This window comes from Aythya ferina (genome assembly GCF_964211825.1).
Source record: "Aythya ferina genome assembly, chromosome: 8".
In the NCBI taxonomy this organism is placed as follows: Eukaryota; Metazoa; Chordata; class Aves; order Anseriformes; family Anatidae; genus Aythya; species Aythya ferina.
The window spans coordinates 14,862,418-14,934,506 of record NC_140304.1 but is presented as its reverse complement, the minus strand read 5'-3'; the positions used below and the strand labels follow the sequence as shown (position 1 = coordinate 14,934,506).

At 38.2% G+C, this 72,089-nt stretch overlaps 1 long non-coding RNA gene across 1 annotated transcript; it reads left to right on the top strand.

The window, feature by feature from the left end:
- Positions 1-33,760: 33,760 nt before the first annotated feature.
- Positions 33,761-41,990, top strand: LOC311441037. Its single transcript, XR_014695757.1, has 3 exons — positions 33,761-34,099; positions 41,391-41,497; positions 41,608-41,990. It is a non-coding gene; the product is annotated as an uncharacterized lncRNA (long non-coding RNA).
- The last annotated feature ends 30,099 nt before the right edge of the window (positions 41,991-72,089 follow it).

The window sequence follows — 72,089 nt, the reverse complement described above, 5'->3', positions numbered from 1 at the left end:
CCCGAGAGGCTATGGGATCTCAGTCCCTGAAGGTCTTCACAGCTACAGGAGAAAAGTTCCTGAGCAACCTGCACTAGCTTTTGTGTTGGCCCTGCTCGGAAAAGGATACAGAACTAGAGAAATCCTCCTGATGACCCTGCCAACGGCATTTATTTCAGGATTGTAGTATGCCATACAAGACCAGCAAGGTATTTTCAGAACAGCAAACATCATCTGCAATAGCTTTTGTGAAAGGGGGACATTTTAGTAAAGAGTCTGCTTTGGTGGAGTTTGCCCTACCTCATTTCAGGGCCTGGTGTCTATAGATGTGAAAGAAGAGCATTTCAATTTTAGTTCAAAGCTTTACTGTCAAAATTGCAAGCATTTTCCTATTTTGGTTGTCCAGATAATTTCTTAATACTTTACTTGTAGCAAAACTATTCTGTCTCCTAATCCACCAGTATGCCATGGGAATACTTATTTTTATATATTTTTGAAAATACTGTTTACTGATAAGTTACAGTACTATGAGTAGTTAAAGGAACTTTGACCTTTCATCAGAAATCAGAAAATTATTTTTTTTCAGAGCTTCACAGAAACTGCACAGTACTTTCAATACAAAAATAAGGTGAAACTTTATCTACTCCTCCTCCACCAGAAGAAAATAATTAGACATCAGTAGAAAACCAGTGAAGTATAGCTGTATTTTCAAACAGGAGTGTTTTTAATTCCATTTATTTCTTCTCAACACTGTATCTCAGTAGTTGTTCTTGGATATAGTTTTTTTGCATAAAAGTGAAGCCAATTGCAGGAAACAGACCCTCGGATACTTTAGAGCAACACACTGCTGCAAATCATCACCTTAAACGGGTTATTTTCTTTGTAATACCTTAGTCACCTAGGTTAATTAAATTACCTTTATAATATTTCTGAAGAGGTTATATTCTATGAGGAAGGAACACCTTTATACATTTTTTAAAGCTTTTATATTTTTACTTTGTGTAATCTTTGCAACATTTTAAAATACATTGGCACTACAGTGTGAACTCTTCAATTTTCTTCTCTTTTCTGACAGTAAAGAGGTAAAAGACAGACAAGGTGAGCTTCCACTTTTTTCATTCTATTATGGAAGGCTGTATATTATACATTAAAACATTAACATTAATCAACATTAATACATTAAACATCCAACATAATGTTGTATCACAAAATCACCTGAAGTATTTACCTCCTTAGAACTGATAAATTTATAATTTCTTTATCATATCTCATGTTTTATAATGATGATGATGATGTTATTATTATTATTGTTGTTATTGTTGTTATTGTTATTATTATTATTATATAAATATTAATATAATTAATAAATAATTATAATTTAATAATTATTTAATAATAAAAATAATAACAATAATAACAATAATAATAATAATGGATTCCAGGACAGCAATTCCAAAACTTTTGTCATGAAGACTGGTTTCCCATGTACATGAGAGACGCATAAAGAAATCACAACTCCTTTTCACCAAAGTAACATAATTTACTTGTAGGTATTACCTTTTCTATGTTAAGGTATACTTTCCTAGGCTAGTGTCGTGGTTCCGCTCGAGTGGGCAGCCGAGCTCCACCACAGCCACTCTCTCACTCCCCCTCCTCAAAGAGGAATGGGGAGAAAATATGTGAAAAGGGCTCAAGGGTTGAGATAAGGACGAGACAATCACACAATAATTATTGTAATGGGCAAAACAGACTCAGCATAAGAAGATAGTAAGATTTATTGCTCATTACTAACAAGCTAGAGAAGTGAGAAACAAAGAAAAGAAACCAAAAGCACCTTCCCCCCCATCCATCCTCTTCCACCTCCTCCCCCCGAGCAGCGCAGGGGAATGGGGGAATGGGGGTTATGGTCAGTCTACAGCACTTCTTCTCTGCCGCTCCTTCTCAGTCACTCTCGTCCCCTGTGCTGTGGGGTCCCACCCACGGGATGCAGTCCTTGATGAACTGATCCAGCGTGGGCTTCCCACAGGCAGCAGCTTTTCCAGAACTGCTCCAGATATGGGTCTGTACCACGGGGTCCATCCCTCAGGAGAAAACTGCTCCAACCTGGCTCCCCTACGGGCAGCAGCTCCTGCCAGGTCACCTGCTCCTGCGTGGGCTCCTCTCCATGGGCTACAGGTCCGGCCCGGAATCTGCTCCAGCAGGGGTCTTCCACAGGCCGCAGCCTCCATCAGTGCAGGGCCATCTGCTCCACCATGGTCTCCTCCACGGGCTGCAGCGCAGAACCCTGCTCCACCGTGGTACTCCATGGGCTGCAGGGGGACATCCTGCTTCACCATGGTCCTCACCACAGGCCACAGGGGACTTCTGCTCCGGCGCCTGGAGCACCTCTCCCCCTCCCTCTACACTGACCTTGGCACCTGCAAGACTGTTTCTCACTCCCTTCCCTCTCCCGGTTGCTGTGTGGCGCAGCATTTTTTTCCCTGTCTTAAATATGCTCTCACAGAGGCGCAAAACAACATCGCTTATTGGCTCAGCTCTGGAAAACAATGGGGCCCTTCCCAAACATGGGGCAGCTTCTAGATCTTTCTCACAGAAACCACCCCTATGGCCCCCTGCTACCAAAACCTTGCGACGTAAACCCACTACAGCTAGTAGCAAGGAACTTCTCCTCTGTTCCTGGAGCACCTCCTGCCCTCCTGCTGCACTGACCTTGGTGGCTGCAGGGTTATTTCTCACTCATCGCTCACGGCTGCTGTGCTGCTGTTGCACAGCTTCCCCCCCCCCCCCCCCCCCCCCCGCCTCTTGACTCTGTTCTCCCACAGGCCCACCCAGCATCGCCTACTGGCTCAGCTCTGTCCAGCAGCGGGTCCACCTTTGGAACCAGCTGGAGCTGGCTCTGATCTGACATGGCGCAGCTTCTCGGCTCCGCTCACAGAAGACAACTCTGCAGCCCTCCTGCTGCTAAACCCTTACCACATAAACTCAACATAGCTGTTTCCATCTTATTGGAAATTATTGATGTTGCTCCTTATAAAAGTTTGAGTTCCACATTAAAAGCTGTGTCCTAGTGTACGTGTCTGTGTGACAGGAAACAGTTTCTGAAGTTCAGGATTCAGTTATGAGACTTACTTGCTCTGCTCCTTACTGTTATATTCTATGTTACAAGGTAAAATTCCTCACTAAATCCATTCCTCTACTTTTGTTCTTTTGTTTGTTTGTTTCTTTGTTTTGTTTTGTTTTGTTTTTGTTTATAAGGGAAGAAATCCAGGTACAGAATTTTAGTTATTCTGTGCTCCAAAAGCTGATCAGGAAACTTGGACTGAATGAGAGGCATTTCCCTTTTCTTAACTAGATAATGATTCCCACTAACCATTTTCACAGAATCACAGAAGAGCGCATCAGGCACCTGGGAGATAGTGGTGAGGGCCGTGGGTCAGCACCTTCCCTACCTTTGCCCCACAGCCAGTAAGGCCACTCTGCAGCAGATTCAGGAAGAGTGGGAAGATAGATAGCCCCAAGAAAGAAACCGTGGCAGAAGCAGAAGACATCCCTCCCACCCAGGATGTCTCCTGCCACATCTAGTGAGGCAAACCCCCGTCAACAGGGAGGCCACAGGGTGGCCTCTGTGAGAGGAGATGAAGGGCTGCCCCGTGCCAGGCACAGTGTAGTTCCAGGCACTTCCAACAGCCCCAGTGCAGGCAAGAGTGAGCCTGTGAGGGATGATGACAGCGCCTCTGGGGAAATGTCCGGCAGAGGGCTGTCACAATGACAGAGCGGGCCTGGACTAGAGCAGCCCAGAGGTGTCTCCTGAACCCCACCTTGCTGTGAACTGGTGTCTTGACAGGAGGCTGCCAGGAGCAAGGAGGCTCCACAGCAAGCACTCAGGCTTTGTGACATGGGGCAGCGTCAGGCCACAAGACCATTGTGACACGGCGAGCGTCCCCATGGTGACGGTGTGACTTATATGGCCCGAGCCCCCGTGGTGCTCACTCCCAGAGTGCAGCGCCGTCAGGAGGCAGCAGCTGCCCTGGGTGCCTGTTTCTTTGTCTCTGTGAGAGGACAAAGAGATGCCGAAGGAGCAAGAGGCGAAGACCCGCTCCCAGCCCAACAAAGGGCTGCCGAGCGTGCAGAAGCACCACCAGGTGCGGGACAGGGAGGGAGGGAGAGGGCAGACACAGGAGAGAGAGTGCCAGGTGGCAGAGCATGGTACCGGGGCGCGAGGCCTGGCCTTGAGTGTCTGCGGTCCAGGCCCAGGTTCTCGTGCCCCAGGGGTTTCTCTGGGGCAGAGCTGAGGCCTGGGATGGCTGCAACTCGCATGGGTCGGGCAGCACTCTGTCCGAAGGATGTGGCACTGAGGTGGGGCTGGGTGTCCAGGCACCACAAGGGATGCTGGTGGCAGCGCAGCCACCACCATCCCACACCTCCTTCTCCCCACAGGTGCGACCCAAACCGCCACAGGCAGGACCGCCGCGCAGCCAGACCCCGTCCTTATCCATCCACGGGGCGAGGCTGCCACTGCTCCCCTGCCCACAGAGGTCACAGGCCTCTAGGAACAAGAGCACACAGGTAGGGAGCCCAAGTGAGATGGGGCCAGATGCCTTCCCAAGCCCTGGGAGCTGCTGACAAGGAGGCGGCACGTGCTGGAGGGGGCAGGTGGGCAGGTGCTGGAGGTGGGCAGGTGGGAAAGGACTACGGTAACATGACCTTTCTCCTTGGCTTCCCTTGCAGACAGACAGGCCGAAGCTGAGGCAGGCACTGCCCGGCAGCAGTGCCACCAGTGAACGGAGAGATCCTCTACCAGCCTTGCTGCCTCCGCCAAGGCAGGCAGCGACACTGAGAGCTACACCTTGGCATTCAGTGGGAGCTTCAAATATCCCCCAGCTGCCCGCTCTGCCAATAGCAGGCTCCACCTCTTCTGTGCCACGCAGCGACCGCATCACGAGCACCAAGGCTGTCAGACTCCCCGAGGTCGTCCCACGTCCTCAAGGACATGTGAGAAAACAGCAAATGGCAGCAACTGCCGAGAGCTGGGGGACAGCCCTGCAAGCCCCCTCATCCATTCTGGCGCCTCTGCAGGCCAGACCCGAGCAAGACAACAGGCTAACCCCGAGCCATGCTGCAGCCAGGAGCCAAAGACCCAGGGTGCAGCTGAGGGTACAAAGGCACTACGCCCCTCCCAGCAGTCTGGCAACACCTGCAAGGACAGCCCAGGTGCCAGCCACCAAGACTGAAAAGACGCCAGCAACACAGAGACGAAAAGATGGCCATGCTCGAGAGGACACAAGAGCTGCTGCTGGGACCTCCAAGCCATGTTCCCAGGCAGCAGCTCCGGGCCCAGCAGCGCAGGCAGATAGCATTGCCTGCCGCCCTCAGGACAAGACCCCACACCGTGGGGACGTGGCACAGTATCAGGCAGTCCTGGACAGTGAGCCAGAGCATCTGGAGGAGCTGGAGAGCACTGCTGCAGGACCATCAAGGGAACAACAGAGGGACTTGACGCAGGAGGAGGAGCAAAGTGACACTGCTACCAAGGACCCATCAGGAGGGAGGCAGCAGAAGGAAGCCACCTCGAACCTTCACTGGAACCCAGACGCAGCCCACCAGCAGGGGCCTGGCTCACCCCACAGCACTGGCAGAGATTCTGCCAGAGAGGCAGTCAGCCACACACAGAGTGCATCTCTTGCCATGTCAGGGCCAACCAATGCTGAGCCAGCAGATTCTGCGCAGGTTGCAGGTCCTACCAGTGAGGGGGACGAGAATCCTATGGGTGCATCAGCACCCATAGATGCTAATTCGCCTTCTCCCCTGCCTGCTGCTATTCCTGACCCTCCCACAAACAGCCAGGAAAGACCATTGAAATTGAAAGACCGGGTCAAGATCAATTGGGATATCTATGGGCGCTCCTCCCTTCGGCCAGCATTGCAGACCATTCCGAGCGGGGAGAGGGAAGGCCGCCGGTTGTCGTGGTGGAACGTGTCCAGGCCGAGCAGTGTGAAGGTTCCAAGTTTGCGAAGGCTCTGGGCGGCAGACAATGGTGGCACAGCTGACAGCACCGCACCCAGTGCATCGGGCAGGCAGGAGGTGGCAGTGAGGACTGCGGGCCAGCGCTTTCCGTACCTTTGGCCCACATCGAGTAAGAGCACGCTGCAGGATGCTCAGAAACAGTGGGAAGAGAGCCCCAGGAGAGAAGCTGTGGCAGAAGCAGACGACATCCCGCCCAGCACGTCTCCTGCCCCATCTGCTGAGGCAGATGCTGGGCCTTCAGCTACTCCTATGGCTGCAGTTCCCGGGCCCGAGGAGCTCCCCCCTGCCCGCATGCCCAAAGATGGAAGATCTTCAGCCTCTCCCCTGCCTGCTGCTATGCCCAGCCCTTCCACAAACATCCAGGAAAGACCATCGACATTGCAAGACCGGGTCAAGATCAATTGGGATATCTATGGGTGCTCCTCCTTTCGGCCAGCAATGCAGACCATTCCGAGCGGGGAGAGGGAAGGCCGCCGGTTGTCCTGGTGGAACGTGTCCTGGCCGAGCAGCGTGAGGATTCCAAGATTGAAAAGCATCTGGGCAGCAGACGACGGTGACGCAGCTGACAGCACTGCACCCAGTGCATCGGGCAGGCAGGAGGTGGCAGTGAGGACTGCGGGCCAGCGCCTTCCCTACCTTTGCTCCACAACGAGTAAGACCACTCTGCAGGACATTCAGGAAGAATGGGAAGAGAGCCCCAGGAGAGAAGCTGTGGCAGAAGCAGACGACGTCCTGCCCAGCACGTCTCCTGCCCCATCTGCTGAGGCAGATGCCGGGCCTTCAGCTGCTCCTATGGCCGCAGTTCCTGGGCCCGAGGAGCTCCCCCCTGCCTGCATGCCCAAAGATGGAAAATCTTCAGCCTCTCCCCTGCCTGCTGCTATGCCCAGCCCTTCCACAAACATCCAGGAAAGACCATCGACATTGCAAGACCGGGTCAAGATCAATTGGGATATCTATGGGTGCTCCTCCTTTCGGCCAGCAATGCAGACCATTCCGAGCGGGGAGAGGGAAGGCCGCCGGTTGTCCTGGTGGAACGTGTCCTGGCCGAGCAGCGTGAGGATTCCAAGATTGAAAAGCATCTGGGCAGCAGACGACGGTGACGCAGCTGACAGCACTGCACCCAGTGCATCGGGCAGGCAGGAGGTGGCAGTGAGGACTGTGGGCCAGCGCCTTCCCTACCTTTGCTCCACAACGAGTAAGAGCACGCTGCAGGACATTCAGGAAGAGTGGGAAGAGAGCCCCAGGAGAGAAGCTGTGGCAGAAGCAGACGACGTCCTGCCCAGCACGTCTCCTGCCCCATCTGCTGAGGCAGATGCCGGGCCTTCAGCTGCTCCTATGGCCGCAGTTCCTGGGCCCGAGGAGCTCCCCCCTGCCTGCATGCCCAAAGATGGAAAATCTTCAGCCTCTCCCCTGCCTGCTGCTATGCCCAGCCCTTCCACAAACATCCAGGAAAGACCATCGACATTGCAAGACCGGGTCAAGATCAATTGGGATATCTATGGGTGCTCCTCCTTTCGGCCAGCAATGCAGACCATTCCGAGCGGGGAGAGGGAAGGCCGCCGGTTGTCCTGGTGGAACGTGTCCTGGCCGAGCAGCGTGAGGATTCCAAGATTGAAAAGCATCTGGGCAGCAGACGACGGTGACGCAGCTGACAGCACTGCACCCAGTGCATCGGGCAGGCAGGAGGTGGCAGTGAGGACTGTGGGCCAGCGCCTTCCCTACCTTTGCTCCACAACGAGTAAGAGCACGCTGCAGGACATTCAGGAAGAGTGGGAAGAAAGCCCCAGGAGAGAAGCTGTGGCAGAAGCAGACGTCCTGCCCAGCACGTCTCCTGCCCCATCTGCTGAGGCAGATGCCGGGCCTTCAGCTGCTCCTATGGCCGCAGTTCCTGGGCCCGAGGAGCTCCCCCCTGCCTGCATGCCTGAAAATGGAAAATATTCAGCCTCTCCCCTGGCTGTGGACCCTGTGTTGGAGGCCAGGGCAGCACCTCTCACCCCATCAGCATGTGAGGAAGAAGAAGCAGCACCTTCTCCCCTGGCTGGGGGCCTTCTGCAAGAGGTAAGCAAGGTATACCTTCCTCGTCCCACAGTCATGGAAGCCACAGACCCCTGCCGGTGGGCCTCGAGGCCCCTCATCACTTATCCATCTGGCCTGGGGCATCGGGGCCCGGAGCATGGCCAAACAGTGGCCCACAGGGCTGTGGTTTTCTCTCCCCATGCAGGTTTCCTCCAAGCACAGAAGCAGTGCACAGCGTTCCTCACACTTCCAAGCAGTGCCAGAGGAAGGGCCAGGTATGTCCTAAAGTATGGAGCCATCCCAGCCCATGGCACGGAGGCTGGCAGCACTCCACGCACAGGGTCGGTCCGTGTCCAACTGTCCCCTCCCCAAGGGAAAGCCTTGGTGGTGGGGGCAGGCAGGACCATGCCCAGTGCCTGCCCAGCCCCTCACGTACAGCTCTCTGACCCCCACAGGCACCGCTGCCCTCCCGCACACTGCGGCTCGCTGGCGATTGCCCCACCACTTCAGGATAGCACTTCGGGCTCTACGCAGGACTTTCTCCTTCAGCTGCATCACAGGAGACCGAGAGCAACGTGAGGCTGCCAGTACCAGGGAGCTCCCCACAGATGGCAGCTTCAGTCCCGAGGACGGGGCTTCTGAATAAAATTGTTCAGAACTATTTCATAGATGAGGGCTGTCTCTTCTGTTCTGTTCTGCGTGCATGGGTGTCTATGGGCTGCGTGTGCAGCTGCTGGGGTCAGACCCTGGGGCAGGGTGTCCCCATCTCCATGCTGCTAGTGCCTACAGGGTGCACAGGTTTGTGCAGCAGTACTACCAGTGAAGAGAAAGAGTCTCTGCGACCCTTGCTGCCTCTCCCAATGCAGACAATAACACTGACAGCCGCACCTTTATATTCAGTGGGAGCTTCAAATGTCCTGTCCCCTGGCTGCCACTCTGGCAGCAGTAGGCTCCACCTCTTCTGCGCCATGCAGAGAACACACATGGAGCACCATGCCCGTCAGACTCCCTGATGTTATCCTACATCCTCAGCGAAACCTGGGTAACTTGCAAATGGCAGCAAGTGCTGAGAGCTGGGGGACAGCCCTGCAAGTCACCTCCTGACATTAACCTTTCACATTAATTTATAGACATTAATAAGGTCACTGCTCAGTCTACTCCAATCTAATAAGACCCTGTTCCCTCAGCCTTTCCTCGTAAGGGAGATGCTCTACTCTCTTAATCATCTTTGTTGCTCTGTGCTGGACTCTAAAGCAGATCCTTCTTCCTAGATGTCCTTCTTGAACTGAGGGGTCCAGAACTGGACGCAATATTCCAGATGCGGGCAGGGCAGAGCAGAAGGGCAGGAAAACTTCTCAACCTACTAATGGCACCTCTTCTAATACACCCCGGGATGCCACTAGCCTTCCTGGCCACAAGGGTACAGTGCTGGCTCATGGTCATCCCGCTGCCCACCAGGACACCCAGAGCTCTTTCCCCTGCACTGCTCTTCAGCTGGGCAGTCCCCAACTTATACTAGTGTCTGGAGTTGTTCTTGCCCGGATGCAGAGCAAGAACAACTCCAAGAATACACTTGCCCTCATTATATTTCATTAAATTTCTTCCCACCCAATTCTACCTGTTTATGTCCAACTGGATGGCAGCACAGTCTTCTTGTGTGTCAGCCACTACTCCCCGTTTAGTGTCATCAGCAAACTTGCTGCCAGTGCACTCCATTCCTTAATCCAAGTCATTGATGAATATACTGAACAATACTGGTCCCAGTACCGACCCTTAAGAGACCCCACTAATTCCCACTGAATCCAACTTGATTCTGTCCCATTGACCACAACTCTCTGCCTTCTTCCCTTCAGCCAGTTCAAAGTCTACCTCACTACCCAATCATCCAAACCACACTTCGTCAGTTTATCTGTGAGGATGCTGTGGGAGATGATGTCAAAGACTTTACTGAAATCAAGATAGACCACATCCACTGCTTTTCCATCATCTATCCACCTGTTTATGTGCTAAATAACTTATTTCACTCCTTTTCTGCCCATTGCGGTAAAAATAAGTAAATAAATAATATTTTAAAAAGAAAAAAAATAAATGCAATAAGTCCGTAGCTAGTGATAAATTAAATTTGTCAAATATTTGGGACAGCTTCATATGTATTCTGTCTTCCAATTTCCATTTCTTTCAGAGCTACTTATGCCATTTCAGACTTTGCAGTAGCTTCAGTCACACATGGCTGTTTAAAAACATGCCAGATGAATAGTTCATTATTTGCCCTCTGAACCAGTCCATATGTGGTGGTGGTCTGAAATACTGGACAAAGAATATGCAATTTTGTCATGATTATATTAAGACTCAGTATTTTAGCAAATCATCTGTAAGACCATATGGAAACTTATGCCCCTAAGATGATAAATGGTGAATTTATAAAATTTTCACCTTTTATCTTGGAAAATAATGAGTTATAAGAATTTTTCATCTCTAAATTTGGTTTTCAGACATTCTCATTACAAAAGCATTTCCTAAATAGTCATGCCATTGCATATGTAGCATATGCCAATAGCATAAATCTAGTTACAGTTTATGACTTTACTTGGAATAACTAAAGATAATCTGAAAACTCAATCACACATCTCTCAAATAAAGATGAAATTCAATTCTTCATGTGTGCAACACTATCACAAAAGAAAAAAAAAAAAAAAAAAAAAGTGGGTCATGTTTTAACAGATTGCCTTTGAGAGTTACCTTGGTTTTAATATTTCTATTCATTCCTCTGATATAAGACAAACAGTTTCTTGGCTTCAAATAAGTGTAGTTAAATTACAATAAAACTTTTAATAGTGCATCAAAAGGAGAACCAGATTCCACTATCTTTAAACACCAGGTTATGGAAGACTTGATTGCAGCCCTGTTCATTGTCACATAGTCATGGGTATTGTTACCGGCCAGTAGTGGTGCCACTGCCTCAGAGTATACAGATTTACCCACAGTCCTTTTCCTCTAAAAATTCCATTATTTTCAGCTATTGCTACAATTCAAATACAGCATAGTTTTGATCTGCTTTTGAAAAACATGTCAAGAAAGCCAACACAAGCCCAAGACTAGGAGTAATACTCTCCCCCCCCCCCCTTTTTTTTTAACTTTTGTTTTGTTTTACCTCCTGATTCTACTCAGTAGCTTCAGGATAAATCAATAGCTGATATACCAAACAGAGAACATAAAACTTCTACATACTGTCATATTTTGCTTCAAAACAATCAAATTGCAATCACTTCTTTTGAGTACAGTAAACTTAATTTCAGTATTTATATATTCCTAAATTTCTCCCCTAGTTTCATTTCTTATGAAGAATACATTCAATCTTTGTATTTTCTGACTATAATTATGGACACTTACAGATCAATGTGTCTTACATATATAATTATTTCTTCAATTTTAGATGTGTTAGGTTATTATTAAATGAACTTAGTTTTAGCTGAAATGTTATATTATAAAATAAAAGAAATATAGGACAATTCCTCAATATTAATGCCTTGTGCTTTGGATTTCACTCCGATTTAATCTTCTGTACATACTAAAGATGATTTAATTAAATGGTAAATTCAGAGAAATTAAGAATATCACTGTCTGTTGTGTACTTACTTAAAAATTGTTTAGGAGTCTTGCCCAAATTGCACTTATTTTCACTGGAAAGTTATTTTCACTGAAAACATATGTGGATTATTCTCAGAAAACATAACTGTTAAATGTGAACCAAAAGAGGCATTCTCTTCTACACGAAAGAACAGGAAAACACATACACACACACACAATTAAAAAAACAACCAAACAAACAAAAACCTTCCTGTAATACAAAGACAGAAATGTTGTCTCTCATTCTCTCAGTATTTTGTACACATACAGACAATTTCATGTGCAGTATACCCACAGCAAGTTGCACTTAACATAGGATTTTTTTATTACTTTCCCTTAAAGAGTATACAACTTACTTAACATTTTTTTTCCTACCTCTGAGTCTAAAATAAAATCAGTCAACATAGAATTTCATACACAGGAAGATAGTGACAACAGATCTTGCAAGGAATCATTTTAAGAAATCATTACACAAGTAAATAAATAATTCAGTAAATAAGAAGGGCATGAATAAATACTCTAGATCAGAAGGTCTTCCTGTACACCTTCATTGATACTAATCAACCAAGAAATAATTACAACTGTAAAATTATCTTTCTGTATTGAATGGGTAGGTGGGGAGTTGAAATCTTTTGAGACACAAGTTTAAATAAGTTATATCTTTCTGACAATTTGTTTTGCTGATGAAAATGTCAACTTTGAGGGTGGGTTGTTATTAACCAAATTACTTCTTGTTTTTTGTTTGTTTGTTTTGTTTTGTTTTTATAACTACCTTTCCTGGAGCAGTGTGAAATTTCATTTTGATTCTTAGGTAAACTCAGACTCTTCCCCCTCTTGACCTCTCATAGGAGAAAATATAATTAAAATAAGGGAAAAAATTGCTTCTTGTGACTTTCTGTTTTTAACATCTCATATATTCTCCTGCATCAAAACAAAACAAAAATAATAATAAAAAGAAATCCTATTTAAAACCTCCTTTGTGGGAGTAAAAGTAGCATCAGCCCACTGAAAAAAACCTGCTGCACAGGCAGAAGAGTGAAGTCAGCAGAAGTAGTAAGTATTTACCTTCAAATAACTAAGAGAATGATAAATTCATGAGCTAGATACTTGTTCCAGCCTGTTGCAGGAGTGTTCAAAGAAGACTGTGAGATATGTCATTTCAAGAGACATTGCAATAGGTTTCTGAGCGGGTGGGATCAGCAACAGTTCTGTTAAAAGCCAACCACATCCTCAGAGGGTTTCACTCTGGTCTCATGACCTGAGCATAAATTTACTGAGGAATGAGCACAAATTTATTGAGCTGTGTGTTCAGGAAATCATGTTGCCATATCATTCCTGCACTCACTGACAAATAATTGTTGTATTAATGGCCCTGTGTAAATTGAGACAGGATGGTGTATTACTGTTGAGAGGAGATGTAGGTTTTAGGGAGAGATGTGGAACTGAGGATACAGCTTAATATGGATTTGGATGCTTACCAAGCACATTAGACAGATGAATTAATACAGAATGGAAAATAAATCTTAGAGGCAGTGTTTGGGAAGGCGGGGGGGGGGAGGGGGGGGGGGGGGGCGGGAAGGGGGCTGGTAGGATTTTTGTACACATCAATGACTTTATAGAAACCCATTTTATCCGGAGTTGGGTGAAGTGTAAAACACATGTAAAATGAGCCTCTTCACATACTCACTGCTCTTGTTTGACTTGAAATGTGTTACTGAGACTGTTACCTACAACTTGGTTTCTAACAAACATGAGCAGTATAACGGCTAAAAACATGAAGCTGTTTCAGCCAAATCAGGTAGATTAGGTATATCATTTTCATTATTGTTCATGCTTACTGCAATATTGGTCTTTCTTTTCACAAAATCAGTTGAAGGGAATAAAAGACAGAAAGTAAGAAGGAGTGAAATTGCCTCTTGTTTTTTGTTTTTATGGCAGGAGTACAGTGACCTAATTAAACACCCGGAGACAGTGAAAACTGGAGGAAGAAAGGTACATCTAGGGTACAACTCCTCTGGTAAAAATTTAAATGACAAGAGTGAATAATGATGACCTGATATTTCTGTAGAAAACCAAAAATTGTTAAGAACTCTGTTGGGTTCTTGTTTATGCATTAGAAAATAAATATTGTGAACAGATTTGCAGCTAGCCTATACGGAGATGTTGGCATGTTGTACACAGTCCACCTGACTAACATAACAACTGTACTGCCACTAGCAGTGTATAAATAAAGCAACCCTAAGTTTAACTTAAGGATCTGTACGGAGACCTTTGTATCAATAACCAAAGGTCAAATTATCAGCTCGGGTTAAATCAGTTTACACATTATATTACAGGCATCACTAAAGTTGGCTGACTTTAATCAGTTGAATATGCAGACCATTAATATCAGCAGACCTGTAAAAAGAGGACTTAAAACAAAAGCTAAGGATCCTCACAAGTACCGGCCAGAAGTACTGCCATATTTTCTAAAAATGCTAAAAATTACAGAATCCTGAAATAAATGTGGTGGGCAGGGTTGCCAGGAGGATCTTTCTAGTCCAACCTCCTGTTCCAAACAAGGCCAGCTTCAAATTTAGTGCATGTCACTAGGGACCTTGCTCCCTGGAGCTGTGAGTACCTCCACAGACAGAAATCCCACATATAAACTTGGATTAAGAAGGATTATATATATACATACTTCATATATATAAATATAAATATAAATATAAATATAAATATACATCTATATTTATACATTTTAATATAAATTTAGATAAATTCAAATATATAAATTATTATATTTATATATTAAATTAATTGAATTATATTTTATATATTATTTAATATAAATGTATAATATTTATATATTAAATATATTATTTATATAATATATAACGTTGTGTTCAATATATTCAATATGTTAATATTTATTAATTATATTATTATTTAATATAGATATATTAAATTATGTTAAATTAATGAATTTATATCTATATATGAATTATCTATATTTATATTTATATTTTTTTCATAAGAGATTTATTCTTTCCAAGGGATGATATAAACTCCCCTAGACATCGTAAACATTACCTTGAGTAAGTAGTGTCTTCACTACATTTTTGATTGTTGCTAGGAAGATGCTGATCTAGTTTTAAAAACAAGGAAAAAAAAAAAAAAAAAGAATTAAAACGAAAATATTAGGCCTAGAAAAAAATTTCATACATGCATTTTTATGATATATGGACCTAGTTAACATTCACCAAATAACTTCTATCCTTTGACAGATCGATATTTGTATTGCAGTGGAATGAAGATTTTAGTTTAGCTTAGTTTAGTTTCTAATACAGGCTACTCGAATAGGTAATTCATGAAGTTTTCCCCCTGAAATACCTGGTACAACAGACTTTGACAAAGGGAACAGATGGCAGCATAATATTCAGCAAACAAGTATGTAGAGACATGTTTTGAATCCCAGTTTTACCTTAAGTACCAGGTCTCAAATTAACAAGACTTAATTTTTAATGCACTTTGTCAAAGGACCATTTCCTCATTGAGGGGGACAGCAGAAAAATGTCAGATCCTTCAGAGTGTGCTTTAGGAATCTAGATATTTTTTCCTTTCTTCTCATGCAGAAAGAAAAAATAATATTACATTATAGTGCTACATTGAGGTATTAGTTATTGTATATTAGCAATATGAGAGTTTTCTAGGGATTTGTCTGGCATGTTTCATACCTGAGTTTACTATCTGGTCATCTGAGTTTTATTTGAGTTTTATAAGTTTGAAAGTTTTAGATATCACAAAACTAAAACTATACTACTATATATGTGTGTGTGTGTATGTGCTTGTATACACATTCTGAACTGTTAAAAAATAAATAAATAGAAGGAAATTTATATTGAACTTCTTAAAGTTGGACCTTTACTCTGACCTTTATGAGAAGTGACCCTCATGCGCTTTAACAGACCAACCAATTCTGTCTGTAAGTAGCAGAGGAAATGTTTAGTCTCTGATGAACCCACCCTAAATCAGAGATGAGAGTTCACTGACCCTCCTGAGCTCTGAGAATTTCATCTGGGTTTTTAAGAGATTTTTATAGGTGTTATTAGAATCAATTTTAAGTTAAATAAACTTTTTTTTTTTCCTTTTTGTGTGTCTTCCATTGAAGGAAAAAAAAAGACACAGCAGTAAATATACATTTTGTAAATAATTAACTTAAATTTCCCACAGAACAAAAAGACACTGATCCTATTTTTCTGAACCTACATATTTAGCAGACAGTATAACATATCTTCTGAAACACTCCTTCTGAAAATCAATATATAAATATTCTTCTTCAGAAGATTTTTTTGTCTTTCTTAATATAATATGCAAGCTAGAATTTAGAAGAAAAGTCTTATTCAGATTTTCAGTTTAACAGCTCTGAGTTTTTTGTTTGTTCGTTTGTTTTTTAATTTTAATATATTTGTCTGAAATATATTTGTCTGAAATATATTTGTCTGAAATATATTTGTCTGAAATTTTAATATATATGTCTGAAATAGGCAACCGTTTCCCCTTAAAATGGAAGTAGCACTAATTCTGTAGGAGGTTTTGAGTAGCTGGACCAGTCTTACACAGCTAGACCATGTCATGAAATAATACTTGTATTACAAGTTGTTGAAGAACAGTTTCGTAATTACATCTATTGTTATTAAAATTTGCCCCCAAATTCCCACTGGAGGGGTGGAAAGAGGAGACAGTTTCTACTCCATGACATCACAGTTTCTGCTCCACAACTGTTCCTTACCATCCATCTCAACTCTATTCATCACACTGCTTTCCAAATCTAACTAACTGGATGTTAATTTTCTCACAAACCTCCCTCTCGGCCCACTTGGCTGCTACCATAAAGTTAAGTTTTATCTGCACTACTAAAAAGCCCTAATCTGTCTCTAGAACTGTTAGAGATGGATTTAATCATTATTGATTCCAGCATAATATATTTCTGTCAAAGAGAAAGAAGTAGGAAGAATAATTTGTATATGCTGAATTCAGAAACATTTTTTGTTTTGTTTTGTTTGTTTATGTTTGTTTTCTTTTCCCACTATATAGATAAAAGAACAATACCTGAAGGGGGAAATTCTTCAGCGTATTCTTCAAAAGGTATTTTGTCCTAGAATAACATGACTTAGGTGCTCTTAAAACTGCTTGTTGCAAACTCTCTTAAAGTAGTCTATAGTCTGATAAGAAAAACACAAACACCAGTGGATTTTTCTAATTCACAATTGTATGCTTGATATAACACTGCTCCACTTGCCCATGTATTTTCAAATTTAATAAAATGCCACTTGTGATAGGCATGTCAGATAGTTTAAGGACAAATTTCCTAAGCAAATATACTCTCACAAATAAATATTTGTAGTACTTTTCATTAGCTATTATACATTTATAAATGAGCAGCTAAGAATGACCAAAGGAGTCTGTAGAGATAACCAGATCCTGCCATGAGTTACACCAGATCAGCTCTTCTGAAGGACATAGAATTAGCTGAGATTTACACAAGTATAACAGAATCAATTAACTTAGACCCTAATTTTTGGATAGCTAATTGGAGAAATATGTGTAGTAATAAAAAATGTTAGTTATTGTAGGATGATGTCCAATAAATTAAAGTTCAATGTATTGGACTAATAAATAAATGTCCGATGTAAAATGTCAGCCTGCAATGGGTTGTCATTTTTCATCTCAACATGTTCTATAATGCAATGTACCTGGCAGTTGGATCTGATATACCACGGTTAACCTCTCCTTGAGCACTAAGTTTAAAAATACTTTATTTTTGGGACCCTAGCTATGGCAAGCACAATTTTTAGAATTGAATAATTCACAAAAGTTATAAAATATTTCAGGCTTGACAGTTTAAAACATGTATATGGGGAATAATATGGATCCTTTTCCTTCTCTTGGTTGGTAGAATTAAGTTACTGTTTATTTTGATTGTATTATGGAAAAACAACAACAACAACAACAACAACAACAAACTTTATGTGAGAGAGAGGGGGAGAGGCAGGGAGAGAGAGAGAGTCTCCAAGAGCAGCAAAAGCCACCTCCTTACAGAATGATACGAGCTTCTGTTAAGGTTGCAAAATGTTTCATGATTAAAGCCCGTTTTCCATAGTTGCATATTTTCATAACCTTCTGTCTTTCATTTCTGTCAGCAGTTGCAGCATACAATTATTTCTTTACAACTGCTTCTTTCTGTCTATATTACTATTATTGGATAGTCTCACATATAACTCTGGCAGTTCTTTGGGAAGATTAGGTTGTTTCTTTCCTGTTTTCATTCAGTCAGAAACATGGAGATAGTGAGATTTAAAACTTACTTCCCAATTCTTTTAGCTCAAATGGATAGTTCTTTCTGATGAATTTCTTTCTAAACATAAGCAGCAAGATATGACTGAGAAAATAAAGTTCATCCTACATCATCTTTATATCATAACAAATATTCAGAGGCTGAAAGGTGGTTTTTGATAATTCTAGTTCTAGTGCACCTTAGACAGATGCTTGCTTCTCAAAAGATGCTATTTCTTTCTCTGCCTCATGAAATTAATTTCCTCATTAACCATCAATAGAAATACAAAGTGAAACATCTTCAGAGCATAAAACCGACTGACACTTTCATCTACAAGTTAAAACCAAATGTATAGCTGGTTGTTTATCTGCAATTAGTATAAGATATTTACTAATAACAGTAACAGATGCTGGAGACACATTTTGTTGAGTGAATGTGAGTTGCATAACTTCTCTGTCTCAGTTCAGAATTGATTTTGAAGTTGCAATGGATGACTTAGTCCCATCATGAGGTGATACAGTATTTTTTGGACTCCACTTCATCCCACATGATACTTCAGAAAAGCAATTTTTGCAAAAGTCCAAGAAGTTCAAAAATCTATGCCACTTATAGCATCAATTCAACATGGACTGGTCTTTGCCAGACTTGTTCAGAACCCACCTTCTCCATTTGATCTGCATTGGGAGCAATAACTAGGATAAAGCATTGTAAAGCCTAAGAAAGAAGTGGTTCTAGCACTCTATAGCTGTTGTGAGCACATAGCTTAAAATGAAGAGAAACAGAAATCAGCAGGGGAATTGTTGAAATCCACAAAATTGAATGTCACCTCTTGCCTTCTCTTTGAGCTTTCTCTTTAAGATCAGGAACTTTTTTCACCCCTCACTTGAGTATGCTACACAGCATGCAGATTTTAAGGAAAAGAAAATTTTTACTTAGATTGACTTCCTCTGGTTATTCTGATTGTTCTTGGGAATTGCATTCAAAACACAAAGGAACACCTTTAACAAAACAAACAAAACCACAAACAAGAAAACAGAACCGACAACAAAATTCTACAAAAAACTTTCAGACAAGAGTCATAAGGCAGTTAAATTGCTGTGAAAAGCCTCCCTGACATAAATCTTAATTTTTCCAATTATGTTCGCTATGTTTTAATGAGGCTGAAAGATCCCAGCTGAATATTAAATAAACAGTTTAAATTATATTTATTGTTTTAAAAATGCTAAAATAGGTAGGATAGTAGTCATTGAAAATTGATGTTTCTTTGCACAATAAAAATACTTTAAACCAAACAAAACAAAGAAAGGAACAAAACCAACCACCACCCCCCAAAACAAAACTAAACAAAACAAACAAAAAACACAAACATAATAAACAATTAGTGAAATTAGTGGAATGAGATGTATAGTAAAATATACTATTCATCTTCAGTGTGCATCACTTTTATGTGACCTGTTGGCTGTCTATATCACCATACGTATCAGACAGAAATGTACTCTAGTTCCCTTGTACTATCTTGAACATTTCTTACTTTGGGGCTGTGAACAGAAGCTAAATTTCAGCCCTCTGAAATTAATGCAACTTCCCATTTTGCAGCACTCTTTGTTTGGAAGTCAGGAGAGTGAGTTACTGTCAAAACAGTCAGTTCTAGTTAAATCCTCTGTCAATAGAAGCACTGCAATATTGCATATGTTTTTTTTTCAGTTAAGCAGATTGCAGCACTGATGGAAGATAATATGATTATCTTGGTCGCATATTTCTTAACAATAGTGAAGCCAGAAGGCAGTGTCAGGATAAAGCTGGATAATAAATGTAAATAATGGAAGAATCTTAGATATAAGGCATTCTTTAGATCAAATATTAATCATAAGTCTCCAACAATGAATAGAAGTGTTTGTTATTAAGTCCATTTTCTAAATGAAGCTTCTTAGATTTGAGAATGCAGTTCACATTCTTCAACTTTGATCAAACTTATCTCTTCGTAATTAAGTTAAGCAACCTACTTCCTTGATTCTAAGTATGCTAAAACTTTTTATATTACAAAGAGGCTTGTTGACATCATACCTCATGGGATTTTTTGTCTTACTCAATTAAAGTAAAACAAGATAGTTCCATCAGTGCAATGGAGGATTATTTTTCTTCCACCGAAATGTGTTGGGCGCACATTTATCATACCAGGATCATTAGATTTTTCATATATATATATTTTGTACCATGTTACAGTTAAATTAAATAATTCTGGATTATTTCCAGGTGTGAACACTGAACCATTTTGACCTGATGTATCATGCTGCACCTTCCCCAACCTAGCACTCTATTTTCTCATCTTCTAAAAATTCTTTCTATACATAAGCTAGAAGGTGAAAATCCTGAAGAATTACAAATTTTCCATTGATGACCACTTGTTGTGCCTGAGTTCTCTATCCTGCTGGTTGCATTAAACTGTGTTTCCAATGAAGACATATGCTAAATTCCATCCCCATTCAAGGCTTCCTACTGAATCCTGAAGGAAACAAGGTGTCTCACACCTCTGTGACCTAACAGAGACATGAAACACAAGCCAGAGTTCTGGTCCTGTTATAATATAAGACACATTCCAAGATTTTCTATCAGAACAGAAAAAGTCAGGACATCTACATCCTGGGTCCAGAAGGAAAAAAAAGGTGAAGTAATTCAGTCACTTCATCACTAAAAAATCAAACTTTATAATGTTAATTCTTCAGTTACCATAGACTTCTAAAGATTATTTATTCAACATCATTTTATTGTAAATGAGATTTTTTTTCTTCTTCTTGTAGCAAAGAAAAGCCTTAAAAGAACAAAAGACAAGAGACCAATATGTTAACCCTGGACTGAAGAGAAACAAAATAAAAGAGTAAGAGGAAACAAAAAATATGCTGTAAATATAATTATACAGCTGGGAAAGAATGGGGGAAAAAAAAAAAAAAAAAAAAAAAAAAAAACAGAAAGGAGACAGAACTAAATTTGAGCTGTCCTAAATGTCTGTCAGCGAGCTATGAGAAGTCAGCATACAGTAAGAGCAGTCTTGCTTCTTTCATACCCCTAGTAACCAGATACCTTTGGAAAATGCATGGTGGTTGTTCTGAAAAAAGAAAAAAAAAAGCACATTTCTGTTGGAATGGGCTGGACGTATTGGTTCATTGCTCTCAGTTTTGAAGATTACCAACCTGTTCTTCTAGTATCTGAGATTTGGTACAGACAGAAATTAAATTGCAGTGTTTTAAGAGAATGCAGTTACACAAATATTCAGGTCAGCTATTTCCTTAACACAGAATAGCTTGCTATTTGTTAGGAATTAAACATCAGTAGAACTTTAACAAAGAATGTTTTTTTATAATTGAAAACAGTTTTGTTTTGGTCTATTCTCGCACATGCCTGGTGACAGGACGAGGGGGAATGGGCTAAAGTTGCATCAGGAGAGGTTTACGTTGGATGTTAGGAAAAACTTCTTTACCAAAAGGGTTATTAGGCATTGGAATGGGCTGCCCAGGGAAGTGGTTGAATCATCATCCCTGGAGGTCTTTTTAAAAGACGTTTAGATGTAGAGCTTAGTGATATGGTTTAGTGGAGGACTGATTAGTGTTAGGTCAGAGGTTGGACTAGGTGATCTTGGAGGTCTCTTCCAACCTAGACGATTCTGTGATTCAGTTTTGTTTTGTTTTATCATGCATACTTCTGTTAACTTCTGTTAACAATAAAAATCTGTGATTTTGAACACCATATCTAGTAGTGATTATCTGTATATTCAGATAAATTTAACAGAACTCAGAATGAAAACCGAGTGTAGAGATTCAACACAATATTATTTTTCAACATAAAAAGAGAGAGACATTTAGAATTAGAAGCCACCTCTCATTTTCACCTTTGAAAAGCTCTGCCCAAAAACCTGAAGTGCCATTTTAACAGATTCTTATATGCAACTCAGTACAAAAAAAAAAAGAAAAAAAAAAAAAAGTATTGGATATTGAAGAAATCTTGACATTTCCTTTATGAAAAGAATTAGCATGGAAATAGTTCTAATACTAAAATGATGCTAATTGCTTCCCAGTGGTAAATGTCAACTGTAGTCAGATAGTAAGAGATCATAGAGGAGGAAATGCACAATTTTCAGAGCAATTGATTTACAACTCCTGTCCTTTCTGTTATGTCTAAGCCAATCTTTGCATGTGCACACACGTCAGGTGGATAATTCTACAGCTGTGATGACAGATAGTCAGTCAGTCAGTCAGACAGATACAGATATGTAGATATATATTTTCTGCTTCTTCTCAAACAGTTTTCACTTTGATAATTTTCCATAAGACAACTAGGCTCATTTTTTATGGATTGAGATAAGAGTTAGAGTTTTGCTTGTCTTTTTTTTGTTTTGTTTTGTTTTGTTTTTTTTTAACAATGCTCACTTTTTCAGACATAGAGATAGTGTAAGATGCTGTTTCACTCTCAGAATCAAGTGGTTTAATCATACATGCCTCTTTTGTTTAAATATCAGGTAAAAGACAGAGTAAAATATCAGTATCATCAGCAAAATATTTAAATATTTATAAAAATATTTGAATATCAGGTAAAAGACAGTTTCACAAGATAGTTTAAAACAGGAACTGCATATGTATTCCCATGTAGATGAAATCTCTTGGGGTACTAATCATGAATAATTGCAGTCTGTGCTTTAATATCATATTCTAATATCCTCATCACTCTGAATTGTATCTTGCATTATATACTGACTTCACTGTATTGTTCTTATATTGATATACCATTAATTATCAAGAAGACTAGTGTCTGCATATACCCTGTCCCATCACTGTGTAAACTTTAAAAAATAAACAATAAAAAAGTCTTAACAACAGGAAAAAAGAGGAAATAGTTGTTTGAGGACTTTAGCTTATCACAGAATCACAGAATCACAGAATTTCTAGGTTGGAAGAGACCTCAAGATCATCAAGTCCAACCTCTGACCTAACGCTAGCAGTCCCCACTAAACCACATCCCTAAGCTCTACATCTAAACGTCTTTTGAAGACTTCCAGGGATGGTGACTCCACCACTTCCCTGGGCAGCCTGTTCCAATGCCTCACAACCCTTTCAGTATAGAAGTTCTTCCTAACATCTAACCTAAAACTCCCCTGGCTCAACTTAAGCCCATTCCCCCTCGTCCTGTCACCAGGCACGTGGGAGAATAGACCAACCCCCACCTCACTACAGCCTCCCTTGAGGTACCTATAGAGAGTGATAAGGTCACCCCTGAGCCTCCTCTTCTCCAGGCTGAACAAGCCCAGCTCCCTCAGCCGCTCCTCGTAGGACTTGTTCTCCAGGCCCCTCACCAGCTTCATCGCCCTTCTCTGCACCCACTCAAGCACCTCACTACTTCTTGTAGTGAGGGGCCCAAAACTGAACACAGTACTCGAGGTGTGGCCTCACCAGAGCTGAGTACAGGGGGACGATCACCTCCCTAGCCCTGCTGGTCACACTGTTCCTGATACAAGCCAGGATGCCATTGGCCTTCTTGGCCACCTGAGCACACTGCTGGCTCATATTCAGCCGACTATCCACCATCACTCCCAGGTCCTTCTCTGCCTGGCAGCTCTCCAACCATTCCTCTCCCAGTGTAAGCATGAAAGTGGTTGTCAAGTGATATATGATTAAATGAGCATGAATAGTGAGTTTCAAACATATTCTGACTTTTTTTTTCCTATGTCACATATATCCATTTCAGCTTTTCTGATGTCCAGCAGTGACTGAAAAATTAGGTATGTCCACTGAAAAATTAGGTATGTCCACATACTGCTTCTGGTTCTAGAAAAGGGATGTAGGTAGTACAAATTTCTGAGAACTGTAACAACAGTTAACATATCCAGAACAACCAATACTCAGCTGAGGTTAAGCAGCTTTGTTTCATTCGTTTTTCACGTTAAAGTCTCTTCAATATTTTTCTTAATTCGGCAGAAAATTTCTCACTCTTCATTACTAAAACATTGAAAAAAAAATTTCCAAACAAATATTATTTTTCCATATGTATGTATATTCTCACAGTAAAAATATATTTTTTTTTCTGCTGACTATACTCGTTTCCTTTTATATTGAAATCAATAAATGACTGAACAAGCTGAAAATTTATTAGCCTGATAAATTATTTTTTTTCATAAATATTTTGAAAATATGGTCTCAATATATCACAACAAAACCCTGCTGCTGAAATATAAACTAAATTACAGATTTTTTTACAAAACCCAAGCTAAAGCCATAGAAACAAAGACATAGCCATTTCTAGTCATTATATGACTAGAAATATATACTACTGGCTCTGGATGGCATGGAGTTAACTGTCCCTGCAACAGTCCATACAGTGCTGTGCTCTCCACTTGTAGCTACAACAGCATTGGTATCCCATCAGTCTTTTGTCTATTGCTAAGCAGTGCTGGCACAGCACCAAGGCTCTCTCCAAACCCCCAGAGCCAGTAGGCAGGGGATGAGCAAGAGGTGACACGGGAGCTGAGGTCACCAGGGCAGCTGACCTAAACCAACCAAGGATTATTCCATACCATATGATGTCATACTCAGGAATAAAAGGTGGGAAAGGGGAAGGAGAGGGGGGAGCTCTTGTTATGAAGATGTCTGCCCTCCCAAACAACTTCTACGTGTATTGAGGCGTTGCTTCCCAGGACATGGATGAACATCACTTGTTGATGGGAAGTAGACTATTTTTTTTTCTCTCTCTGTGCTTCCACGCAGTCACTTTTTTTTTTTTTCCCTTTAATTCCTTATGTCAACCTGAGACACTTTTTTGTTTATTTGTATTTGTTTTTTTGTTTTTCTTTCTAGCATAGTTTCTTCTTCCCTCTTCTGAGGAAGGGGAATAAGAGCCATAAAGTCCTTTTTGATCACTCCTGGGCTTCTCTTTGCCGCCTCATCACTGCCAACTTGAAAAACCAATAGAGTAATAATCAGAGGGGTGTACCAGGTGAGTGACTTGTTGAGCAACGTTTCTTACCTATGCCCCAGGGAGACATCAGACTTCCCTATGGATTGGGTGTGGATGACAAATTGGGCCCTCCGTTCCCTTCAGAAGGGAGACCTCTATGACTATAACCTTTTATTTATTTATTTATTTATTCTTCAGATGGTATAGCAGTGATTTCTATTCAGTTATGTTTTCTTTTTTTCTATGACACATGTTCCCATTGATCAACACCATGCCCATCTGGTCTAGTTGAGACCAGCATCATAAACTCAGAAAAATAGGATACCCACTTTAACTTTTTGGGGCCCTAGCTGTCCAGCTTTGCAAGCTTCTAATGTCTCTACCCTGTTTAATCAGATGGCAGCCAATTCAGAAGTCATATCATATCTTGTACTTAGTTATTTTTTTCTCCAGTACCTGGTTGCTTGTCCTATTTGGACAGCACTAAGCTGCTATAAAAGTTTGGTCCTGAGATATGATGAGTTTAATTTGGATGTCAACATTTCTCTAAATTAACTTGAATTTAATTTTTAAACATGAAACACTATTTAAGACTTACAAATATGTTTTAAATGAGAAAATACAGATCATGCAAGTTTTTCTAACCTGGAATATAAGTCTGGAAAAGACCTTGAGACCTCATCTGGTCCATCACAAAGCTAAACAGTGCATCAGGTAACCTTAGCCTCTGTAATGCTGAGCACATGCTATTTAGCATTCTGTAGTCCACCTTTGGCTTGCAGCTCTTTATCTATTTTCTTGGCAGTGTTATTTTAAAGTCTCTGTGGAGATATTTTTTCCCTTTTGTTTTTGTGCTGTTCTCATGACCTAGCATTTGCAAATCTTGATACTATTCTTACGGTGTGTTTTAATTAAAAGAATAAATTGCCTGAGAGTCACTCTTTATTTTCTCTTCCTTTCCTTTTCCATTAGCTTATGAAAATGCAACAAAGTCCTATCCCCCACAACCTCCACCCCAAGAAGAAAATTACACAGTTCTATTTGAAGTATGCCATCATCTGTAGACAATGATAATAAAGCCTTTAGGAAACGGCAAGAAAAATTGCTCATTCTTTGTCATAAGCTTGTCACTGGAAAGGTTTGTAATATTCACAGGCAACCTATTTCAGTGCCTCACTAATCCAGCAGTTCAAAGTCTTCCTGCTTTTCTTTTAGTTCATTATGTCTTGTCCTGTTTGTTTTGTCCTGGCTCATGACAGACCCTCTGACAGACAGCAGTTTTGGAAACCTGCTCCACCTTGGGACGCTGTGGGCAACAGGAGGACATTCTGCTCCACCAAGGGCCTCTCCACAGGCCATGGGGGAACTTATGTTCCAGTGCCTGGGGCACCTCTCCCCTTCCTTCTTCACTGACCTTGGTGTCTGCAGGGCTGTTTCTCACTCCTCTCTCCTAGCTGCTATGTCACTGTAGCTTTTTTTCCCTTTCTTAAATCTGCTCTCACAGAGGTGAAAACAACATCACTTATTGGCTCAGCTCTGGCCAATAGCTCTGGGTGGGGCCCATGTCTAACATGGGGCAGCTTCTGAATTCTCACAGAAGAAACCCCTATGGACCCCTGCTACCAAAACCTTGCCCATAAACCCATTTCTTACAGAAAAATTTTAAGTATGCTATTAAATCTTGCTGAAGACATTTAAATGAAACACAATTTAAAGTTATGCTAAATGGTGCATTAAGTTAACCCTGGCTCTTTACTATTTTATTGAATTACAGACAAAATAAATTAGAACAATTCAGAAGCTTTGAGAATCTCCAAACAATGTCACTTCTGCTAGAGACACTCCCAGAGAAAAGGAAGGCCCATTCTTCAATGTGTTTACAAGTAGAACAAGATGCAGAAATGAACAAATTGGCTACAGGAAGCAAGTCTGTCTTTACAAAGACATAGATTATACAAACTTACTTCTACAACTACAGCTTTATCTTCCCACATTTTACATTTTAGGGTAGAAATTCCAGTGGCTGGTTAAAACAGTACAATATCTGGGATAACTGTTATAATAAACAGTAGCTTCAATAAGAAGTGGTAAAGAACACAGGGAAAAAATAAATTTGACTTTTTGGGGCAAAAATAATAAAAATGAAATTAACATCCTCCCTGGGCAAGTCTTCTCATCTTTCTGCCAATTCAGACTCTTAAATATTTCTTTGATTGAGAACATATATGTATATATATATATATATATATATATATATGAAATTCTTATTGTGTAAAAAAAAGAGAAGTAAAATTTCATATTCAGAAATGATATTACAAACAGTAGAGTGACAAAATCTGATTCCTGTATCTACTGATTTATAAAGCTTATCTTCCTCTAGATTATTGAAATTCATCATGGGAAAAGCAAAGCATTCTGAGTTAATATAGTCATTCCCTCTCTGGGAATGTTACTTTTTTCAATATGCACATCTAAAACTTTTGCAGTAATAAACAAAACGTGTTCTTAATTTCCCAATTCTTTATTTCATTACCTTTCATTACCTTTCGTTTTGTATTTTTTAATAAAGTTTCAGAATTTTACTGAGTATACAGGGTATAAATTTAGATGGGAACATATACTGATATTGCTTTGTATCTTGAACTGCAAAAAAGTACCAAATAACTGCAAATCTGCTCTGAGCTTCCTAATATATTTTATTCACTCACAAAAATAAACTTTCACTAGGGAAGACAAAACCAAAACTAACCAACCAACCAAACAAACAAAGAGATTCCCTTAGTGCAAATATTAAATCTCCTGCTTGTTGCATTGCCATAGAATTTAAAACAAAGATGTATTTTATGTAAGGTACATAAAATAAATAAGGACAGGTAGGAGAATGGTGCAGAACCACCATCACAATTTTAAAGCAACGGTCTCCAAGTTGGTTCTTTTTTTAACTTTAATATAGTGAGGATGGCAAGAAGAATGAGAGAAATCAGTCCTTGCTAGTTTAGGTCACTCACAATTAGTAGAATCACAGAATGATTTGGGTTGGAAAGGTCCTTAAATATCATCTTGTTCCAAACCCCCGGATATGGATAGGGACACCTTCCACTAGACCAGGTTGCTAAATGCACAGAAGGATATTGAGTTGCTCAAGTGTGTGCAGAGAAGAGCAACAAAGCTGGCAAAGGGAATTGAAAACAAGGCTTATGAGAAGCAGTTGAGAGAACTGTTGAGAGAACTGGGGCTGTTTAATTTGGAGCTACACTGTCTACAGTGATGAAAGGAGGTTGCAGCAAGGTTGCTGGCAGCCACTTTTCTCAGATGTTGAGTGACCGAATGTGAGGAAATGATCTCAAATTGTGCACAGAGAGATTTAGATTGGATATCAAAAAGTATTTCTTTGTGGAGAGAGTGATTAGCCATTGAAACAGGTTGCCCAGGGAGGTGGTGGGGTCCTCATCCTGGAGATAGTTAAAAGGTGCATGGAAGTGGCACTAAGGGGCCTGGTTTAGTGATGGGTCTTGGTAGGTCAGGTTGATGGTTGGACCTGATGATCTTCAAAATGGCTTTAGAAATTCACAGAGAGATGATGGCTTCAAGGTTATAAGACTACAAGAAAAAAGAAAACAAAAATCAGACACTATTTCCAATAACAAACACATCCTTTCTCATTAGAAAACAATCGTCTTAAATGTCTTGCATTACTGGTTTCAGAATATGACATCCACCTGCACTCCAATATTACCTTTCTGAAAAAGGATGAAAAGCATGCTGAAAAAGGATTTGGAAGCAGGAAAAGTAATCATATACCAAACTATGGTCTAACCTCATTTAAAATACCGCTTGGGATCTGGATTAATATTTCTTGTATTGCAGTATGTTCTCTGTGTCAATACTTGATAATTTGCTTCAGCAGAATAATAATTATAATAATGAAGAAATAGAGGTATGAGAGGTATGAAAAAAAACAAACAAACAGAAACATCCATTTAGGTCATTTAACTCCATCTGTAAAAACTGCTTTTTCTGTATTTAATGCTTTAAAATATTTTTAAAGGACAGAAAGGCAAAACTTTTTAAAACTGACCAAGGATCTTAAAGATAAATTGAAAGCAAGTGCTGCTAATGAGTTGAAGTGCTTAACAGGATATCAAACACAAACAAACATTATTTATTTTTCTTCTCTCATAGTGCTATATGTGACTGGAAAAATGATTATTCATGTCACCATTGTAGTAGGTGGGAAATAATTATATACAGTTTTATACAATGAAGAGACAGAGAAGGTGCAATGTCAAATGCTGCTTCTTCCAATTACCTCCTCCATAAAAGCATTGGCCCCCGTTCCTTGCCCTTACCAGCTTGAAATAGATGAAGCAGAAAAAGGGGATAGGGTGTTTCTTGTTGTTGTTGTTATTTGTTTGTTTGTTTCAATTTTCACAAACAGAAATCTCAGTGGAGTTTCTGTATCACTTTTTGCTTTTTCCTGTTCCTGAAAACTAAAACAGAAAGAAACAAGTGACCAAAGTCCTGAGTATGGCAATTCCTCTCTGATCTATATTGTTTAATAATTTCATCACCTGCCCAAAAGGTAAGGAGTAGTCAGCAAACACATACTGGAAAAACCTTTGGGTCAAGATGTATTTTATAAACACGTGGTACAGAATTGTCAAGCTAACTCAAATATCTACTAAAGTCATTCCAAAACCCATGCTGAATATTTTGAAAGTTAGGTGTATGTACTTGGTTTCCTTTCCTTATTCCTTGTTTTTTTCTGGCCAACTAAATGTTTACCAACAAAAATGGAGCATTTTGTGCACATATACCTGTGTATGTATTGTATTTGTGTGTGTAAATATTAATGTATTTATATATTCAAATACACACAGACACCTCTACATGAACATGCAGATTTGCAGATTCAGAAACACACATTCTGTGTAAAAGAAAACTTTTACTAAAATTTTCTCCTACCTGAGTACTGGTTTAAGACTTAATTTTTGAGGACATCTTGCTATATTCCAAATGTGTGACATTGTGTAGCTGGAAATAAATGTTATTTTTTCCATTCAGACTTAGGTGAATTTATCATAATGTTCCTTATCTACCAAAATACTTGAGCAAAAGAGTAATACTATTCATCTTGCTTCTAAGAATCAAGTGCTTAACCTACTTTTACAGAAACCCACAAATTATTTCAATTATCTGAACTGTCATAAGGTACTGGGAATTTGTTCTGGCCTCCATTAAAATCATGAGATCTAGATCATGGATTAACCAGTTTTATCTCCACCAAAACAGATATTTCCTATCAGAAATTATGCACCATAATGCACAGAAACTATATGCACAGAAACTACATGCACTGCCAGGAGGGTAATTCAGAGTATAAATGAACAAATAAACAAACAAACTAGCATACTAACAAATTAAAACAAAAATGAAACAAAAACAACAACAACAACAAAAACACACATTTTAACTTCTATTTCAGACAAAATTCATAAATATCCTTTCAAGATAATTTAAGTAGCATTTCATAGAATCATGGAATCACAGAATGTTTTGGGTTGGAAGGGACCTTAAAGATTATCTAGTTCCTCCCTCTGCCGTGGGCAGGGAGGCCACCCACTAGATCAGGTTGCCAAGGGCCTCGTCCAACCTGGCCTTGAACACCTCCAGGGATGGGGCATCCATAACTGCTCTGGACAACCTGTTCCAGTGCCTCACCACCCTTTGAGTTATGAATTTCCTCCTAACATCTAGCCTAACTCTCCTCTCTCTCAATTTAAAACAATTCCACCTTGTCCTGTCATTGTATGCCCAAGCAAAAAGTTGTTCTCCATCTTTTTTATAAGTCCCCTTTAAGTATTGAAAAGCTGCAATGAGGTCATCCAGGAGCCTTCTCTTCTCCAGGTTGAACATTCACAGCTCTCACATCCTTTCTTCACAGGAAAGGTACTCCAGCCCTCTGATCATCTTCATGGCCCTCCTCTGGACCCTCTGACTCTTAACAGCCCCACATCCTTCTTGTGCTGGGGCCCCAGGCCTGGACACAGTACTCCAAGAGGGGCCTCACAAGGGCAGAGTGGAGGGGGACAGTCACCTCCCTCAACTTGCTGGCAACTCCCCTGTTGATGCAGCCCAGCACTTGTGTGAATATAACAGCAAAACTTATCTTTGTTGAATATTTATAATTCCATATATGCAGAACCTTGACTAGATAGAAAATTTACTTAGCAGGGAGATAAGAAGACACTAACTGGTTGTTCTAACAGTTCTTACCGTCACTTCTATTTTTCCTTTATTCATTCTTCCTTTATACCAACTGATTTCAACTCTGCTTTGATTGTGGCTTATATTAGACCATCTGCTTTTTTTTTTTTTTTTTTTTTTTTTTTTCTGCCCTGTGTTACTTTCCTTATTCTCTAAAATGTTGCTTCCTGCCACTTCAAAATAAGTAATTATTTTTTTTAGAGATATAAAATGAAAACATTTTATTATTTCTTGTTTCTTAACCAGCCCATTCCTTGCTATCTTTTTGCATCAGGCATTCTGACTGAATCTCTAATAAATTTCAAGTAATCGGAGTCAAAAATATATACATAATTTCTACATTTAGTCTGTTTACTGCTCTGTGTCTGTTTGCTCCTTTCTCTTCTATTCATCTCATGTATAATGTATATTTTCAATAAGGATATCTAAATGGAAGAATTTCCTGTTTTGTATTCATTAGTGGCACAGTGCTCAGTGGTAATTTTCTGCAGAAAATCAATGATTTCCCTCACTTGGAGCCACACTTGCTTTGTTACTTTTGGATTAGTTTACATCCATGTCAGAATGGCGAACAGGAAAAGAAAAGCACAATTCTGTGTCTGAAGGATACCTTTCTATTCTACATAGCTTTAGCTATAATTGATGGCTACTTGACATTGCATGATGTGGAAAGTGGATGGTTCTTTCTTCTTTTCTGTTTTCTCAACAGGACAAAATTGAAACACATTATAGAAGTAGTATGGAAAGGTTGCTTGATCTACAGTTACTATTAGGAGAAGTGCTGTCATAATTGAGATATATCTCTGAGCACTAATATCTTCCTGAAGATTGATTGCATGTGGGCATGAGCTCCAATCTGGCAGTGTAACTTGAAACCACTGTGCAGTTGCCCTTTACTTATTCTCCTCACAAGAAGCATATATCTGATTGTCTTATGCACTAAGGGCAAGAGGCAGATGTTTGGGCCTCATTGCATTATTTTTAATCAAAGTTCACTGAGAATGCAGCCTTCTCTTGCTTGTTTCAGTATGCCTCTGATTCATCTTTCCATTTAGCCAGGCATTGCTCTCTCTAAATTGTGCTAGTTACAGTTGCTGGGCAACCCTATGCTGTTGCAGTGCTTGTACATTAAACAATATCATCAGTACCTCTTTTCCTCTTACATGGTGTGTTTCATAAAAGAAATAGACACAACATAAAATCCATTTTGCCTTGATGTAACCAGGTTACTGTGGTGGACATGGAAATTTTGCTTTGTATTCATTCCTTTCTTCCTTATGATTCTGCATTAGCATCTGAGTCCATAGTACTATCATCTACATGCAGTTTAAACAGGGGGGACTTCTGTGAATCTTTGTGTCAAGAAAGTTGTGTTGTGACCAGCAGATGATCCTGAGACAGCTATGTTCAGAGTTTCTGTGATAAGTCATCATGAAGACTGACTTGGATTAAAAAGAAATCTTTTCACAGTTTTCAGTTTTCAGACATATAACACACTGCTGAGTGATAGTAAAGGAAAATATTTGTCACTATTTGAATATTTGTGTTAATATCAGAAAAGAACATTACATATATGTATTAAAAAAGGGTTAATATCTTGCAACTTCAGGCCAGTTTCTATGCCTCCAAGTATCTGTTAACCTTGAAAGAAAACAAAAGCATGTGACAGATCTGTCTAAGTGATATAAGGGGAATAGATGCAGTCCCTGGTTTAACTCCTTTAGCAAAAACAACTTCTGATTGCCAGGTTTGGCTAGTTTATGGCACTCCTGCAGTGACAGTGCTGAGTATCTATGTTATTTTTCAAGCAGTGGAACTAAGACCAATTTTAGCTGACATTTAAATTCATCTTTGTGCAATCATAAATCTTGGATCAATTTTAATGGTTCCAATAAATTGGTTAGTCATTTTTTGACAGGAATAATTGACTACTCCTTTTATAATTATGGAATGTAAATTCTTCAAATTTTAAAACTTCAAATTCTATAAACTTTAAGGAAATATATGTCTAGAAATTCTGAAAAAAATCTGTGGAAAGGAAAGGAAAGGAAAGGAAAGGAAAGGAAAGGAAAGGAAAGGAAAGGAAAGGAAAGGAAAGGAAAGGAAAGGAAAGGAAAGGAAAGGAAAGGAAAGGAAAGGAAAGGAAAGGAAAGGAAAGGAAAGGAAAGGAAAGGAAAGGAAAGGAAAGGAAAGGAAAGGAAAGGAAAGGAAAGGAAAGGAAAGGAAAGGAAAGGAAAGGAAAGAAGAGAAAGTAGTTCCCTTTAAAATTATTATACAAAACAACAAAGGTGTTCCTCATTTCAAGCATATCTATGCTTTATAAGAGCTGCTAAAATTGTATTTTAGGAAGGTTTGGCCTCACAGTATATGAAAGTGTAAGTGTTACAGTTATAATAATTGTAGTGGGTTTACACAGCAAGGTTTTGGTAGCAGGGGGCCGTAGGGGTGGCTTCTGCAAGAAGAATCCAGAAGCTCCCCCATGTTAGGTAAGGGCCCCTCCACTGGCCAGAGCCTAGCCAATAAGCAATGTTGTTTGCGCCTTTGGGAGAGCAGAATTAAGAAAAAGAAAAAAAACCTGCAGTGACACAGCAGCTGGCAGAGTGAGAGGAGTGAGAAACAGCCTTGCAGATGCCAAGGTCCACGCAGAAGGAGCGGGAGAGGTGCTCCAGGTGACAGAGCAGAAGTTCCCTTGCAATCTGTGGAGAGGACAACATTGAAGCAGTTTGTTGCCCTGCAGCCCATGGTGTACCACAGCAGAGAAGATCTCCATGCTGCAGCCCATGGAGGAGCCCCTGGTGGAGCAGGTGGATGTGGCCTGGAGGAGGCTGCAGCCCATGAAGAGTCCCGACAGAAGCAGGCTCCAGGCCTGAGCTGCAGCCAAGGAGAGGAGCCCATGCTGGAGCAGTTTGCTCATGACGAGTGGACCCCATGGTAAGGACCCATATCTGGAGCAGTTGTTGACAAGCTGCTGCCTGTGGGCAGCCCCTGCAGGTTCAGTTCATGAAGGACAGCATCCCATGGGAGGGACCCTGTGTGGAGCAGGGGAAGAGAGTGACTAAGAAGGAGCGGTGGAAATGAAGTGCTATGGCCTGACTGCAGCCCCCATTCCCCCATTTCCCTGCACTGCACGGGGGGAAGAGGTGGAAGAGGGTGGATGGGAGGAAGGTGTTTTTGGTTTCTTTCCTTTATTTTTCTCAGTTCTCTAGCTTGTTAGTAACTGGCAATAAATTTTACTGTCTCCCTACCCTGAGTCTGTTTTGCCCATCACAATAATGGTTGAGCGATATCCCCATCCTTTTCTCAACCCTTGAGCCCTTTGCATCGTATTTTCTTCTCCTTTCACTTTCAGGACAGGGAGTGAGAGATCAGCTGTGGTGGAGCTCAGCTGCCCACACAAGTAAAACCAGCACAATAATTCAAATCAAACACTGCATGTTTTCGGCTTCATTGCAAGTTAAATTTCATTAATTGAATTTGTTTAACATGAGCCAAGTCTTGACTGAATCACTCTAAAAGAACAGAGCAGGACTAGCACTGATTTTTATCTTTCTGTACAATACTGTGATACAGTCCCTTTGCCTAATTATTTTTTTTAGTGACTCTTGATGTTAATATTGCTTAACCAAACAGGTCAGTGATATTTTCCCTATTGTTATCATTTAATAAATCCTGTAGAAGAAATCTAGTCCCTGTTATGATTTCTTTGTTAAAACTCCAATTTTATTTATTATTATTATTTAATTCCATCAATAAATGATCATCAAAAGAACATCCTTATACATATTTGCCTTAGGATTTCATATTGTTTGAGAGCAAAAATGCTATGTAAGCATAAGCAAAAAGACATGACGTCTTATTCAGATAAATATCAATAGTATTATTTTTCTAATTTTAGACAAAATATAATAATAAAAAAAAAACACATTTAATCATCTTTACATTTTTTTACATGAAAAGGATAAATTTATGTTAATGGGGAATCTCAGAATTTAACGTTTTTTTGAGACAGTCAAAGTAACCTGCCCTCTGTGGTTACTTTGCCACTGAACACAAGCACTGCAATTCAGGACACTGCTTAGCCCCACTAATTATATGTTTTGCAGTCTGATGGGATTTGGAAATATCTTCCAGTCCTATTCAGAAGCAATATTGGGGTTGGTATTTTTCTATCAAAGTCAATGAGCAGATGAACTAATGGAAAATGAAGGATTGTATAAAGGAATAAAAATTAATAAAAATATCAACAGAATGTAAAGTAGGATGACCTTTCTATGGAACAAATAAGCCATAATAAATAAAATAATTAAATAAATATCTGTCTAATCTATCTATATCTATCTATCTAAATAAAAATCTATCAATTGCCAGCAGTTGGAGCCAAGAATAAGAAGATGCATAGAAAGGCCCAAGAAAGTTGAAGACAATTAGGTTATAAAAGCAGAATCTAACAGTAAGAAAAGAAAGTCTGTACAGGGAGAAACTTTTCAAATAATTACATAGATTTAAACAAATATTTTATTTAAAAACGTACATAAATAAAGTCAATTTGCCTAACTGCTCCATGTGCTACAGGTACTACTACTGCTGAATGATGGAATGTCAAGTGGTTAGGGTTCATACTGTAAAGAGAAAGTAGAAACACAAGTTTTCACTTAAAATAAATCACATAAAATAAATATATGAAAGATTGTAAGGCTCTTAGGTAATAGATTTACAGGATCATTGCTTATACTGATATATAGTTTAGTAGAAACATTTGCTGTCCAACATGCATTGAGAAAAATCCAAATATCACTGACTTCAATATGAGTTTAGAAGATTATTTTTTCCAACTGTTATGCACAGAGCAATAGCCATTCCTGATTTTTCTTTTCTTTTAACTTGGTTGTAAATTATAAATAGTTCATGTTAAATGTTTAATGAAATTATTATATGGATATATATATTTATTAAGCTTAACTCTGTATATAACTTTGATGGGTAAATTAGAAATAAGCTTTCAAATATGTGCCTAAGACTGCTACAATATTCTGTATGCAAACTGCAAGTGTAATAAGAATATCAGTGATTAATCAGCAAAACCAGAAAAAGCTACCTTGAAGGAGGACTGTTACAGTAGGAAGCTAAGAAGAAACTAGTACTATGATCTGATTACATTTGTATTTAACACAAAAAGACAGTCTGTGCCTGTAATATTATATGGATATATTAGGCCTTCAGATAGGTTAGATTACTTAGTTCATGGAAAATTAGAAACAAAAATTATCATAGACTCATAGGATCATAAAATCATAGAATGGTTTGGATTGCAAGGGACCTTAAAGCCCATCTAATTCCAGCCCTCCTGCTGTGGGCGGGGACACCTTCCACTAGACCAGGGTGGTCAAAGCCCAACTCAGTCTGGACTTGAATATTTCTAGGGATGGGGCATCCACAGCTTTTCTGGAACAAACTGTTCCAGCACCTCTCCACCCTCACAGTAAAGAATTTCTTCTTTATATCTAATCTAATCCTACCCTCCTTTAGTTTAAGACCATTTCTCCTTGTTCTATCATAACATTTCCTGAAAAAGAGACCCACCCCAGCTTTCCTGTAGGACCCCTTTAAGTACTGGAAGTTGCCATAAGGTCTCCCTGGAGCAATCTCTTCCAGATTGAACATCCCCGGATCTCTCAGCCTTTCTTCATAGGAGAGGAACTCCAGACCTTTCATCATTTTTGTGGCCCTCCTCTGGACTCACTCTAATAGGTTCATGTCCCTTTCATGTGGGGGGCCTCAGAGCTGAACGTGGTGGAGTCTGGTGAGATCAGATCAGAGGTGAACAATCACCTCCCTCGTCCTGCTGGCCACATTGCTTTTGATGCTACCCAGGATATGGTTGGCTTTCTGGGCTGCAAGCACACATTGCCATCTTCTTATCAGCCAACACCACCAACTCCTCCTCAGGGATGCTCTCAATCCATTCTCTGCCCAGCCTGTATTTGTGTTTGGGATTGCCCCACCCCAGGCACAGGACCTTGCACTTGGCTTTGTTAAACCTTATAAGGTTCACACAGGCCCAACTCTCAAGCTTGTCCAGGTCCCTCTGGATGGCATCCCTTCCCACCAGTGTGCTGACCACAACACATAGCTTGGTGTCAGAGGCAAACCTGATGAAGGTGCACTCAGTCTCACTGTCCATGTCACCAACAAAGGTGTTAAACAGTGTCAGTCCCAATACTGACCCCTGAGGATCACCACTCATTACTGATCTCCACCTGGACATTGACCCATTGACTGCAACTCTCTGAGTGCAACCATCCAGACGATTCCTCACCCATTGAGTGGTCCATCCATCAAATCCTTGTCTCTCCAATTTAGAGACAAGGATATCATGGAGGACAGTGTCAAATGCTTTGCACAAATCCAGGTAGATAATGTCAGTTGTTCTTCCCTTACCTACCAATGGTGAAACTCAATCATAGAAGGTGTCATGGTTTAACCCAGATGACAGCTAAGCACCACACAGCTGTTTGCTCACCCTTCCCCCCTCCATCCAGTGGGATGGGGGAGAGAATAGGAAAAGAAAAAAAAAAAGTTAAAGCTTGTTCATTGAGATAAAGACAGCTGAATAGGACAGAAAACAAATATCCCTTTGGCCAGTTGGGGTCAGCTGTCCTGGTTCTGTCCCCTCACAGCTTCTGGTGCATCCCCAGCATCCTCACTGTCAGGGCGATGTGAGAAGCTGAAAAATCCTTGGCTTACTGTGAGCAGTGCCACAACTAAAACATCAGCATGTTATCAACATTATTATCAATATAAATCCAAAGCACAGCAACATACCAGCTACTAGGAGGAAAATTAACTCTGTCCTAACTGAAACCAGGACAGAGGGCCACCAAATTTGTCAGGCACAATCTGCCCTTAATGAAGCCATGTTGGCTGTCACCAATCACCTCTTTATTTTCCATGGGCCTTAGCAGAGTTGACAGGAGAATCTGCTCCAAGATCTTGCAAGGCATAGAGGTGAGACTGACTGGCTTGTAGTTCCCTAGGTCTTTTTTCCCTTTTTCAAAATGGGGGTTATGTTGCCCCTCTTCCAGTCAGTGGGAACTTCACCAGACTGTCCCAGCTTTTCAAATATGATATGTGGCTTAACAACTACGTCTGCCTGTTCCCTCAGGAGCCATGGATGTATCTCATCAGGTCCCATGGACTTGTACACCTTTAGGTTTCTTAGCTGGTCTCAGACCTGATCTTCTCCTACAGCAGGTGTTTCATAATTCTTCCTTCTCACTGCCTTTGCCTTCTGTGGCCCAGGCCATGTGGATGGAGCTCTTGCCAGTGAAGACGGAGACAAAAAATTCATTGAGTGCCTCAGAATAAAAAAAGATCAATGATAAATAATAATAATAGAAATAGTCTGAATAAAACTGAACTTCATTGAAGTAAAAATAAACTATTTTAGGATTTGTATATTTTATTTATCATTTGCAATAAGATACCAATGTGGAAAGATCCTATATTAATAAAATAAAAATAGTTAATAAAATGAAATAAAATAGATTAATAAAATAAAAGAAACTGACTGATCTCTATCTCAGTTCTGTTTTGAAGTTTCTGTTTTGGACAATAATCTGCAGTGGAATGACTTCATATATGAAAAACTTATTCACTTCAGCAAATATGATGCTCTCAATTCAATCATCTTCCAAATATTGTTACATCAAAAAATGTTACAGAAAATAATAAGGATGTTTTATAATTGGAACTATGCAGGATCACAATCTGAGATTACTCATAGCTTGAACTTTCTTGTACCATAAACTCTATCTATGACACCTGAATGTCACAAAGCTTCATTTATTAATATTTCCACAGTAGTGTGGAATACTTAGATAATAGTATTTTACATTTGCAATGACTTCTCATTAGATCCCATGTAAGTCATAGATGTATCTCAGTTTCCTGTGGAGTTTCAGAGGCAATGTCTATCGGACTGTATAAAAAACTAATGCTCACCATTAAGTGGGTTATGGTTTTTAAAAGGAATTAAGAAAAAGAATTAAGCAGCTTAAACATTAAGCTAAACACAAAAGAGTGCTAAAAATATAGATGAAATGACATAAAAGGAAAAATTCTCAGATGTCACAAGGGAGAGATATTCCCCAGCTAATTTGCTGTGGGCCAAAAAAGTGAAGAGAACAAGTTAAAAATAGGGAAGAAGAATGAGAGCTTGCTATCTATCATTCATAGCTTGTCATTTTCTGACATTAAGATTTGATGTTCTCAAGACTCAGATAGCTCTGCTCTAAGAAAGGTAACAGTGAATGTGACACTAGATGAATGGATACTTGGCTAAAGAGATATTTCAGTATTCATTTAATACTCTAGTGTGCAAGAGTATTAAAATACACTTCTTCATTCCTTAAAATACTAAAATACTTAAAATACTAAAATACATAAATTCTACAATTTTTGTATCTTTACCACATTTATTTTATTATAGACTTTGGTTGTGTTTACAGTGCAGAGGTTTCACAGAATTTGTTCATAGATTGAATCAGAGGCCCTGGAGTAGACATGCTTGTTCAAGGGAGAAAAGAAAGAGAGACAGTAGCTTGGCTTATACTACTGAGTGCTGAGAGCCTTAGACTGAAGTTATTGAATGTGTTGGGATTAAATTTCACATCAATGAGTTTTGACATGGACATGAAACTCTGCTTACGTATGTTGCGTAGCAACAGACATAGAGAATTCAACTCAATTATTTTCTTTTCTTTTTGCCTTTTTTTTCTTTTCTTTTTACTTTAATTTACAAGAGGCATTTTCCAATTTAATTAATCATGGGAGTTTTGTGCTTTCACTTTAAATATTTTCAGTGACACTACTTCATGTGATATTTCACGTGAAGGTTTTTCAAATTAATATCTGATTAGTAGATTAGACCTTGTAATTTTATCATCTTTTCAACAATCTCCACTTGCCAATAGTTGCATATGCTTTTTCCAGAATAAATGATCAATAAATTAATGCTCTTATATTTTTTCACAAAAAGTGTGGCTCACACAACCATTTTTGGATGCTTCCTGTGACCAACTCTTCTGCATTAGCATTTAACATGTTACTGAAAATATTTGAGGTAATTCGAGAAACTGTAAGATTTCACCTGTCATGCTTTTATTCTTAATCCTTCTCACATTCAAAAATATAAAATAAATAAAACTAAATAATTTTTTTAAAAGGTGAAAAAAGTGAGCTTGTTGCAATCATTTCTCTTTAACAAGAAAGTCTAAATTCCTAAGGCTTGTTTACTAGGTACAGTCTGAATATGTAATTCGTGCAATTTGCCACAGCATATACGTAGCTCTTTGAACAAAGTGACTGCTACAAACACAATAAGTATCTGGTAACAATACTGAAAAGATATGAACTAAAGACACATTTAAAAATGAAAGCACAATTTTCCCTTCCATATATTTTGTTAAAAGTAGCATCTATCATTCATTAAATATTATGAACCAGATACATTTCTCCCTTATGGACTTCAAGCTTAGACCTGTCTAATGTATCACTACAAATATCCATAAAAAATATATTAAAATTCACACAGGATCTCATTTACAAGGCATAGATTATATTTGTCATTAATTACATTAGGACTATTTTTATCTTGTGTCACATTCTTAGCCTTTGAATATAATGACATTTGTCACAGAGACGGTGTGTCATGCCTGCTGTCTATCCTTTGCCACGATGCAAAAGCTCTTCTTTTAAAAGAACAATTAGGAAATTGTTCCAGCAAAATCCTACCTTTAATTGAGTAAAAACTCTTAAGTGTGTTTGAGATGGAAGAATATGAAAGAATTTTTTTCCAGAGATCTCATCAGAAAAAGATTGTGTTTTTTGTTGGTGGTGGTGGTGATAGTGGTGTTGGGTTGTTTTTTGCAAATTTGAACAGAATTACTTTTAGGGATGAAATATAATTTAAAAAGCATAATGGCTAACTCAAATTATTGCTTACTTATTAATTACTACTTATTAATTCCAGGGGTCACCTAATCTTTAATTCAACTTTTAAAATATTTAAAATTGCTTTTAAATTAAGACAGAATAATAGCTAATTTGTAAAAGGAAAAAAATCTCATGCTTTAAGGTCAAGCCATTACTGGAAATTGGCCAACATTTTTAAGTAGTTTTGTTCTGTGATGATCCATTAATCTATTTAATCTGTGCTATTTAGGATGGTCTTTTTTGCTGTTGTTGTTGACTGAGCCATTCATTTGGGTTCTCTACCTACTGAAAACTGCCAGGAAGCTTTAGCTGGATTTTGATACAGCATATGGAACTGTAAGTGTGTAGAGTTGCCAGCTTTATATTGTGCTCTATAAGTTGTCTACATTTTTTTTTTTTTTACTCTACTGATGATATGTCCTTGTAATTTTGATTTTTTGTTTCAGCTTTTCTTTGGGTTATTCAGGTCAAGAGATGTGATGCTCTCCCTCTACTTAGCATTAGTGAGGTTGCATCTTGAACACTGTGTGCAGTTCTGAGCCCTCCACTCCAAGAGAGATGTGGACATACTGGAAAGAGTCCAATGGAAACTCAGGTGTGGCCTCATCAATGTCTATAAATAGCTGAAGGGAGGGTGCAAAGAATATGGAGCCAGGCTCTTTTCAGTGATGCTTAGTGCCAGAACAAGAGGCAATAGGCACAAGCTGGAACACAAGAGACTGTTGATTGGGCTTGATTTTGGTTCTTGAAGGGCTTGATTTTGAAAAGCATTCACTGAGAACCTGGACTGGCATCATTTTCTAAAAATAAAATATTCTTATGATGTTAATGTTTAAAAAGTTTGTTGTTGTTTTGTTGTTTTGTTCTTCAATAATCAAGAAATTATTCTGCAGAGTGCCAACCATTAGACTCCCTGGATCAACATCAAAATTCTGGGAGTTTAATTTAAAACCAAGTGAATACAGCCTACTGTGCAAGACATTATATGATGGCATTAAGTATTCCCTTTTAAAGTTATTTTGCTTGTAAATATATGTATATATATTTATGAAGATGTCAAAATTGTTGCTTTTTGCTGAAAATTCACTAAATTCAGTAGTTCTGAATCAGTGTCCTTCCTTCCTTCCTTCCTTCCTTCCTTCCTTCCTTCCTTCCTTCCTTCCTTCCTTCCTTCCTTCCTTCCTTCCTTCCTTCCTTCCTTCCTTCCTTCCTTCCTTCTTCCATTTCTCACTCTCTTCCTCCCTTTCCAAGATATCTACCCTTATTCAAATTTTTACTAGTTACTTGCAAGAAAAATCACTTGTATGGAAGTTCCCCTGCGTCCTATGGAGAGACCCTTGGTGGAGCAGGCTGTCCCCCTGCAGCCCATGGGTCCCACATGGAGCCGATCTCCACGCTGTAGCCCGTGGAGGAGCACCCAGTGGAGCCGGGGGAGGAGGCTGCAGCCCATGGAGAGCCACTGCAGTAGCAGGCCCAGGGCCAGAGCTTCAGCCCATGGAGAGGAGCCCACACAGGAGCAGGGGTTCTGGTGGGAGCTGCGACCCGTGGGGGGCTTGTGCTGGAGCAGTTTGCTCCACAGCCCTGCTTCCTGTTCCCCTGTGCTGCTTACAGGGAGGAGGAGAAGAGACTGGACATGGGGAAGGTGTTTTTAGCTTGCTTTTAGTTTTTCTCTGTTCTAGTCAGCTAGTGATGGCAATAAATTTATCTAATCTCCCTACTCTGAGTCAGTGTTTCCTGTCACAATAATTGTTTAGTGATTTCCCTGTCCTTATCTCAATCCTTGAGCCCTTTTCATTGTATTTTCTTCCCCTTTCCCTTTAAGGAGGGGAAGTGAGAGAGCAGTCGTGGAGTTCAGCTACTCAGGTGAGTAAAACCACCACAGCCCTGCATTTTTAACAATATTTATGATGTACGTTCAGTGTCAGAAGCTGATTTTCAGCATTTATAATCCCATCAGTTATTTATGCTCATTATCATTATTTGCCATGAATGAAGGGTCATAGGGTAAAAATCCATCTTCACATTTTCAGTGTCTACTGGCTTTAGACAGTGGTGGTGTTTTTTGTTTGATTGGCTGGTTGGTTGGTTTGGTTCAGTTGGTTGGTTGTTTTTCCCCTTTGTATTTTTTACTTTACAGATACTGTAAATGAATTGACATTTTCAGAGGTTTAAGTGAATCTTATTGCTGAACCTTATTCCTCAGCAACAGAGAATGAAGTTCAGCAATCATGCAGAAGGCACACACAGTTCAAGCTGTCCTAACAATATTCCAGTATACTACCATAGCTTTCAGCAGAACAGCTCCCAGTAAGGTGGATTGAGTGTGCGTATGTGTGCATGGAGCAGAGGGGTGGAATCAATGTGTCCTGTAATGCTCTTTTAAGATTTAGGCTATTTTTTCTACTGAGAAGTCATCCAAATGGAATTCTCTTCAATTATGTGTTTCCACTTGAGTTTGACAAAATATGAAATCAAATGTTAATGTACAGGTAATGACTGCAAAATTAAATGTTTACACTGATGGATTGCTGTTCATTAGCACACTCTAATGTGTGCACATCCTCATCAATCACTACATATTCATCGTTATTGCAAGTGGTCTGTTGATTCTCAAATCTGTTGCAAAATCAGAGCAAAGCATCATATTTACACCATGGTTGTGCTCCTGTGTTTCAAAGCTTATCAGGTGGTTTTCTGCCAGACCAGGATTTTGGAGTTTTGTTTTACTTATGTTTTTGGCAAAATGTAGGATTGAAATTTATATCAAATTATGACATCACCTTGATAAAGTCTTCTGGGCTCAGTACCAATGTGAATTGCAATTTGTTTTCAACAGTTTGTTCTAAAAATAAGTATTCTAATCAACCTTCCTAAAATAGAAATGAAAACGGTCATCTGTTATAAGTCATATGTTTTAAAGAACCATTTGTATTTTTTCTTCATTTATTTCTGTACTGGTTTCATCTGCCTACACACAGTGCTTCATTTCCCAAGGACCAGGTAACTGTTAAACAATACCTTCACCTGGATGCAATAAGATTTTAAAATACTGGGTTCTTTGGTGACTGAGTGCAGACTGAAGAAATAACTAGAGATTGGAGGAAGATAAGTGTTCATCAACAGGAAATCTAAGTTGTTTTGTTACTGGCATTTGAGTAAGGAATGCTGAAGTGCAGGTTGAACTGGGTTCCATAGAATCCAATTTTAGTAAAATACTAAGCAAGTAATTAAAACTGCAATTAAAGAGTCAATATTGTAGATAAGAATTGGTAAAATCTATGTATATATATCATAAGTAATCTCTGTTCTCCTGCAGAAATGATCCTGTTTCCTTGCAAAGTGCAACTAATATAGATGTGTGTGTGTGCGTACACATATATGTATTTAATTGTATTTGTATTTGTATGTATTTTAGCATCCATAATGGTTCTTTTGTATTGCCAAAGAAGTGAATAATTAAAGAATAATTTCATGTCTTAAACTACTATTGTTTCTGTTGTTGTACATAGATAATCTTAAAAAACACAACAAAGCGAAAGGAAGGAGTCCTAGAGATTTGTATTATACTTTCACTATTGCAAAAATAATGTACAAATAATCTAACCATGGATAACAAAAAAAAAATAATAAATCCATCATAATTTTCATTTAAAGTCTTCCTGAGCATGATGTTTTTACCGAGGAAAAAGCAACACTGGAGGAATAATACAGATTTATTTATTTTTTTAACAATGTGATTAATACAAGCAGAGATGAAAGATGTATTCTTAGTCATTTTGAATGCTTGAATTAATATGACTTTCTAAAAATAACTATTTTAATTTAGCCAGACAATGGAGGCTTGATGGTTTAGAGTACACTACATTAAGTTTTAATATTTATTTATTACAAGAGGTATTGCCAGACAATGGAATGCTATATTTTTCACCTAAAAATCTATCCTTTTATGATTTAATTTCCATATTTTCTTAAGCTACTTGTACAAATACAACATATATTCTACATTATTCAAGTAATTGCTTATTTTCACAACTTAGTATCAGCTGTATATATTTTTGTTTATATGTTTTTGCAAAACTCTTTTTAATCCTGCAAAAAGTTGCAGTAGTTTTCATATGGAAGTTATTAAAGGATCCATGAAGACAAAGAGGGCCAAGAGAGTTCAGATGTCTCTACGACAGCAGAACAAATAAACAAATGGAAAAATCATAAAACATAGTGTTTTTTCTTCCTTCCTTCCTTCCTTCCTTCCTTCCTTCCTTCCTTCCTTCCTTCCTTCCTTCCTTCCTTCCTTCCTTCCTTCCTTCCTTCCTTCCTTCCTTCCTTCCTTCCTTCCTTCCTTCCTTCCTTCGTTTCTTTCTTTCTTCATAGAATCATTTAGGTTGCAAAAGACCTTTAAGGTCATCTAGTCCAACTGTTAACCTAGTAGTGCTAAGTATATCACTAAATCATGTCCCTAAACACCACAGCTACACATCCTTTGAATACCTCCAAGGATGGTGACAACTCCCTGGGCAGCCTGTTCAAATACCTCACAAACACTTCAGTGAATAAAGTTTCCTAATATCCAAACTAAAACTCCCCTGGGGCAACTATTTCTTGTTGTGCTATCATTTGGTGCTTGGGAGAAGAGCCTGATCCTTGGGAGAAGATCACCCACCCCGCCACTACAACCTTCTTTGAAGTAACTGTAGAGCACAATAAGGTCTCCCCTGAGACTCCTATTCTCCAGGCTAAACAACCCCAGCTCCCTCAGCCACTCCTCATAGGACTTGTTCTTCAGACACTTCACCAGATTCATTGCCCTTCTCTGTACATGCTCCAGCACCTCGATGTCCTTCTAGTGAGGAGCCCAAAACTGAACACACAACTCAAGGTATAGCCTCACCAGAGCCAATGACAGGGGAACAATCACTTCCCTGGTCTGGTTGGCCACACCATTTATGATACAAGCTAGGATGCTTTTAGTCCTCTTGTCCACCTGAACACACCTATGGATCATATTCAGCCAGCTATTGGCCAATACCCCTAGGTCCCTTTCCAACAGGCAGCTTTCCAGCCACTCTTCTTCCAGCTTGTAGCATTTAATGGGTTATCGTGTCCGAAGTGCAGGACCTGGCACTTGGCCTTGTCAAAACTCATACAGCTGGCCTTGTTGAACCTCATACAGTTTGCCTTGGCCCATCAGTCCAGCTTATCTGGACCCCTCTGTAGAACCCTCTTACTCTTGAGCAGATCAACACTTGTGCCCAACTTGGTGTTGTCTGTAAACTTACGGAGGATGTACTCAATTTCGTCATCCTGATCGCTGATAAAGATAATAAAGAGAATTGGCCCCAGCACTGAGCCCTGGGGGACACTACTAGTGACTGGACTCCAACTGGATTTAACTCCATTCACCACGACTCTTTGGGCCAGGCCACCAGCCAGTTTTTTACCCAGCAAAGCATATGTCTATTCAAGCCATGGTCAGCCAGTTTCTCCAGGAGAATGCTGTGGGAAACAGCATCAAAGTCTTTAGTAAAGTATAGGTAGAAAACACCCACAGCCTTTCCTTAATCTACTAAGCATGTCACCTTGTCATAGAAAGAGGTCAGGTTCATCAAGCAGGACTTGCTTTTGATAAACCCATGCTGACTGGGCCTGATCACCTAGTTGTCGTGTATGTACTGTGTGGTGACAATCAAGATAACCTGCTCCATAACCTTCCCCAGCACCAAGGTCAGACTGACGATAGTTTTCTGGATCCTCCTTCTGGCCCTTTTTGTAGATGGGCACTACAGCTGCTAGCTGTCAGTCAACTGGGACTTCCCACAATAGCCAGGACTGCTGATACATGATGGAAAATGGGTTGGCGAGCACTTTCCACCAGATCCTTCATTACCATTAATTGTATCCCACGTGTTAACATAAAGTTGTGTACATCTAAGCAGTGTAGCAGGTCACTAACCACTTCCTCTTGAATTATGAGGGCTTCATTCTGCTACCCATCCCTATCTACCAATTCAGGGGGTTGGGTACCCAGAGCATGGGGGAGGGGGAGGGAGGGAATGAACAGATGGAGAAGGGGGAAGCCCTAATTCCTATGTCAGGCACCTCTATAATTTCTAATCCATCAATATCACTTGTGCCTTTGTTATTGCATGGCTCTCCATCCCCTAGCTTCACCGGGAATGCAGACCAAAGGACCTTGCTAGCACACCATCCCACAACCACTGGCATACTGCCCCAGGCTTATCTCCAGCAAGCCTGTTTTTATCCCTTTCCCCCTTTCAAATCTGGTGTAAAGCACTTTCAGTGAGCTCTGTTAACTCTTGAGCAAAGATCTTTTTCCCCCTTAGAGACAGGTAAGCCACATCCATTGCCTGCAGGCCTTCTGTCTTGTAAATGACCCATGATCAAAAATACTAGAATTCTGCTGGTGACACCAGGCTCAGAGCCAGGTATTGATCTGCTGTCTCTTCCTGTTTCTCCCCTAATCATCATCTGCAACTGGAGGGATAGAAGAAAATGCTACTTGTGCTTCTGATCCCTTAATCTGAGGGTTGCACCAAAGAAAGCTTTCTATTTTTCCATCTCTAACCCAAGCCCCTTGGAGGCAGCAGGCTTCCCTATGAAGTAGGTCTGGTCTGCATACTGGGTCTTCTGTTCCCTTCAGAAGGGAGTCTCCTCTGACAATGACACAACCTTTTGTCTTTGTGCAAACAGTTTTGATGCAGGGCATAAACTGACTTAACCTCAGTGACACCTCCAAACCAGTTGAACCGTACTCCTCAATATCATTTGATTCCACTTGCAGAGCCTCATACCTATTGCACACAGATACTTGGGAAGGTGGGGTATTCACTGAGGAGATGCACCAGCCGCACCACTGCCCCTTGTCCATTAGGTCACTGTGTGCAGCCAGGTGGGGAGAAGATAGGGAATCCTCCATACAGTGTGTCCCTTCTGCCTGCTGGGCCTGTCCCATGGAAGGTAGGGAGCAACTCCAGTAGTCTGTCTCCACCTCTGACTACCTGATACTCTTCAAACTACTCACCTTCTCTCCAAGATCTGTCACTAGGCAGAGGAGTGCCTCCACCTAGGTTCACCTCCCATGGTTGTGCTCACTCCTGTGCTGGTGTAGGAGTAGGGCTCAACCTGCAGCCTGACATCTGAGTGGTGGTGTGTTCCCCCGGAGCTCTGTCTGCAAAGCTGTGTCAGTTGTGGTGGGTGCTGAGCTCTGAGAGGCTTCGGTCATGTGGATACCATTGCTCCCTGGTCAAGCCTGTCCAGCTTCAGTGCCCTCCCTGCACTCTCCTGTGTGAACTGCTGCACAAACTGCTGTGCTGTACCATGACCTGGCTGGTTCGCCATGCTCAAAGTGGACAAAAAGAGAATGCACACTATTTGACAAACAGATGCAACCTGCAATTTGAATTATATTTATTCTGTGTCATTACTGTTGGCATACCTCATCAACACGTGTGAGTTCATGCAAAAGAAGCTTATTCAGGGGACAGGACACAGCAGGTGGAGAGTGCTTTCTGGAATGAGGATATAATATTCTATGATTCTATGATCTGCATTCCTTATGCTTTCTCTCCTTCAATAAGTACATAGCATGAGTCCAGACAGCAAAACAAATGAGTGAAGAGAGCAGACAGATAGTAAATCATTTTTAGTACTACTAAATGGCGGGAGTTTCTAGAAAATGCCACTTGCAGTGTGAGTCACAAATTTGTTATGTATATCAACTTTATTTTAGGGAAAAAATAAAAACCCCCACATTACATTTACATTGTTTGCAAATTAATTTAATTTAAATAAATTAATGTAAATAAAATTACAAAGTTTGTAATCTAAATAACTGTTATATGCAGAATAACTTGAGAGAAGTAAAAAACTCACTTGTCCTGGTTTTGGCTGAGACAAAGGTATTTTTTTGTTGTTGTTGTTTTGTTTTTACCAGAGGCTGGCATGGTCTTTTAAATTTAGGATGAGAATAATGTTGATAATGTGCTGGTGTTTTGATTGTTGCAAAACAGTGCTTACACTGACTTTTCAGCTTCTCACACCTCCCTGACAGTAAGGAGACTGGGGGCTAACAAGGAGCTGGGAGGGAACAGAACCAGGACAGCTGACCCCAGCTGGCCAAAGGAATATTCAATACCATATGGCATCATGCTGAACAATATAACTGGAGTGGTTGGCTGGGGTGGAAGGGACCACTGCTCAGGCATGACCTGGTCATTGGTGAGCAATTGCATTGTGCATCTTTTGCTTTGTACATTGTATTATTATTATCATCATTATCGTTTTTATTATTACCCTTCCTTTTCTGTCCTGTTAAACTGTCTTTATCTCAACTCATGAGTTTCTACCTATTTATTTATTTTTTTCTCACAGTCCTCCTCAGCTGACTAGAAGCTTGCTAAATCTGAAGTGGATGCAGTCTATGAATCCCACTGATGTTTTTCTTAATACCAAAGAGAAAACAAAGCTTGCTTGACTCTCTACAGTTTCTACACATCATTTGGTTTCATCTGAAAATAAAGAGTACTGCAGAATATCCAGTATGAAGCTACTTGGTATCAAATCCTTTGTCAAGCTCTTTGATATTTTTTTCTACATTGAGTCTGCAGTGGCACATGTACTATGTACTGTACTTGAATTCACTCCAATATAGCCTAACAAGGGTAACTTCGTATAAGATAATTGACTTTGGTTTCTGAATATTGGGTGGATTCAGTGACTGACTGTAGAGCTTATTTTCTTCTTATTATTTTATTTTGCCTAACAGCTTTGTTCATTCCTAAGCATAGACTAAAATATAATCCAAGCTTTGGACACTGTCAACAAACTGCTTGTCATTCAGTGATTTCAGAGAAATAAAAAAAAAAAAAAAAAAAAAGGAAAATTGGGGAAAAGAAAATGAAAAGAAGAAAAGAAAAGAAAAGAAAAGAAAAGAAAAGAAAAGAAAAGAAAAGAAAAGAAAAGAAAAGAAAAGAAAAGAGAAGAAAAGAGAAGAAAAGAGAAGAAAAGAGAAGAAAAGAGAAGAAAAGAGAAGAAAAGAGAAGAAAAGAGAAGAAAAGAGAAGAAAAGAGAAGAAAAGAAAAGAAAAGAAAAGAAAAGAAAAGAAAAGAAAAGAAAAGAAAAGAAAAGAAAAGAAAAGAAAAGAAAAGAAAAGAAAAGAAAAGAAAAGAAAAGAAGAAAAGAAAAGGAAAAAGGAAAAGCAAAAAGAATCCAACAAACCAGCTTTCCTGAAATCCCCTGGATAAATCACTCCTTAATAAGTTCAAAGGCAACATTCCTCACTTTGATGAAGCTTTAAAACATACACATATTTTTTCCAGTGTTCCATGCACACTCACTACTCCAAGGTTCAGAGCTGTGGCAAACAATGACAACAAAAAATAGCGGAAGGCTTTTATAAACAGTTTTCTGACATGAAGCAAATGCAATTCAATGCTGACAAATGCATAGTGTAGGGGCTTGGTTGCCAATAGAATAACAAATAGAAAATGAATTAAATGTACCTGACTGAGAAGACTGAAAGTCATCTTAGCATGTATAGACATACTGGGTTTGTGAACCTTCGCCCTCTTCTTCCCATGTCTACTGTCAATCTTTTTTATTATTATTTGGTTCTGTCCTCTTAAAAATCCTTTGACTTTATTTGTTTGTTAGTTTCTTTCTTCAGTGTGCCCTTTCCTTTTTATTGAACAGGTGACCACAGGCTACATAATAGATAGTCTCTCTCAGAGGCTGGTATAACCTGCCATAGTATGTTTGATAACTCACACATCACTGAAATTGAATATATTTTTAATGTGGTTTTACTCTAAAGGCTGGATTTAGAAATGGCCTTACAGTGTTCTGTGCTTCTATTTTTTTTTTTTTTTACATCAATGCAATCCAAAAAATGGTCATTTAAACATATATATATACACACATATATATTTATTCTTCAAATATATATACTTCAAATTGATATTGTGTCCTCAAAGCCAAGCTGTTTTCCTTCCTTTTCATGCATCACCTTTTCTTTAAGCCACATCATACTCTATGTGACACTTCTGCTTTTGGTAGCTTTATTCAGACGATTCAAAAACTGACTATTGTATGTACCAAATCAAATCCATTAAAAGCTTTAAAAATAATTATGATAGTTACTTATTTGAAGTAACTGTGAAATAATGAATCATTATGTAAAAAGAAAAGCTTGTAAACTAGATTTACCGTCCCCCCCCAAAATGACTGTATTGCAGTCTAGTGAACTCTGATCTTGCCAGTCACAGAGGTCCATAGCTCCCCGGGTCTTTCTTTCTATTGTTTTTTAAAATGGGAGTGATGTGTCCCTTTTTCCTGTTACAGATAACTTTGACTTCCAGGACTTTTCAAATATGATGGGGAGTGGCTTGGTGACTACATCAGCCAATTCCATCAGGACCCTGGGATGCACGTCATCAGGCTCCATAGGCTTGTAGTTTTCTAAAAAAAAAGCTCAATCTTCTTTCTTTATCTTCAGGCTATTTTTTTCCCCTTCTTTCTTGTTATACATATGTGCAAGTAGTTTCAACCTAATCTTTAGATGTTAACAGCCATCAGCTTTCTTCAGGTTAATCAACAATGATACCAGATAGAATGCTGGAATATTTACTGCCATTATATCAGTAAGCATATGCTGTTTATTAAGTCTAGTTGATTTAAAACAAAACAAGCAAAACAAACAAAACAAACAAAAAGCCAAAAGCAAACAAACAAAACAACAACAAAAACAAGCCTATTTATCAGCATATTTCTATTCTCTGCATTTTGATTCCTAATTATTTTCAATCTAGTTTATCCATGTCTGAATCCAAAAAGTCAAATCTGCATATACTGTTGCAAGCAACATACGGAGTAATGATCCAAGAGATATTAAAATTCTTTTGGTGATTAAAAAAAATACTTTTCATTCCTCTGGTTGCAAGAGTAATTCAGTCCAGGTCTCCAGCCCTGCCTCACCTTCATCTTCCCTTAATCCTTATTTCACTGTAATTGAAAAGATGCTTTAAGGGTTGAACAGATGCGAATAAAGTCTGGTCTATGAAATAAAATGTACAGAAAAGTCAACCCTGTGCCTTTCAGGTATATATAATAAATATTCTTGGGCTATCCCCATTCTGAACCACAATATATATGGAAATAATGTGGAAAGAGGAAAAATATCAGTTCAAGGAAAACAGAAGAAACTATCAAGTTTCATCTAACTCAAATATTTTGAAGCTTGGAACTAACACAAATACCTTTTTATATGGCAGTGGTCATTAGGGAAACTGCTCTATGCATGTTTGTGGTTTTGAAAGACTCTTTCCTATATATGTTTAGAATTAATTTCAGTTTACAAACCAGAACTACAGAAAAGAACCTGATCCTGCTTCTAACACTTAATCTATTGAAACAGTTCTTATTTCATCCACTTTGGGACTTGCAGAAAAATTTGTTCTAAATCATTGGGTTGATATAGCAGCTCCTGCATTCTGGAAGACAAAACAAACAAATCATCATCAACAACAACAATAAAACTCACATAAACAATGAAACAGACAAAACCACCACCAACAGCAAAGAAATATTAAATTTCATTAAAATACTAAGGATGTAGGAGTACTGTGTACTATTCCAGATGAATCTTTTGCATTTTAAATCATAATCCATCATAGTCAATATAAGTTTTCCTATTTATTTCAAATACTTGGTGTCCTGCCAAATTCTATGTAAATTTCTATGTAAATTCTATGTAAAATTGAAATTGAAGGCTTAATTTAAAATAATATCTATTTTTGATAAATTAACATATATAATTTAGAACTTGAAGTTCTGTGTGTGTCACTGAATAACCTTTCGTTTGAATCACCTGAGTAAGAACTTTAGGTAATGTTATGATGTTTGTAAACATTACATAGTCGAAATCAATTCAACACAGTAATATTTAACAATAAGATGCTTTGAGCTTCAATTGAATTAGTTGATTCAGAGACCTTTGAAAGGTTAGGTTGTATTAAGAGCTTGAAGTTGAATGACAAGGTAGGAAAAAATAACTTGTCTGAAACAAACAAAACAAAACAAAACAAAACAAAAAGACTGAGAAAGTATTGATTAGCTTAGCTTTTATGAGGGGCCATGTAGCTATGGAAAATTACACTCACATATTGGTGAAGAGTTTTTATAATTCCATATATGTACATGAAATATATGACATTTGATAACTGCCAAATTGGAACACTAAATATAAAAGCAATTTTTAGGGATGTATGTTGTGGGAGTGAATTACAGTAATTAGATTGGCCTTATATCCAAAGAGAACAGCATAAAGGAGCCAGTAAAATGCCTGGTAATCTAGTCAAAAGTTTAAAAAATCTTAACAAGTATTTATTTTTGAATATTTTAGCATACTTCTGGTGTGTTGCTTAATTTCATGGACATATGAAGTCCTTGGAATTGTGATTTTAATCAACACTGAAATCATTAATGTCACTGAACACTAGAAGAGCTGAGGTTGGATGTCAACTCTGAATATCACCTAATCTAATCACCCTGCTGAATGGAGACTCCACAGCCACTCTGGGCAACCTGTTCCAATTTTCAATCATCCTCACAGTTAAAAAAAAAAAAAACTTTTTTTTTTTTAATGTTTAAATAGAATTTTCTATGTTTTGGTTTGTCTCAATTGCCCATTGTTCTGTCACTGGGATCCACTGAGAAGAGTCTGGCTACATCTTTAATGCCCCCCTCACAATACACAATCGCCAAAGCCTTTTTTTCCCTAGGCTGAGCAGTCCCAGCTCTACTAGCATCTTCTTGTATGACAGATGCACCAAATCCTTAATTATTTTTGTTGACCTTTGCAGGACTCACTCCATGTCTCTCTCATAATGGGGAAACCAGACCTGGACACAGCACTCCAGATGTGGCATCACCAGTGCAAAGCAGAATGGAAGCATCACTTCTCTCATCCATTTGGGAAATATAACTGCCTAATGCATCCCCAGAGGCTGTTGGCTGTTTTTGTTGTGAGGGTGCATTTCTGGATCATGGTCAGTTTGAGGACCTCCAGGGCTTTTTCTGTTAAGCTGTATTCCAGCTGGTCACTCACCAGCCTTTACCAGTGCCTTGTATTCTTCCTCCCCAGGTGCAGAACTTTGTATTTTCCTCTTTTGAATGGTGTAAGATTGTTATTGTACCATTTCTCCAGCCTGGCGAGGTCCCTCAGAGTGGCAGCATCTGATATCTCAGCTGCTTGTCTCAATTTTTGTATCACCTATGAAATTGCTGTGAAGTTTTTCATCATCTAGGTCATGAGTGAAGATGTTGAAAGGTATTGGCCAGAGAACTGACCCTTGGATTACTACAAGTTATTGGACTCCAACTGGACTTCATGTCCCAGGTCAGAACGCTTTGTGGCTGACTGTTTGGGCAGTTTGCAGTCCATAACAATTTACAGTTACCTAGCTTGTACTTCATCAGTGTGTCAATGAGGATGTTAAGGGAGACAGTGCCGAAATAGATCCCAATGAGATCATAATCTGTAACTACACATAGACTTCAAATCCCTCTTGTGTATTCTCCATGTTGCATGTACTAGTGAACAGGCCAATAGCGCCATTCTCCAGGAAGGGTATCAGAGTCTTCCCCATGATACTGTCTGATAGGCACTTCCTTATTTATGTGCAAGCACTTGGGGTAGCACCACTTCTGACATATTTTGCTGATTATGACATCCTCCACTTCACCAGACACCCTCAGCTTCCCTACACAGTCTGCCACTTCTTCATTTGATAGCTGCACATTCTCTCCCTCCACATTGTTCCTGCTTTAAAGCTCTACTTGACATCTTGTCCAGTGCATTAACAAAGGTGGTTTTGTTCCCCTTAGTCTGGTGGATCTTGTGTCTTCCAAATATTTCTTGATCCTCAAAGAGGATCATAGTCATATGTGAGTCATCATGCATCAATAGGATATTTAATGTTTTTTGCAAAATGAGCTGAAGTATAATAAAGCCCAGTAGTATGACACATATATCCAAAATCCTGTCATTTTAGCAGAAGTTACTGAGCAAGTAAATTTCTGAAAGAAAATTGGAAAAGCAAAATAATAGTAAAAATAATAATAATAATAATAATAATAGCAAGAATGAATGCAATTAAACAGTGGGTAAAATTGTTCCTGCTATTTTGGCATTGAAATGTAATTTAAAACAATGTCATTCCAAACAGAAAGAGTTGCATGCTAAAGCATGCAGTGGAAGAGAAATGAGTTGTGAGAATGACTAATATAGATATACACTTTCTTAGCATTGAGGCTACAATTAGACTGATGTTGCTCAGGAGATCTTTTATTATGGTTTATACAATATGCTGATCTAAACTCAACTATAGAATCATTAAGGCTGGAAAAGACCTCCAAGATCATGTGGTCCAATCGTCCCCCAACCACCAATATTATCCACTACACCATAGATTGTGTGTTGATATAGTCAACTACCTTAAAAATAGAGAGAAAACAATTAAGTTTGGATGAGTTGTGACACCAAGTTACCCCCTCAAAGTAGAACAAGTTTGAAGGATAAAGTTTGAAGCTGAAATTGTGAGATGCTATATAGTCAAACTCAGCAAGGTTAAGACCTTGTTTTCAAATGTTCTGACAATGAGCAGCTCCTGCTGAAGGAAATGGGATGGCAAAGTAATTTTGTCTTCTTATGGTTAGAATTAGTCATATGTAGTGCAAAGTAATTTGCAAATACTGAGTTTGGCTACAGAACAAGATTGCTGTGTGAAGCACCAAAGACAATTCTTACTTTTATTTTAATTGTAATATTGCATGGATAAATGTTTCTTTTTGAAACACTTGGTACCATATGAAGATGATTAGTTTGTTTCTGCTTTAGACTGCAGACTTACATTAATCCTATAAATTCCCAGATCCATATCGGACACTCTTCAAAGTATGAAAATTTTTATTTTTATGTTCAAAAAGATATAGTGCTGAAAATAAACACTAAAAGAAAGGGAAATAAACCCCTTTGTTTAATAGTAGATTGCATAAAGTTGGAACTTTGGGATAAACTCATGGGATACTCATGGGATAAACTGCCAAAAGGTCCTTCAGAATTAAAGTTAATGAAACAAACAAACAAATGTATCAGGAAGTTTTCAGCAAGTTAAGAGGAAAAAAATGGGAACAATCAGAAACAACAGATGTTATCTGAAATAAGCTCCTTTATTTTAAGTCCTTTCTTTGGTCTAGATCTGTTCCAAAAATTGAATATTGGGTAAATGAATTAATAAAAACTTCTGGGGAAAAAAGAGAAAGAGAAAGAGAAAGAGAAAGAGAAAGAGAAAGAGAAAGAGAAAGAGAAAGAGAAAGAGAAAGAGAAAGAGAAAGAGAAAGAGAAAGAGAAAGAGAAAGAGAAAGAGAAAGAGAAAGAGAAAGAGAAAGAGAAAGAGAGGAAAAGGAAAAGGAATACAAGAAGAAGAAGAAGAAGAAGAAGAAGAAGAAGAAGAAGAAGAAGAAGAAGAAGAAGAAGAAGAAGAAGGAAGGAAGGAAGGAAGGAAGGAAGGAAGGAAGGAAGGAAGGAAGGAAGGAAGGAAGGAAGGAAGGAAGGAAGGAAGGAAGGAAGGAAGGAAGGAAGGAAGGAAGGAAGGAAGAGAAAAGAAACCATTTACTGTTGAATAAAAACACCAATCAGTAATTGTTATGCTGGACTTATGCTGAAACAAGAAATTGTAAGGTTTTTACTTTTTTTTTTCCTTTAAATATATTATAAATACAAACTGCAATACAAATTATCATTATACCATGCAATTTATTATTTGTGCATAAAGGTTTTATTATTAACACTACTGAAATTACTTCTTAAATACTGAGAAAAAGTTTTCAAAAATGCTACAATTTTCCTATTCTCACTGCATGCATTTACTTTCTGGGTTTTTAGAACTGCTGTACAAAAAGTTTGAAGCAACTACATAGAGAAGAGAAAAAAACATTCACATTTACAGTGTAACAAATCTGAATTATTCATATAATCAGATAAAAACCACAAAAAGTATCTTTCCAATGCTTTTGCTGTAGGTAAGTAAAACCATAACCAGACAGAAATCATAAATAAGTCACTTAAAATATTTTATCAGATTAGCATTAATTATATTATTATTAATATATATATTCTATATATATATTATTCTATATTTTTATTTATTCTATATTTTTATATTTATATTCTATATTTTATATATTTTATATATAGAATATATATTAATAATTATAAATTAATAATATATTAATATATTCTATATATTTATATATTATTTATTTAATATATTTATTATATTTTATATATTTATATATATTATTAATATTCAATCAATATTAATGTCTATTATGTTAATCATTTATCATCTGATAATAAAAGCAGCTGTTTCTTAAAAAGCCCAATGACTGAATGGCTTATTAACTATAAGAATGTACATGAGTACACTACTAGTAATTTTAGAAAGCCATGAATATGGGCCACCAGAAACCAAAAATCATCCTTATATATCTGTGATTATCTATTAAGATGTGTATTATTCATAGTTATAAATAATTGCATTCTTATTTTCATTTAAGCAAGTAGAATACTTTTACCATCAAGGAAAAGTATTGTGATCCAATAATGGAAACATTATTATGTTTATTGAGAGATGGCAATCAGAAGGTGTGCAAAACCAAATTCCTTTCTTGAGTATGCATGATTGTCATCTGAATATGGCATAAGTACCCAAAATTAACAGTTGAATGGTAAAGGATTAATCATCAGCAAGGTAGCTATGTCAGCTATGTAAATGTTGTGATGCAAGAAATCTTATGGGAGTTTATTCCTGGTGAGCACCGCTGACCCTAACTGCCGTTGTCAGACTCAATTTACTTACATTGTTTGTTGCTGTGGGACTGTGCCTTTACAGCTCCTGCCTACCCTGTCACTCTCACCTCCCCACTCCCTAGCAGTGACGTAGGGTCAATTGACCTTCTGGTGGACAATACCTATGAGAAAAGCTGTCATCACAAAGAAGGATGAGTGGGAATCACTAAATCTGAACAGAAATTTTTAATTGCTTTTAGAAATGGGTGTTTGTGGTTTTGTTTGTTTGTTTGTTTTTCACTTAACTGATCACTTTCTGACATATCCATGAACATGTCCGTCTTATTTTTCTCTTAAAATATATTACGTGTAGAAAGGATAAAGAATAATGTATTCTTTCCTGGGTCAACTCTTAAAAATAATCTTAAAAATAATAAGAAACAGATGTTGCTTTTCTCAACTTAGTATATGATGTTGAATGAAGAAGTAAGAGTTTTAAAATCAAATATTTAAGAAAATGAGAATTGTTATGGTACCTAAGGATGAATAACAGGTGGCAAAATCTTCTTAGAAAAACCTGCTCAATGTATCTGTATTCTGCTGATCTTATTCATTCAGACTGACTAAAAAAGCATGTTAATGCACAAAAGATATCAAGGAGGAAATTTATTCAAGTATAAATATTCAACAATATCTTTGGGTTTACAAGACACTCCTGTTTCTAAAAATGACTTAGAAATTTAAGTATTGTTAATATTTAAATTGAAGTTGTGATCCAATATGATTCTTCCCTCAATAATATTCTGATCCTCTTGTACTGGAATAATGTAGATATACAACACTACGCATATTAAATCAGTTGAATCTCTTTTCTTAACCATACTGACTGAATATATTTCCATCTTAGATTTTTATAGAACAATCAAATAATGATTCAATGAAGCTTGATGAGAGCTGATATTTACTGTCTGAAAGACACAGATGTTGTACTTTGATAGAGTTCACAGGTTATGCAGTAATGAATAAGCAATCATTCTTACTCCAAAATTTAATTTGGAAGAAACTTTGTTGTTGTTGTTTTCTTCCTTTATTTATTTTTTTTTTTCCTGTGCTGAATGTGTAGATTAATTAGGGAAATATCAAATCTTTATTTAGGGTCAATGTGTTAAAAATTATGTTCTGTTGTTCTGCATGTACTTCTTGCACTGATAGTGACATTGGGTTGGTAGATAGGGACAGGAAGCAGAATGAAGCCCTTATAATCCAAGAGGAAAGGCTTAGTGACCTACTAAACCACTTAAATGTACACAAGTCTATGCAGCCAAATGGGATCCACCTAGGGGTGAAGAGAGGTGGGAATCAGGCTGTTCTCCCGAACACCATGGGAATAGGCTGCCGAGGGAAGTAGTTGAGCCTCCATCCCTGAAGGTCTTCAAGAACTAGGTTGATTTAGAACTTAGTAGAATGGTTTAGTAGTGGACTTGTCGATACTAGGTTAATGATTAGACTAGATGATCATGGAGGTCTTTTCCAACCTGAAAGATTCTATGGTTCCATGAGTGGTACGGTAAATTAAGAAAAAAATAAAGATAGATAGATGAATAAATATAAGTTTCCCTTGGACTTCCATGGTGAATTTCCATGTTCAATGAGTTCCAGAAATTGTCTGTAATTCTTAAATAAGTTAACCAAAAAACATCATAATCAGAAAAATAAAGCCTCACTCATTACATTCATTAAATTTCACAAGGGGTCCTCATATATTGATTAGTGCGCAGTTTAGTAAACAGTTCATGCTATTTATAAAAATGATTAAGGAAATGAAAATACACCAGATCAGTTTGGTGGGATTACTACTAGCAAATAACACAGCGCATTGTCAGTCTTTTTACTGATATTGTGGGTTTTACTGAAAATTTTAGAAGTCACCATGAATTGTAGAATCGTGGGATGTTCTCAGTTGGAACAGACCTTAGAAATCATCTAGTTCCAACCCTCCACACCTCTCCCCCCGCCAGGGGCACACCTCCCACCAGACCAGGTTGCTCACAGCCCCATCCAACCTAGTCTTGAACACCTCCAGGAATGGGGCATCCAAGAGTTAAGAAAGGAGGAGTGATAGAAAATGTATCGTAATATAAGCAAAGGTGTCTTGTAGATTGCAATAGATAGTTACCACCATAGATCCAGCAGCATTCCGTTAGTCTGTTGTCTTCAAAGATACAGCAGGGAGGTTCCCCTGTGTCTTGAAAAGGCACTGTCTTTTTATAGTGTCCCCTCGTGTCTTTTTTACCTGGTTCCCAAGGTAAGAGCTGCCAATGTATTTTGGTCTCTTTAGGCACCAGAAGATCAAGAAGAGATATGCTAGCCATAGGAAAACTCTGTAATATTAGAGACAGAGCATAAATGCCACCACCCTGTTGCTCAAACTTTTGTCATCTGGTCTTCTCCCACGGTGATATGTATGATAGAAATAGAGTGGAAAATTTCAAGCAATGATTTGTATCATAGCCAATGCAAAATAAGAACAGAACAGCCATAACAATAACACTGTACTTATCAAACAATTACCACAGGTGATGTTTTTGGCTGATATACTGCTCGGATATGAGGTATAACATCCCTCATGGTCAGTGGTATAAATTGCATGTGAGAAAAAACTCACCTGATTAACTATACATAACAAGGGATTAAACATGGAATAAACATTAACTGAACAATTACACGTAAAAGATAGAACAAAATACATTTCATCCAGGGTCCCCCTGGGAACCAAGAAAGCATGTCAGATTCCCGGTCTTTCTGTGTTTTCACATTTCTTTTATTTCCTTCACTACTTTCCTGTTGTTATCAGTTTGCAAACAGCAGTGGGTATCATTTAATTTTCCACATACCCCTCCTTCTTCAGCCAACAAATAATCTAGCACCATGCAGTGTTGGAAAATTACATTCCTCATGTGGCTGGATTGATCAGCCAAGAGATCAAGAGTTGAAGCATTCTGGTTAGTAGTTATTTCTAAAACAGCCTGCAAGCTAATTATCCAATTTTGATTATAAATTGGTTCTCTTGCCCTGGAAACCCATTCATTGGGGTTCCATGTCGCTGGTCCATAATACTGTATTATTCATTGTGGAGGCCATCCATCTTTTCTACATTTCTGGGAGCTGCCTCCAACTATGGAGTAGTCAACTGACCATTTTTCCCTAATTAAATCATCATATACTCTAATTCCCAGGGTCTTGCTTTGGGGTTAGACAGCAGAAAAAAATAGTGGCTATATATACCCTCCATAGCAAATCCCTGACCAATTTGTTGCTGCAAATTTGCTTTGAAGGTGTTGACCTAGACAGAAGAATGAATTTACCTTATCATGTGACTTGTCCTCTGGCCAATATCGTTCAAAAAGAAGGCTGCAGCCACCCTCTCACTTCTCATTTGTTGTAGTCCAGTAAATATATCTTTTGCTATATTTAGTAAAATGCTATAGGCTCTGTTTTGACCCAGTAGTTCAAGACTTTAGCACTTACCTGTACATGCCTTAAACTTGTGACAATGTGCAGCTTGAATAGAAAATTAGAAACATTTGGACACACACCTATAATTTAGTGGACACAGTGGTTCTGCAAAAAGTGTAGAGAAGTGGTAGTGGTCTGGCTCTCAGTATCAGAAACACAAACTTCATCTCTTATCAATCTACTGCAAAATTACTTTCTATCACTTGACAGTAAACAGTGCTGACAGTAGGAAAGAGGTTAGATACACATTTTAAGAAAATGTAAACGTAAATGGACCCAATGGGAATAATGACAGGAGTCTCTTCATTCAGTTTATTAGGAAATAAAAAGAAAATTGAAAAGTGTTCTGAGCAGTAAAGTGTGCCTGTTGGTAAGTATACACTATACATCTTATATGTTATACAGGACCTGTATAACATCAATACTGACACTGTGAACATGACAATGGGGATCACTACACATCTTTCTCTTCCCTGAATTTCAAGATTGAGTATCAGCTGATCATTCCACCATCTATTTCCTAAAACCATAGGGTTTCATAAAAACTGAATTAAGTTCAGATCAAATACTTAGATCTCAGTGAGATTAAATAAGTGTTTTTTCCGAGTAAAATGGCATACAATAGTTCAAGCAGTTTAGCAATTTGTATCAGTGCATATGAAATACTTCTGAAGAAGTAATAAGAACTATTAAAATAGATATCTCCTCCGAATGATTTAAATCACTTCCTAGAGAAGAACAGTGAATTCTGGAGAGCTCATTTGGAGAAACGTTGGAAATTCACACAGAATTACTAATTAAAAAATGAATCAAAATCAGATTTAGGTTTTTAGTTGTCATCAACCACCTATACTTTCTAATTTGCTAACATCTGAGTGACAATTTCTAAATGAGGACAAGTATCTCAAAATCATTTTGACAGACAGCCAACATATTCCTCAGACTTTCTCTTGTGGATTTTTGGAAAATGCTGTAGGTGTTGAATTCTATACAGCTGAAGTGTGTAAAGCAAACATCTAGAATAAGTCTACAAACAAATTATATTTTTCCACCTTGATGCAGTATGACATAAATCAAAAGCTTTAGATCCTACTGAAACAGCAATCTCCTTAACCTTGCTAAATTCCTGACATAGAAATATGAAGTCTTAACAATGTGTCCCTCAAAACAAGTTTCAGGGTTAAACATAATACCAAAATTATTTAGTGAGAAGACAATTTTATATTCCCTGCAAATAATACCATAAATTAGGAACTGCTATTTAGCAGCCGATGGGCCAAAGAAAATCAATTCTGTTTTAAACACCAAATGTTAGTAGACACTCACCACTGAACATCTAATATTTTTCCACACTAGGGACAGATTTATCTAAGTCATCATGAACTGTCTGATATACCTATTATATTTGGATGTCATCAGCATAAATATAGCAATTAAGATCTTGCTTATAGAATAATAAGATAGTCTTCTTATTTAAAGTGTGGTGTTTCCAGCCTCAGTATCACTAAAGAAGCTTAAAACTTGTAACTGAGAACTTTAAGAAACAGAAAAACAACTGGGAAAAAAAAAAAATCGTTTCTCTCTCATTCTCTTTTGATTTTCTTCCCCAGACAATTAAAATAATGTGGAAAAGACTATTAATATTAGCACTTACTATATCTCTAGATTCAAAAATACCCAGGGTGTATTATGCCAGAGTTTTGATTTTTCAATTATTATTATTAAATATTATATATTTAACTATATGAAAAAATTAGGTAGTTGTGTGCACAAGAAAGAAAGAAACCCTGCTCTCTATTCATGATGTATTTGTAAAAATTCTTAATGAGAGTAAGGGCATGGAGACAGTGAAGCTTTTGAGAAGGAATTTGCAGTATTAGGATTTATAAACTGCTTGTTCTGCAGCTCTGCTTAGTTGTTACTATCTAATTAATTATGGACTTGGGAAAAGGATGATTAAGCAGACAGCTTTCCTTTCCTTCCTCCTCCGCACCTTCCATCCTAAGAAAATACTGTTTAAATGTTCCTTTAAATTTATCTTTCATTGACCTCTTGAAAGTTGTGTTTTTGACTTACCTGCACATCATTGTTGGTTGTTTCAGTAATTGTTCATGTTTCCCTAACTTTTAAAATTAGAAAAAATAAAAAATAAAATAAATAAAAAAAAAAATCAGAGGAACAGATTCATTTATGCTACTCTTTTTTATGTTACAGACAGTTTTTTACTTTGCTGGAATTTGCATTCTTTAATTAATTGCACTGGGAACTTCACGCAGAGGAGAACAGATTTGGGAAAAAGCTCATAAACAAGCAAGTAAAACAAAAGATTCAACTTGAAATACATTATCAGACTTCTGAGTTCTGTAGGAAGTATAATGGTATTTATTGCATTAATCTTTCTGTCTAAATTTAAAATAATTATATGAATAAAAATGTACTCTGACACTTTTTTTTTTAATCCCTTTAAAAAGGTAATATATCTTTAAGTTTTATTTAAGCTTTCACTGCAGCTGAGAAGAAATGTTCTTCCTGAATGCTCAAAAATAATTCTGGTGGTAATTTGGGAATTTTTCCCAAAAAAAATGTGGATTTATGAACAGAAGTACATAAGGAAGTAAAGTAGTTTGAATGAAGAAATGTTTATGTAAATAAAAATGCATAGAAAACTACTGATATGTTTGATGATAAAAATCAGTTTCTACTAAAGAGCAAGAAACATTTTCTTGGGCTTCAGCATTGACAGAAAGTAGTATAATTTTTAAATGAAATCTAAATCAGTTCTTGTTCTGTAATTGTGAAAACCTTGCTCAACATAGGTTATAAGCAGCTTATAGATTTTTGGAAATAATAATTTTTAACTATAAAGTCTACCAAAAATATGGTTGATAACCAAGCTGAGAAACTAAACTTCAAGTCACATGGATCATACAGCATTCCTGTATCACAGTGAATTCATGTAATTGCTGACACAACTTTTTACTTACTTGGTATAATAAAAGTGGTAGATAATTTTTAGGTGTAACTACAGATTATCTCATGATTTTGCCAAAGAATATTTACACATCTTATCTGAGTCTGAGAGATGAAAATATTCTTAACTTATATTTTTAATGAATTCATTGCTATTTCAACTTGGGGTAAAAATGACATGAATTATGGAAATTTCTTACTACACTGAGTGTTAGTTTTATTGTCTAATAATATCCACACAAGAGTTGATGTATATTTTCAAGTACGTGATTATGCTATCAGAATATGCTATCAGAATTTATGCACCACATTTTACATTTGATTCTAATTTAAGATACAATTTAAGTAGAAGTAAAGTAACTCAGATTTCTCCTGCAAGGAAATAATTATATTCTTTGTAGTACAAGGAATCCTCCTGTTTTACATAGAAACACAGTTTTTTGATTGTACTATTAAACACTCCTCATAATAGCTCAAAATGGTCATTAAATCATTAACATTTGCACAGTAAAAAGATTAAGCAATCTTCACCTTGATATTTTTGATTACATTATTTTCAATATTTCATAAATTTTATAACACTTTTAAGATAACAGTCTGTATTAGGCTCAAAGCTATCTTGGCATTATATCATGTTGACAGCTAATCAATATAATTGATCATCTGTTTTCTGTTGCTCCATTGTAACTATCAAGTGGACCTTAACACATCTGAGGAAAACTGATAGCATTTTGATATTTTGAATTGTATTAACTGTATCACTACTGCACAGCAGAGTCTTGCTCTTATAAAAGCCATAAATCATAAAAATTATCATTTTCACTCCAGTTTTCAAGTGGTTAGAGTAATGACAGCTCCAGAAGAGCATCAAGAGATATAAAATTAATCCCCCCTTCCTCTTTTTTTTTTTTTTTTTTTTTTTTCCCCTGCAGATAAAAAACATACATATACAGCTTAGTTGAGCAGTGTTCCCATTGCATATCCATTTCCATTAAACAAAATTACCTTCTGATGCAGGGTTTTTTTTGTCCTTTTAAATTCTAAAATACTGTGGACAAGAAATTAAGAAATTATCCTATCACTACTTGCTGATATGCCCCATAATTGGTATCTGACCACAATACAAACGGCATTTCCTCCTTCCAAATCTACCTCCCCCAAAAAATATTTAAACCAAGTCTCTCAAAAATACACTGGAGAGTACTCTTACTTGAATAACGCAGACAGAGGTAGTCCCTTTACTGTTCATCTTGCAAGTGAGCACTTCGACTTCTTGCTCAGGTGCTGGTGGATCTGGGGTATTTTCACTGCCATATGAGTTTCAAGCTTGTGATTGCCACAGGAAGTTCTTCCCATATGTATATGGGAAGATCTTCCTGTTCTCCTGGAGATATGTCTTACCATATATATGTCTTACCATATATATATATATATATATATATATATGAGATTCACAGTTATAAAAATTGAAAATGTGAAATAATTTTTCACTTCACAAGGTGAAGTGAAAAACAAGAGTGAGAAGGAGATTTGTTTTGTTTTGGAAGAGTAAATCCTGAGATTTAGTTTTTGCCCAAAGTGTTTTATATTGGACATAATAGTTATGATACACTTCAGTTTTCTTAGTATCTGTTTAACCTTAAAGAACACAGTGGTATGGACATCTCTATCCCTTACAGTTCTAGCCAGCATGTCTGACTACAGTTTTAAAGATTAGGAGTTCGGATTTATGTCATGTGTATATATACATGTGAAATATAATTTTTGGATCTAGGGGTTTCTAATTCTTATCAAACTCTACTTCAGGTGCTTAAGCCTTTTGTAGAGCTTTTGAAAATTTCCTCCTGTCACCTACCACATCAACATATACATAAGTATCTGCAGTTTTCAAGGTCTCAGATGGCTGAGCTATGTCTAATAATAAGTCTTTTTTTTTAAAAAAAAAAAAAAAAAAAAAAAAAAAGTGAATCATAGAATATCCTGAGTTGGAAGGGACCCACAAAGATCGTCAAGTCCAACTCCTGGCTCCACACAGGTCTACCTCCTCCCAAAAATTCATACCATATGATTGAGAGCATAGTCCAAATGCTTTTTATAAACTCCAACAGGCTTGGTGCTGTGACTATGTCCCTAGGGAGCGTGTTCCAGTGTGCGACAGCCCTCTCTGTGAAGAACCTTTTCCTGATGTCCAGCCTGAACCTCCCCTGTCACAGCTTGACTCTATTCCCTCAGGTCCTATCACTGGTCACTAAAGAGAAGAGATCGGCATCTGCCCCTCTACCTTCCCTCATGAGGAAGCTGTAGGCCACAATGAGGTCTCTTCTCAGCCTACTCTTTTTCAGGCTGCACAGCCAAGTGACCTCAGCCACTCCTTGTATGTCTTCCCCTCTAGGCCTTTCACCATCTTTGTAGCCCTTTTCTGGACGCTCTCCAATAGTTTTTGAACGGTGATGCCCAGAACTGTTCAGACTTCTGGTGAACTCTCAGTAAAGCCACATTTTCCTGGCTACTACATATCCTTAAAAAAGTTTTTCTACAGTTTATTTAAGAATTTTCTGTAGCAGCCACTTTTTTTTTTTTTTTTTTCGTATCTGAATTTAAGAAAAAAAAAAAAAAAAAAGCTAAAAGAAGGATCTACAAGTGATAAATATCTAGTGCCTTTTTTATGATTTTTTTTTTTTTTAACAAGTAGGTGACAGAATGGGCAAAAATAGACAATTCAGAATGTTGGCTTTCTGTGCATGGTAATAAACAATATACTTTTTTATGAGGAAAGAATTGGAGGAATTGGTAAATGGAATAATAGGAAATCCTCTTGGGTAAGGAATAATAATACTGAAATACATGTGCCTGCTAATCAGGGGTGGAAGACTAAAGTCAGTATAACCAAAGAAGAGTATAAAACCAGCAAAGCCAGGACATATGTGGAAAGAATAACACTGTTTATCTGCTTATTTGAGAACATGAAAAGGGAAAAAAGAAATAAGATAAATTGAATCATGTGAAGTAACTCTCCTTTAAACAGCCTTGCATCTGTCCAGTACAGCTGGCACAGAACAATAAGTGTATTGTTGTGCTCATACCATGCACTTGCTGTTCCAGTCAGGAGCACCTGTGGTGCTCTCTCTGATGAAGCGACACCCCTGAGGAAAGCAGACTGTCCTTCTCTTATGATGAGTACACTCCGGGATTTGTATTTCCAGACTATTTATTGACAAATTTGTGTTGGTTCTAGTCAACATTGGAACAGGCATTTTCTGTGTGGAGACATCCAAGGAGATCTTTTAATAACATGTAAAAACATGCTCTTTAGAAATCATAACTGAAGCAAATCTGAATCCAGCACCAGATAGTTATCTCATCTAGATATATAATGACAGTGTCATGCATGCAACATGAACAATGTGAGGTATGGCATACCTTCTGCTCCTAGTACCTTAATTGTTCAGATCAAGATCCTAGAATAAGTGTGCAGACTGGTAAACTTTCTGTAGAAGCCAAGATGCTCATCCAGGCATGAGAGTACAGTTTAACAAATCTTCAGTTTGAAATCAAATAGTGTTCAGTCTTAAGAAAGTTAAATAATCAAAGGATATCACCCAGTGTCTGATTATCTCCCCAGGTTATCACTTGTGAACCATGCAGCTGTGCATATCCCTGCAAGCACTTTTGACTAACATCGTTTAATGATGACTGATGTCCATTCCCAGATCAATATTTCAATTATATTCAGTTTAAATTCCTAGTCTTCAAAAATAAATGTTTCCCATCATATAAGTGAAGCTTCAGAAGACTTGTTCACCTTCTGAATATCCTATGATTCCATGGCTCTGGTAAGACATTATGGTGGTTTTACTCAACTGGGTAGCTGAATTCCACCACAACTGCTCTCTCACTCCCCATCCTAAGGGGAAATGTGGGAGAAAATATTGTGAAAAGGGGCTCATCCATGGGCTGCAGCATTGAAATCTGCTCCACGTGGGACCCACAGGCTGCAGGGGGACAGCCTGCTCCACCAGGGGCATCTCCACAGGCCGCAGGGGAACTTCTCTGAGCCTGCAGCACCTCCTGCCCTCCTTCTGCACTGACCTTTGTGGTTGCAGTAATGTTTCTTACTCCTCATTCTCCCAGCTGCTTTAGTGCAGCATTTTTATTTTTATTTTTATTTTTCCTCCCTTTCTTAAGTCTGCTCTAACAGATGCACAAACAACATCACTTATCAGCTTGGCCCTGGCCAGCAGCAGGTTCCTTTGGAACTGGCTGAAATTGGCCTTTATCTAACATGGGGCAGCAGCTGTACTCTTCTCACAGAGGCCACCCCTGCAACCTTCTGCTACCCAAACTTTGCCATATAAACCCAGAGCTGTTTAACCTGTTAATGAGGATTCTTGCAGTACAAAACAAGTCTCTGAAAACTGTAAATGAATTCTCTCGTAATGTTTTGTTTCATGAACTCCAAATAATGCTTTAACCTTTTATCCCCAAATTTTGAATTTTGAAGATTTTTCTCACCATTAAAAAAAATCATGTGAGTATTTTAAAATAACATTGATAGTTTCCCTGAATAAAATCATCCTTTATATATATATATATATATATATATATATATATATATATAAAATGAAAATAGTCAAATACTTATTTCTGCAGCCTGTAACATTTATTGAATCATAAAGGACATTGGTTTCTGATATAGTAATTGAACTCAAGTATCCGATAAGAATGTAAAGAAAACACAGTGAACACCTGATGTCTAAAAACATAATATACTTCTATGAAATTAGTTAATATTGATCTTTAAACTTGTAAATAAATTGTATCAGGAATATTATCTTGGATGTCTTGATATCTTCCTTGAGGACCGGTGTTCCATTAAATGCCACCTTGGTATACTTATCCATTTATAGAAATATTTTCATTAAGAAATATTTGTATTTATTATTTCAAATTATTATTCTCTCTCAAAGATTCTGTAGTTGTGCAATTTTTGAAGTTTTTATGTTGCACTGAAATTATGTTTTGTTTAAAATATGAGACCTCTGAAACACATGATCTTTTGCAACTCAAATGTTCTGTAAAGAGAGAATTGCTGTTGCGTCTAATGAAATATTACCTGACACACAAATTCCTTCCTTTATTAGTACAGTAAACATTCTGTGATCAAATCCTGACCCCACATACACAAATTTTACCCATGATTTTATCCACTGTCTTAATGTTCAACAGAGCTACAAAACTCAATTGTTACTAACTTAATTGCTGTCAGATAAATATAATTCAGTCTTCGTTGTCCACTACTTTTTAATAGGTTCAAGGTTTACTGTTAAAAATGAACAAGAAAAATTTTTAATTTCAATTTCTAATAATGCAAGTGCAAGAATTTATTTGGGTTCCTAATTATGAATTCTGGCAAAAATAAGGTTATAAGGTTATAAGGTAAGTGGATAACTCTCTTTCCTTGTACACATCATTTTTTATAGTAGCAGGAGAAGAGTTGACTAGTATAGGTACAGCAGCAGGAAAGCCTTTATTGTACCCTCTTGTCCTGAGTTATTTATAACTTACAACCCTGCTTTTATAGCCTTCTTCTCATAGGAAAAAAATATCTCATCTGGGACAAGTACAAATAATTCAGCAATGAAGATTTTAAACACATCAGCTGAGAAGAAGCATGTCAGAATCTTTAAGTTGAATGGGCTGGTCTGCATAAGACGAGGAGGAGATGTAAAAATTAATTAATTAGTTTCCATATTTTTTTTTTTTTAATTTTTTTTTTTAAGGGTCATCTAAAACACTGAATAGTCTTACACGTTCCTCCAGGTACCAATCATTACAAAAGCATATTAAAATTCAACCTTAATATTAAATTTTATCAAACAGCTTGTATTTGTGATATGAATTAAAATTTAATTTTTACTTCATTATACTCTTACCCATATATCAAGATTTTGCTATAAATTGTTAATAGCTCAGACAGGCATCTGCTTTAGTTGATGTTACAGTAATTTGTACTAGAAGTTTTGCAATAACAAATATTACTCAGACAGTAAGCCAGTGTTGTATATCAACTTGCATTGGTTTGCTAACAAATGAGATTGTCATGTTATACATTTAACTGTATTTCAGTGATTATTTCTTCGAAATGGCATGATTAATATTTTTTGAAAGTAACTTCAGAATAGTACAACTCAAAACCACGAGAATTCAGAACAAACAACTAAAAGTTTGCTATAGTTTTACCTGTTCTAGAGTGTGGCTAAACACATTCATTTTATTTTACAGGTTTGCCCAAATTTCTAGTGTTTTTTGTTTGTTTGTTTTTTTTTAGCTGAAAATGGGAGCCATCCTTTTTTTCTTTCACATTTTCTATGATTAAAAAGGTAATAGAATAATAGAATGTGAACTACTTCCATAAAAGTGTATCTTCAAGTTGGTAAGTAAACTTTGCTTTAAGGGTGTAGATTCACTCACCACCACCACGCTTACACCCACTGGTTCCATCTGCAATAGTTTGGACTTTGAACGTTACAGATAAAGGGTGTCCCAAATGATTTTTAAACTAATCAAGTAAGGAAAGCACATAAAAAAAAGTTTCTAATTCCATATTTTCCTGGTGGTGAACTGAGACAACAAAGAACTTCTTCCCTGTTGAGATCTGACTTTACATTAGCTGCCTTGAAGCAGAATATTGCATGTTACAATTTCAGTTCACACAGTCCATAAACCTCATTTCACTTATATAATGCTGGCAATAAATCTACAATGTGAGTATTGTTTCATGTGTATTTTAAGTGTGTAATTTAGATTCTTAAATGACTGTATTCAATAAAGATGAATTAATAATTTATATGCATTAACAGCAATCCAGGCTATTGGAGCTGATGCCCAGAGAAATACATTTTGAATAATGTAATGAGAATCAGTTCTTAGTGCCACCTCTTATTTTTCTTGCTGAACATGCTTTGTCAGAATAAAAGCAAAAACAAACAAGCAAACAAACAAACAAAAAACACCACCAACAAATTCTTTTCTGTACTCATTAAAGATCTTGCAATCAAATATTTTGTTGTAGAAACATAGTTCTAGAGTCTTAATATCTGACACAGTAAATTGTTACTGCACACTGGAGAGCTCCCAGCTATCACTGCTGATATAGTATTTGGCAGGTATCATTCTAATCTTGACATAACAAGAAAGAATCAGGAAATGACAAGAAACTATACTCCTTCTCTCCCTCCTCCCCCCCCCCCCCCCCTTTTTTTTATCAGGTTGGGGGAAGAGATTATTTTCATCTCTTTCATTAGAATGAACACATCCAAGACTAGCTTATGTATTGACTTGATTTTCCAGGGATCCATTATTCAGTTTCTCCAGAATTCTGCATACAAAAAAAAAAACAAGGGCTGCACAGAAGAGAAATGAAAATAAGACTGTAATTTTCATTACAGTTTTTGGAAAGACAGTATTTGCTTCTATAAATAGAGATGTGTTTAACAGAGAAATTAAACATTATCTCAGTTTTCAAGAATATGAAAACAGAAGCACAGAAAGCATCTCATTCAGTATTTTGCTGGCCAC